We start from the raw sequence: 72,089 nt of genomic DNA, 5'->3' as shown, positions 1-72,089 counted from the left end.
GTTTCCCCACTCTCCGACAAGGAAGCTATCCAAGCACCCATCGTCATTCTCCACTCACCCCCAACAACCTCCAACCTCCAGAAGCGTCCCATACAACCCTACCTACCCACTTCCGCCCACCCTCACCCTCTAGAAAAATTCAGTCGCATGTGTGAAGCCCTGGCTTAAAGAAGAAATATGGAAGTAATGACCGAGGGTAAGTGCAACTGCTATCGCAGCTTTCTTGGAACAGGCTTCATCGTCATCATATCAATCTTTTTAAAGCAAATCATTTGTCAAAAGTTCAGAGCCCGCAACAGAGTTCTGTTAGGCCAAGCCGTGCGGCTCGTTATGCATCCTCTGCATGAAATGGTAACTGGCTTTCTTTCATATCTCTTGAGGGAACAAGGCGCTTTGTTATCCCCTTCGAAAGTTTGAACTTTCAGGGATGATACGAGATCTCCACCACCCACACCGCTTGGCCGCAAACCCTCTTGGGCCCTAAACTTTTGAGAAAAGGTCTACATACGAGACAAAGTTATAACGCGTGTTACACAAGATATCATCACGAACCTTCTGAGACATAGCCTCTTGTGAAGGATCCCAGCTTTCCCACAGTAGTCGGAGTGGGCGCGGTCCGCACTCGGCGGATAGACACTATGTGTTGCCGCACTGCAGGGAAATGGAGGCAGAAATGACAGAAATCTCTTCGTATTTTCGCAACAAAGAGTTAAAAGCTCTTGTAACATGCGTGCGCATAGCATATTTTTCTATGTGCGAAGAATATGTATGACGAAACATACTATAGCCAAACGGGCGAGTTGGTGGTACATATTGAATGCCAACAGCGCAAACGACGCAGAGAAAGTAGAAGAAAACACAGGACAAGCGCTTGTCCTGTGTTTTCTTCTACTTTGTCTGCGTCGTTTGCGCTGTTGGCATTCGAAACATACTACTTGGTTTCATATTTACCGCAAGGAAGTCAGACACCTATTAAAGAATGCATCCAGCAACAGCTTATTCATCGCGCTGCATCATATCCATGCACGGAAACATCGATGGGAACGTCCGTGTGTTACGGAGTTCCCAGTGATGAGGTGTCAACTGCAAGCTAATCATAAATACACCTACCGCACTTGTAAAAGTAAGCAGACAGTAAAATCACGAAATATTGTTCGTGTTACAGAATTTTTCGTGTTCGTGTTACCTGTTCATAAGAATCGAACCGACAGCTGCATTTGTATATCACAGAACGTCAACCACAATTGTATGTAATTGGCTCATCTTTTTACGCGAGAGCATTTTAGTTGTTACGCCACGAAATTCACTGATTGGTCAAGAGGAATCACAAGACCTTGTGACGTCATCACAAACAACCCACCGCAACAGGTGGAAATGAAATTCATAATTCGTTCGAGGGAGGTCGCGAGACCCTCTGACGCTATCACAACGTCCCCGCCGGGTTGTGTGCAACCCAGTTTTTAGACAGCAACCTAGATGGGGACCCTAAACCAAAAATCAGAAAAAACTGTGGTATATGCAAATGTTGGCACCGTCACAGAATAGCGGATGCCTGCCACTGCGGCTAGCATTGCGAATATTGCGGTAGATGAACCTACAACTGCTAAGAAACTGACGCAAACACAAACCGAAGCTGCAACAGAAGCTGCGATCAGTGTTGAACAGAATGCTATCGCATTCCAGTCGTAGGCTGACTTAAAGTTCCTGTTGGTTTTCTGTTCCACGTCCTCTGGAGTGTGTGTATCTGTTTGCTTTATATTTTATAGGGTGTTTCTCATTCTCAACACCTGGGCAAGAAAACTCGCATCAAATAATTTGCTTTATTATGGTTTGGCTTCTTACTTCTGAAAGCAGGTGTACCCACCGGTATGCTCGGATCGGACGATGCGCGTAGCGAGGGCCGCAGAGTCGAGGCTCGGATCGTAAAGGCGCACGTAGCTCTCGTAAAACTGCGCCAAGCTCGCGTTGTTGTACTTCCGGTGCTGTCTCTGCATCCAGTCCTCGTCTTCTTTGTGAATTCTCATCTGCGGCAGAGCGGCGGTTCCTAAGTACACTGCACATCTTCTTCTTCTTCATCATATTCATTTTCTGTAACCCTTTAGGCGCCCCAAAGGAGCGGCACTACGTATAAACGGTCATGTCGTTATGCCAAATTTTCCACGTTTACTAAATCCTTCTATACAGAAATGTTTAGTATTTAAATTCATACTGTGTTGTACAATTGTAGTGGTACTTCTTCATCATCGTCATTATATTCATTTTCTTTAACCCGTTAGGGCCCCTGCAGGAGCGGCACTACGTATAAACGGTCATGTCGTTATGCCAAATTTGCTACGTTTACTAAGTCCTTCTATACAGAAATCTTTAGTATTTAAATTCATACTGTGTTGTACAATTGTAGTGGCACTTCATCATCATCATTATATTCATTTTCTTTAACCCCTTAGGGCCCCTGCAGAAGCGGCACTACGTATTAACGGTCATGTCGTTATGCCAAATTTTCCACGTTTACTAAATCCTTCTATAGAGAAATGTTTGGTATTTAGATTCATACTCTGATCGATAATTGTAGTGGAATGTTTTCATCATCATCACCATCATCATCATCGTATTCATTTTGTGCAACTCTTTAGGGCCCTTGCAAGAACAGCACTGCGTATTAACGGTCACGTCGTTGTGCCAAATTTTCAACGTTTCCTAAATTCTTCTTCGCAGAAAAGTATGTTATCTAGATTCATACTCTGGTCTATAATTCCATTAGCCCGTTAACATCATTGTGAAAAAAACGGCAATAAGACTTATACGGTTGCTTGAGAAAACCTAATGCGAGGCGCTATGACAAAGTAAGTAGGGTTCCGTACGTCCAACGTGTTATTGGGGAAATCCGGTGGTTTCCGAATCAAGCCGAACTTGACGAAGGCTGGGAAGCCGTATTCCACGGACAGCCGGGTAATCAGACGTGGTATGTCGAAGTTCTGGTCAGACTGCATGCTGGACATGTCGAGGCGGAGCTGGGAGAGGAAGGCCTTCAGCGATTTCACCTGCACGAGTATAAAATGCGCGTCTCAGCAAAGAACTTGCTGCCTCTTTAGATTTAGAGCTCTAACGCCACTTCTGAGTTGGAAGGGCTTTGGTCAGTAGAAAAGACGCGTTTTAAGGCCACTTCGTCTCGCCGCCGCACGCACAGTGATCGAGACAGGGTATCTAGGGATACCACAACCCATAGAGCCACAGTGCACACACATTCTTTGACCTCTTGCTGCATTAGGAAAAGTGACTTCCACAGCTCGCAGTCCGAAATTTCGCAATTCGATTAAGCGCTCACACGTCACTTCTTAGCGCAAAATCCAATAGGGAACGCTTTTAGCAACAGCAAAAACGCTAATAGCAAAAAAATAAATAAAGCTTGCCGGAAGGAGACATGCGGATATATTGATTGTTATAGTCAAATTTTGCAATATGTGGACAAATTGCGTTCATAAACTGGTTCCTGTTCGAAGATGCTGTTGTCCAGAATTGTTGGGTACCCGCCATTTCCTTGTATTTGGTTCGCAGAAATTCGTTATTAAATCAACAGAGCTCCGCACCTCTGAGTTCTTGGCGTCGGATCCAAGGCGGACGCAAGCTCGGAACAGGGCAGCGGCTTTCTGCGAGGCGCTTTGACTGTTGGGTGGTACGTCGATGCTGGAGAGGGAAGCCTTGATTGCGTGTTGTGTGTCTGTTTCGATCTGAAGCGAAAAAGTTTATATATATATATATATATATATATATATATATATATAGTAGTTGCAGGAGGTCTTGTCGTTCAATGGGCCAGGAAGACTTGTAGAAGAAGGGGTCACAACCTTGCAATTATCTTAATTTAATACCGACAGTTTCGGACGGAGGACCGTCCTTCCTCAGGGTATACACAAGAATACCCTGAGGAAGGACGGTACTCCGTCCGAAACTGTCGGTATTAAATTAAGATAATTGCAAGGTTGTGACCCCTTCTTCTATCTATCTATATATATATATATATATATATATATATATATATATATATATATATATATATATATATATATATATATATATATATATATATATATATATAGGTTGCGGAAGTGTGAAGTGCTAGACTGCTTATAAGAATATATAGCGAAATATACGCTTCGTTAAAGGAAAAATATTTATTCAACTCGACGTTTCGATCGGAAGACCGATCTTCTTCAGGAGTAAGAAGATTGGTCTTCCGATCGAAACGTCGAGTTGAATATTCTTCCTTTAACGAAGCGTATACTTCGCTATATATATATATATATATATATATATATATATATATATATATATATATATATATATATATATATATATATATATATATATATATATATATATATATATATATATATATAAGGGATAACAAAATCTTCAAGGCAACTGATTAAAAATATAATAAGTTGGGGAAGTCACATTGAAAACTTAACAGATTTATTCAACGTTTCGACCAGGGACTGGTCTTTTTCAAGTCTTAAAAAAGACCAGTCCCTGGTCGAAACGTTGAATAAATCTGTTAAGTTTTCAATGTGACTTCCCCAACTTATTATATATATATATATATATATATATATATATATATATGCACCTATTATTGTACGTATGAAAATAGTTCTTAGCGTAGTGTATTCAATTCATAACGCACAGTGAAGGAAGGCAAAGAGGGCGGCCGCTGAGCTCATGAACAGTTGTCGTGCGGTTCTCCGATAAAATGACAAAACAAAAATGCAAGGCAAAGCGAGAATGGCATGTTTAGATTAGGATACTTTAAGCTGGATGGCGGGAAGTTTCGGAAGGAAAACTATCGATTTCCGGAGGTAAGATTGATCGATTAAAAAGATATTCCGTAATTTTACAGCAGCGGCCATACAGTTTTGGTCATCATTTCTTGTTTCGTATTTTCCTTCAAGCACGATTAATTTGGTCGGCATGAGTATATGGTTTTCACTTGGATATTAAATTGCAGTGCTAGCTATTGAATAAGGGCGGCAAGAACAACATAGATTGATGAGCACGAAGAATGAAGTTCGTCAATTTAAGTCTAGTGTCTAACCTCCAAGACAGGAGAGGGTGGTTGTTTTAAATACTGCGCAATAATCAAATCATGAACCTGCCCCTGCTGACTTAGTGGCGGAGGCGCTCAGTGATGATGGACTACTTGTTCAGTTTATCTCAGCTTTTTTCATGAAGATTTGATCGCCACGGTCCAAACTACTTTTTCTCTTTGGTCGGGAGCATGAGCATGCAAGACGTTGCTCAGAATGGCAGGAATTAGCTGTTCGATTATCTTGGGAGCTAGTTTCCTGAGCCTGCTCAGAAATGCGAGTACATCATTTAGTGGTTCATTTGGCTAAATTTCCAGCACTAACAGGAAGAAAAGATTGCTTATGTCGCCAGCTGACCGCGTAGCTTTCTTAGCAGGGCAAAAAAGCACCTCTCAGCATACCTTGGAAAACATAGCGCTCTTTCAGCGAGACCACGTCAATAACTAATCCTTATTTCTGCCTAGTGTTAGCGAATTTTAGTGCTTTCTTCAACTTTTTTTCTATTTTGAGTGTTTGTTTTTGTGTATCGTGCAAAACTCGTTTTATTTGTGATAGCGCAGCGAGTCGGCTAACACGTCCACGTGTCTATCTGGCGCGACCATCTCTGAGCGTGACCCGTGTGACGTCACATATCTCTATCTGTATACGGCCGCTCGCAATAATGACGATCCATTTCCCTGGCATGTGTTGATCATGATGCGATAAGAATTGTGCGACGAGGCGGTCTACGCGCCTGCGTAGGCAACGGCCGACGGCGGATCTAGCAGCGAGCGAGTGACAAAGCGGACGGCACGGCCGGGAGCAAGCGAGCGGGACCCTCGTCTAGTGTTCAAAGAAAAAGTACGTGCTCTTGGAGTACGACTGCCGCCTACAGGCGCTTATGGATACTAGCATCGCCGTCAGCTATGTCTGTGCGCCTGAGAGACAGCATAGCTCAAGCGACCACCGGTCCCACAGCCACACGGAACGCAAGCACAGTACGGTCTGGACAGCACTTCAGAGAAACATAAGTAACGAACTTCTGTACTTCTTTCAAGGTGTCGTCAGTGGGAAAGATATCGAATTTCGATCCTAAAACGCAAAAATTCGAGTCCTACTTGCAGCGGTTTGAGCACTTAAGGTTGTTTGAACTCTGACGCCTACTTTACGGTGTGGCCAGTGCGCCGGCAATATTCCAGTCCATGATGGACGAAGTATTTCACGGCATGCCGCACGTAAGATGTCCAGTCGCGATCTCGTCATCGATCTAACATGTCACGGCAGACTTCCAGAAGACACTGGAGCGCGTCTTGCAGCGCTTGTGTGAATATAACATCGCTCTCAATCTGGCCAAACGTCGCTTCTTTCAGAAGTAAGTCACGTACTTGGGTCACACGGTAACTGAGGAAGGTATTTGCCCTACGGACTAAAAGAAAAGGGGAAATCTTAGAACCAGCGGAGCCGACCGTCGCCAAAGAGTTTAAAGAATAATTTGGCATGTATAATTTTTATTCCAAGTTTCTTAAAGGTGCACTGAAGAGGATTCTGAACATGTCTTTTTGCCGCGGGAACTCGATCCACACGTTCCTAGCATTCTTAGAAACAGTGACTTATTGCCCTGTGTGGCCGATTTCCCCAATTAAAACGAATTAACGTCTGGCTCCCGCCTTTTTTTTTTAATTCTGCCTCATAAGGTGGGCGGAGTCGACCAACGCGTGGAGCGCCTTTCACCCAGTCCCGTGGAGGCTTTGCTTTCGCTTAATTTTGTTTTTTTAGGTTTCCATGAATAAATAGTTACATTCGCAGATAATATAGCCGCAAAATAAGCCCGAAGAAATAAAAATACGCGCGGACTATTTGCTACTACGGACTACTACGTATTACTCCGCCGATGGCAGAGCGGCAAGCCGCCACGGGACTGGGTGAAAGGCGCTCCACACGTTGGTCGACTCCGCCCACCGTAGGAGGCAGAATTCAAAAAAAAAAAGGCGGGAGCTGGACGTAAATTCGACTTAATTGGGGAAATCGGCCATACAGGGCAGTAAATCGCGGTTTCTAAGAAAGCTCGGCACGTGTAGATCGAGTTCCCGCGGCAAAAAGACAAGTTCAGATTCCTCTTCAGTGCACCTTTAAGAACGCTAGAACTGTAGCGGAGGCGCTTTATCGGCTTTTGAAGAAAGATCAGAAATGGTCGTGGACGAAAGAACGCAGTGATGCGTTTAATGATACGAAAGCACTTCTGACCGGCAGTAAGGCGCCGCCGTTTTATGACGTCAAGAAACCACTCGCAATGCTTTGCGATGAATCGTCATGTGCCTTAGGAGCAGTGCACGAAGGGCGGGACTAAGGCAGGGACAAACACAGCGTTGTGTTTGTCTCTGCCTTAGTCCCGTCCTTCATGCGCTGTGCCTTAAGTTTGAACCATGTACCGACTAGCCCAGACAAATACCTTACGGCTTAGGAGCGGTTATCTTTCACGAGACAACTAAGGGTGACGAGAAACCAGTCGCATTTGCATCGTGTAGGCTCACCGATGCAAAAAAAAAAAACATGCGCAGTGCGAGCGCGAGGCTTTGGCCTTAATTTTTGGAGTAAGGAAATTTAATGGGTACCTGTATGGCCGAGAATTCAGCACGTACCGATCACCAGCCATTACTTGGTATCTTAGGGCGCGAAAAAAGTATTTCGACAGTGGCGGCCGCATGTATGCAGAGCAGTACTATGAGTGGCATACTCCTTGTCAAGGTTGCCCTAGCCGGTATCAGCAAAATACGAGGCATCCGAATGCCTGTCAGTGTTTCAATTCCTTCTGCTGACAGCTGTCGAGACAACAAAGGCCTCAAAGCCAAGCTTAACATTGAGCCGGGTGGCACACTTCACGTTGAACGGGTGGCCTAGAGACAGTATGCAGACGATTTCAAAGCACAACTATGTTCTCTGTGACGAGCTATCGCTGGAGCAGAGATGTGAGAGTTTTAGGCCCAGGACAGCTGAGAGAGCGCGTGTTAACCATGCTACATGAGGAGCGCCCGGGCGCCAGCCGCAAGAAAATGCTTGCGAGAAGCTTTGTCTGGTGGCCCGGGATCGATTTAGCGATTGAAATGGACGTGCAGACATGCCAAATCTGCCAGGCAGTTCAACCTGCTTCTCGGCTGGTTCCTCCTCACCCATTGCCATACGCTGTGCGCAGCTGGTACACGCGTGCTTGTGGATTTTCTACACAGAGGAAAGAACACAGTGTTTCTCGTACTGGTAGACTCGTCCTCCAAATGGATTGAAGTATGGTCAATGCCGTCAACGCCTGCATTAAAAAAAACATTGAGAAACCTGGGGGTGTTATTGCCGCTTACGGCTTCCCTGAAGTATTGGTGAGAGAAAACAGGCCGCAATTTTCCATGGCTTAGTTCGCTGACTTCCTGAGCACCAACGGCGTAAAACGCGTTCGTACCCCCCCCCCCCCCCCCCCCCCCGTCCTCTTATCATGCACCATCCAATGGGGCTGCAGAAAAAACGGTACAAACCGTGAAAAACACTTCGCTGAAGCAGGTACTTAAATGAGGCGTCGCATACAAGTCGAGATGTAAGAAATTTCTTTCTCATGTTCCATCGTAATACACCAAGTAATCTGAGGGGCACATCACCCGCTGAACTTTTTTTTTTTTTTTGAAGCATAAGCCACGCGTCAAGCTTTCTTTACTCAAACCGGATTTTGCAAACGCCATGCTACAGAAACAGGAGCAATTAAAGGCACAACGCGGTTTGGTTTGTCGGCAAGAGCTTGCGTTTGTTGTGGGCGAACGTGTTTTTGAGAAAACTGTGTGCGGTGAGTGTTGCGCCTGGGAAGGTGTCGTGCCCCAGGTTGTCAGTACTGTGACATATGTGGTTCAAGTGCGCGATGACTTGCACTTCACGCATGCCGATCACCTGCGTCCTCTGCACGCCGACCCCAGCTCTACTCCTTGGCGTGGGTTCTAAGCCAACCCGACCGGTGGAAGTGTTACCATCCCTACCTGACACGGACCCGTCATTGTCACCATCGCAGCCTATCAGTGGCGCAGCTCTAGCGGCTGACGGATTAACCCAGGCAGCCACGGTGGAGCCTGCACCGCTGGAGCTGGTGGAGGTTCCCTTGGCGAATGCGCCAACACTGTCTACACCAGAGGAGGAGCCAGCGCTACCTAGAAGTGCTCGCGTACTTAGGCAGCCAGTCTGGTTTCGACACGAGAGGTTTTGAGCGGTGTTGTGTCATTGATTAAAGTGGTAAGGGTGGTGAAAGCGCAGCAGGTCGGCTAGCACTTTGACATGTTTATCTGGCGCGACCATCTGTGAGCGTGACCCGTGTGAGGTCACATATCAGTATGTATGCACGGACGCTCGGAATAAAGGCGATCCATTTCCCTGGTATGCGTTGGTCCTGATGTTATAGCAGTTTTGATGTTTATTTCTTCCTGATTAGCTGATACTTTTATTTTATCAGTTGACAATAAACGCAATGGTGACTACGATTGCTGTTATACAGTTGGAGTGGTGAATTTTCGATTACTTTGAGACAGCATTACACATAACGGGCCCTTCAACGCAGTGTGCATGATACCAGAGCCCAGGATGCCGGAAATGTCAGTTCAGAGCACACAAACAGCGCTGCCTCGTTAGAACGACAGAACACAAACAGCAAATAAAATAAAAATTTACTACAGGTTTCGAAGGGCAGAGTAAGGCCGATTTCTACTTTACGATAGTGTTAACCTACATGTGCTAACCTAGGTTTAGTTTATGGGGGTTTAACATGAACTGACTTCGCACAGTACGCGGGCCTCTCCCATCGAAATTCGACCGCCGTGGCCGGTATCGAACCCGCGTCTTTCGGGTCAGCAGCCAAGAGCCATAAACATTGTGCCACCGCTACCCGATGCCATCGCTACCAGAATACCCGAACGAATTTCAAGTTTTCCTAAATTTAAAACTGAAATACAATCGAGATCACTTGAACCAAGTACGTTAATCTGTTTAAGTGATCTCACCTTCAATAGGACGGTGGGCGCCGCATAGAATTTGCTGCAGACGAAACTGTAGAAGTCGTTGCATGGCGCGTAAATCCAGTTGAGCGAGTCGTTGATCACCTTTGCGGCAAGTCGAGCGCCTCCCAGGGGAGGCGCAGTAGTCGGTTGCGGCGGGGTAGTCGTTTCCGGCGGGGTAGTCGTTTGCCGGAGGGTGGTCGTTACTTCTGACGTCGTCCTAGGTGTCCCGCGCGTCCCACAGGTTCGCTTCTTCTTCTTCGTGGACACTGAGGCTGCAGATATAACGAGTGGCTCGGGTTCAACGTGGTTTGAACCTAGTTATACGAGCGAAACCTCATCTAAGCATGGTGTCCATTGCCTCCAATCAAACGTCAAGATCAAGGGTCAAGGTCAGGAACCCAACGGTCATAGTCATACGATCACGTGGGCATACTACCATAGCTAGGCCATACCACCGCGCAGTTAAGTTCGGTTTGACCTTGCGAGGCATTGAAGGTTCATCCATATTGGAAGCTGTACCCCGGGGATTAGGGTTTTAACTCTAAAAAGTCCCTGCACATGACTCACGCATCCTCACCTTTTTCGCTCAAAAAGGTATCTGAGGGCGAAGTAACCGAGATGACTTTACAGTTTCTCATGTCTTCAGGCGACCTTTTGCTACTCAGGAGAAGGCTATGATAGCGTAGGTTCACGCCAAGCGGGTTGTCTCCCTCGTATCTAGCAAGCCAGGACTGGCGAAAGCAGTATTGGCGCTCCACCCCAACCCTATACCGCCGAGGCACAGCAGCATGTTGGTGATTCATGATGGAAATGTATAGCACAAAGAAAGACAAAGACACAAGGCGGAGTCATGGTACACAGGAGCACTGTCATTTAGCTAGGTAGTGGCCAATGAGTAATCCCTATACAACCGCTAGTGCTATAACTTTGCGCCTTGTGCACAACAGATCAGTGCACGTGGACCACCTGAGGTGCTCTGTGCGCTCTCTGAAAATGCACCATTCCTTTGTGATTTTATGCGAGCAGCAGGCTTTCAAAGCATTGCTTTGGAGGAGGGTCGCATTGACCTCCGTCGATTATACAGGAGCATACATGTATCTGCACCCGATGCTTCTAAGAGTCATCTTCCGATCCTGAACGAATGGTTGCGATAATATTACCATACACCGTAGGCATATCACGGCGGGTATCTTGTTGCTCGAAGCCTCCCTTCTTGAAGTGAGCGTCTCGCTTGTTGCGTTCGCTATTGGCCATTACGCTTCAGCGTTAGGATTTGTATGTAAGCCTACATCATGTGCGTGATCATCTTGGACGTGGATAAACGCGACTCTGGAGCATACCGCCGAACATCGTAATCAATGTTGCCGGCCCGAGTGGCATTGTTCGCGCGTAAATTTAAAGTTAAGTGATTCCGCGGTCACGAAGAACAGTGCACCGTCAAATGATGGCGACCTTATGTTAAGCTCAAGGCAAGTTTATTTACTGCGTGCTTTAGAACTTAGCTGACGTTAGAGCAAACTTGATTTGTATCGGGTTGCTCGATAAAAGTTCCTGCAGCACAAATGTTATCGGTTTAATTTCGGCTTTGACAAAAAAGTCAATTCTACCTAAAAAATTGCGGCAGTGTAAGATCACCTGGTACCCCTGGTCCTGGCCCTAACGTTGGTCTTCGTGAAGCGATGCTTCTGTGAACGGGATGTTCAGCAGCACCACGGTCACTCTTGCCGTCACTCTTGTCTTCCCGCTGCTTCCGCAAGACGTCGTGGCCATCGCCATCACCGCTACTCCTATCTGCGTCGAGTCGGTCCACAAAGGGACATTAGCTATACTCAGTGGGACACGGCCAAAGGTATAGCAAAAGAGGTGCCTGCAACTGCAACGATATCTTTAAATATCAAGGAAAGCCAGCAAGAAAGCGCAGAAAGCTGCTGGTGGGAGTGGCTCGATTTTTAGGTTTTTGTGCAAATGCGGGCACTTTTTCTGCGCGCATGATGACGTCCGATGCATCTGGACGTGGCCAGCTTAATAACACCCGTCGTTGTGACCGTTTCTATTGCGTGTGTGCACTGGGGTGCAGAGCCTTGGTCAGAAGCAGATGGCGGCATATTATTTGCTGTTACCCACGCCGTGGGACATTAAGTAGACAGTGGGGATAACAAAATCCTGCGTTATTTATAATATAAATTATTCTGTATATCCTTCTGGCCGTGTAGATGTTTTTCCGGCAGCTAAAGAAGCATTTGTTACCCACAATATTACACATAAAACGTTCTCGCCTCTCTATTCAATTGCAGCAAGTCCAAACCAAAAATGATTTCATGTTCATTGTGTGAAACTGAATGAGTGTAGCTTACCCCCGCGGATCCGCACTAAACAAAAATTGTACCCTATATTGTGGTCGAGAAAACGAGTATGCGTGAAACGCATCGCTGGTCCGGCGTAGCACATTCTAAGACTCCTCCCTCCCGGAAACGTAGGCTTCCAGAGTGGCAGGCGTTCCTCCGCTGTCTCGAAAATCGCCTTTAAGCACTGTTCTTTTAGTAAACAGAGGGGCCGCGTCTGTTGTTTAGCAGGAAGCTGAGACGCTCACAAACACAGCGAGTAGACAGATGCGAAAAGAGAACGTTGAAAGATTCCACGCGCGTCTCACCCACCACGTCGACCAAAGCGACTACAACGGCTGCATGAAAGCCAGGTACTCAATTGGAGTGATTTCTGTGCCATTCGACACCGCGGCTCCAAGGGATGTGCAGAGCCAATCGCAGGAACAGGCGCAGTGCTACGCGCTACGCCCGGTGGAGGGACTGTCTTGTAAGGCCCGTAGGACACACTTAGCTCGGAAAGAAATTTTGGCAAAAAATCGCTTCATGCTCGGCGTCACGCCCTCCTTCCCGCTTACCGTGGTTTCCTGACAATCTCCGCCTCAGTTTGCGCAGACCCGGACCTAAATCATTTGATATTTTAGACTCTCTTGACGGACTACATTTCGCTTGCTATTGCAAATGGTGAGGGCGACACCTGTATTTTTTGTTACGTTTTCTAGCTCACTAAAGGTCACGTTTTCACTTATAGTATCTGCTTTGTCATTATAACACGCTCAGCTAAAGTAAATATTCGGGCCAACTGCAATACATATTAAGCGTCTTATTAAAGACACCGCTGCTATTCCAAATGTAGCGGGCGATACAGATGTCGCCGGTGGGTTTTCTCCGTGCGCATCTTCCGATATTCATGCTTTTTCTGCCCGCATACACGGCTCAGAACCATGTAGCTGGATTACTGTTCTCCAACAGTGAACATGCGAGAACTGCCAGCGCACTATTTTGTACTGAAAGCCCTCCAGGAAAATGAGCCCCGCTACGCTTACAGGTCGTGCGATGCATGCCACGTTTCAAAGTAAATATGTGTTAGTAAACATTAATTACACTTCATACTGCTGTGGCACCACAAAGACAGGGACAGAGACAGGGTTACAACAACACAAGTGCTTAGATGCACTTGTGTTGTTGTAACTCTGTCTCTGTCCCTGTCTTTGTGGTGCCACAGCAGTATGAATTCGTACCAACTCGCTCAATTCTCAACCCTTTTGAAATTAATTACACCTTTGTGATTCTATTACATGTGTATTTCTAGATTACGTATTAATTTGCGCTAGGCGAGCCTAGAAGGTATACTTTCAATCATAAAATTGTATCCATTAAGTGTATTCGTTGTTTCTATTTTATAGTGTGTATTTTTGTTCTTTCTTTTGAATCTTTCTTATGTTTATTTTCACCACCTGATATGTCGATGCCACTGCTTTCTAACGGTTTTCTGGGCCTAGTCAGACTGCAAAAAAAAAAAAAAAAAGCTTTTTGCCTGGATATTCTTCCATTTCTTCTGGAAAAATAAATTCAATTGAATTTCAATTGCAATACAAAGTAACGGCTTATCAAAATTCCGGGATTTCTTAAATTTATGCCAAAATATTGTCATTCCTTCTCCTAACGATTGGCACCCGACGGACTGTCTCCGTATGTATTCGAGTGGGCCGCCCGCGTATACGTTTTGTAACTTGTTCTAGCGCTGGTACAGTAAGCCTCACCGGTTCCCATCATTTGAATGTAGACGAAGACAGCCAGCGCGACCACCCCCACGAAGACTAGGCAGTAGAGAATGGCCGCGATCAGCTGCCTGGCGTCTGAGCTCCTGCGCAGTCCACTTTTAATTACGCTTTAATCAAAAGACCGCACACTCTGTGTACACAGCGTAATCATGGGGCGGTAGTTAAGCGTTCCAATTACCACACCTTAGGTCACGTGAATTGTAAAAGCCACGTGATAATAGCACATATGCATTTTTTATGAACACTGTTTCTAATATATTGCGCGTAATCTGGCAGCATGACTAAAATTGGCGAAATGAATGGGACGCCAAGTAGAAGGACGGCACTAGCACTAATAATAGCTGAAGCTTTACTGCAAGCGGAGCATTTGGAAGAAGCGATACCATTCACTTAAATATTCCGCCGCCAAGAAAGGTTTAGTTGTTAGTAGCACTCATGCCGTCCTTATACTTCTCGTCCCATCTTTTGCGCTAATTTATGGTCGTGCAAGACAAACTAGTCCAACTTCACGCTCTGACGTCAAAGAGCACTTTAAGTTCGACAAAGTCAATCGCGGGAGAGAGTTCAGTGGCCTATAAAATGTAGATTTCTTATTCAGGTCTGTGTACAAGCTGCGAAAATTGTCTTTGTTAACATGTTTTAGCTCGTAAGGGAAATGATATCGACAATTTCGCGGATAAAACGTTTGAAACTACTCTGTGTAGTAATACTAAAATGAGTATGCGTTCACACCAGTAATACGAACGGCTCCGGCCGTGCAAAGTCTCTACAGCGAGCCGTTTAACGAGGTGCTTGGGAAAGATTTGTTTGATCATATCAATTGCTAATGTCTCGGGTATATCGCGTTTTGAACCTGACCACTTTGATTTGTGTAATATCAAGATGTGTGCTGACTGTTGCACCACTCACGGCGTTAAAACCTACTCATCAGCCATACTTAATAAATAGTCCGGGACGATAAAAAAAACAAAAGCAAGAAAACCTGCTGACCGCTTACAGGTACAGTCTTCTTAAACTGGCCACACGCAATTCCCAGATTTCAGCTCAGCACTTTTAAACCGATGTGATGAAAGGTTCCTGCGCTCATTATCTCTGTTCTCTGTATGTATAGTAACAGCATGCCTTTTAAAACGAAGTGGTAGTGGATTTCCGTAGTCTCAGTATATTTTTCGTATACTTCTATCGATGTTTTATCCCTTTAGGAATGCTATTTGTCGTTTCGAACTTTTGTAATACAGGTTCCTGTGATATTTAGACTAATACCACTTTCCATTATAGCATTCTATCTTAAGGACCCTGTCCTGCTTTTAAAACAATTAATACAGATTTCATATTGGTGTCGGCTACGGATACATTCGCAGCACTTTGGCTATTCCTGACACCTGGAATTTCGAGGATACTAGCTGTGCCTGCATGTTGATGTCGATGGCTACTGCAAAATTCTAAAGGAAGGAAGGGAAAACTTTATTTACACTAATGGTTTTTCCTGCGGTTTGGGGGCTTATTCAGAGACGTCTTGGTTCTACCCCCAGGAGCCTTCTCTGTCGAAGTCGTCCGCCTCTAATCAGTGGTCGGTTGCCCTCAGTCCAGGGCTCCGCTGGCCACTGCCGCCCGTTGAGCTCGCTGTACCAGACCTTGTTGGTCTTCGCAGCGGTCGCTGGACAGCAGAGTCTCCCACTGCTCCGCACTCGGGTTTTGTATATTGGGGACCACGTCTATGTTTTGGCAGGCCCATGTGATGTGGTATAGTGTAGGTTTTTCGTCGCACCAGGGACATTTGTTCGTGTATATCGTAGGGTGCATTTTGTTTAGTATATGTAGGTTTGGGAAAGAGCCTGTTTGTAATTGTCTCCAAGTGACAGCTTCCTCTCTGCTGAGAGATTTGTGCGGTGGGGGATATCGCATTCTTCTGCCTCTATAGTTTTGTAGTATGGCCGAGTATTCCCTGGGTGCTGGCGCGAGTTCCGCGGTCTCGTCGGAAGCTCGGAAAGTAATGTATCCTCGAGCTATCCTGTCGGCCTCTCGGTTCCCTGCAACCCCCGTGTGCCCCGGTACCCACACAATTTTGTGTAGGATCTTGTCGTTTTGTTCTTCCCGGTTTTTAATTCTGTCACTCGCTGCGAGGAGTATACGGAGCGCGTGACGACCTATCCTGCCATTCATGTAATTTCGGCAGGCTGTTTGAGAGTCCGTAAGTATTGTTAGTGACCGCCCGGTTCTATAGCCCTCCGCCACCGCTAGAGCAACAAATATACCGGACTGCAGATGTACCGCATACTGCACATGTGTGATTAGCTGCGTGTTCGAAGGCTTGGTAAATTAGTTTTTGAGGAAAAGAAATGGCGCAGTATCTGTCTCACATAACTCGGCGGACACCTGAACCACGCCGTAAGGGAAAGGAGGAAGGTGGGAATGAAAGAAGAAAGAGAGAAAGAGGCGCCATAGTGGAGGTCTCCGGAATAATTTCGACCACCTGGGGATCTTCAACGTGCACTGACATCGCACAGCACACGGGCGCCTCTTGCGTTTCGCCTCCATCGAAACGCGGCCGCCGCGGTCGGGTTCGAACCCGGGTGCTCCGGCTCGGTAGACGAGCGTCTTACCACTGAGCCACCGCGGCGGGTCGTTCGAATGCTTCCTGATCGGCATTCAGACAATCTGTAGAGTGCGTGAGAGGGCTCTCTGCCGGTTGCAGCTGACAGGCGTCGCCAGTCCATGATGGTCCACTGGGCACAAGGTTAAACGTTAGGAGGCAGCGCCATATGTGAAAGCTGTGGTGTTAGGCTAGGGGACTATCTGTCTCCTTCCCATGTTTTGCGTCAACAAAGTTAGAGCAAGGGCTTACTCAGGTTGCGTGGCTGAAATGAGAGAAAAGTGACGTCAAGATCAGCGAAAGAAAGACAAGTGCTGGCTTTATATAATTCAAAGACGGTTTCTCCCATCTTCAGCTCACCGTGACGAAAAGTGCGACATTGGTTTCCGAAAATACTGTGAACTTTGAGCCAGTTCAGCACAATCTTACTTTAATGCCCATCAGGACACACAAATGAGCATGGCCTTTTTGCTTTGTTAGCAGCCCTTTCGAACTTTAAGGTCTACTGCTACGGAAGGGAAGGACTCACAGGAAAGGAGCGGAGATTGGCTGTATCCATAACCTGCGAGAAAAAGAAAGAAAGCAACTTAATATGGAGCCAGTGTCTACAGGCCACGCCATGCTTGTCTTCCAATAAAGGGGGCTAACACCGTCCCAACATGTGCGAAAATGTTTTTTTACAAATTTTTCTGTATCGGATCCTTTCAATCAATCTTCGTAAGTTAAGAACTGGAAAGGGCAGTTAAGCTCCGCACTAAAAGTATGATGTGATAGCATTAATGGATGAATGCCCATATATGCGAAATTTGTCATTCTCGACATTACATGCATATCTATCCCTGGGAGTCCTCGTGCCACTCCATACGCTGTGGGTGCAGCTGTTAAGCGATGTGCACCAACTGGCGGCTACTGTACAGGTTAGTGGAAAGTGCGTGCCGTATTTTATAGCGTCGCAACCTCAGCAGCTGCTATGGCAGCGTTACATGGAGCTGAATCTCGTTATTCTATAATCTGTTTTGTGTATTCCCTTCAGGGATGTCAAAAAAAATTCACAGGTCCAGCTATAGCTTCGAATAATACCCTAATCGTAAGTGTGCTTCCCTCTCTAGGCAACATTTGAACTGAAAGATTTTGTGTACCTCGAGTAACTAATTAGTTAAATAATCTATTTAGTTATACCGGCATATTCGATGTTAGAGCATGCGCCGTTTTCTTCTGTGGTTATAGGCCAAAGCCAGAAATGTTGCTGGTCTTGCTGAAATTTTTTGCTTGAACCTCTGACCTATATTTACACGGGCATCGCGCACAAATTACGAACAAATTCAAACTTTTGATTCCAGCTAGCTCCCAGCGTAGATCTCATATCTGCGCTTTTACCTGGCGTTGTGGACAGACTAATCCATGGATCCTCGCTGAAGGACATGATGTACTCGTATTCCGAGGCAGTTTCTGAAACGCAGAGGAATAAAAAAAAATCTTGGTCTCTTGCCACATCTTACAATGTAATAGTGGCGATAATATAATCACATGCCTTACAATATGATGTACACTCTGATACGTATAGGCTGCATGAGCACTGATTGAAAACACTTTCGAGAAGCATTTAAAATCTACTGCTGCACAAAAGGAAAAAAAAAATAGGCTGGAGAGAACCTAGTCGTAAACAAGGCCTCAGCAATTGACACTGTCCAAACACAAAATGCAGCAACGTATCGTTCTTCCCAGTAGTTTTGGAGAGAAATTGAACAAGAACCACATGAGCTTAACCTGAATAATGCATCTCAGCCCCTGATGATTGCCACGCACACGTTGACACTAAACTTCCACCCACAAGAAAGAGTGTTTTGAGGCGTAAACACAACGGATATTTGTCGGAGGAATGCGTTGGTGCAAGGGATGGAAAGTTTTTGGTGACGCAAAGACTGTCATTATTTATTTATTTATTGATTTATTTATTTAAAATACCTTACAGGCCCCATAGGGGCATTGTGTAAGGGGGGTTACAGAGTAAGCAGCAAAACATGAAACAGGAACAACTGTAGTAATGAAAGGCCACAAAGGTACACTTAAAGGGATACTGAGGCGGTTTTAGAATCAGCTAACCTTCTAGGGTTTTGAAGTAGTGTCATTGCTGATCACGTCTGTGAAATTATTTTTTCGATTCTGGCTAAAACAGCGGCGCAATCACCAATTAAAAACGCGATGTTCAAAATTCCCGCGCCCCGCGCGAGCGCAGGAGAGGGGAACAGCGGGGAGGGAAACCTCGTCCATGTCGGCCAGCGTGACGTCATGTTGAGGAGCCGGAGATGCTTCGGCGCACCCGAGCGCGCTTTCAGCGCGCGTTGTTTCTCGTGCTGCATGCGTTGTTCCTCGTACTGCGTGCGTTGCGACGTACAAAACGTGTCAGCCGATCTTGAGAATCAGATTCAACAGGTACTACTCTGCGTTCGTGTCCACACGAACAACTACGGCCGCGACTGTGTCGTCTTCCACTGTTTTCCGCAATACTACAAGCTCGCAGCACAACCGCTCGCTGCTGTGACGAAGAATTCAAGCCGACTAAAGCAAGCTTACTCTGCTCGAAACACTTTCGTAAGAGCGGCTACAGGCAGAGCTTGTCCTAGTGTGATCTCTGGAGATTTCTGTCGAAAAGGCGCGGCTGAACCATGACACAGTTCCATCGATTTCCTCGCGCATAAGAGGCGTGTCACCATTCCGAAGAAGCGCCTCTTTTAAAAGTAGAAACATGCTCACTTAGCCCCTGAAGAAACCTTATAGAGGCTTAAGCATGTGTCGCTCTCCTCAGCTTAGGTGCGGCCAGACCACCTGAGACGTGCTCAGCAAGGCTCGGTTAGTGATTTTATACTCGGTTCGGCGTGTCCAAGCAAGCAAGCAAGCAGAGCAAAGCACAATAAAGCAAAGCAAGCAAGCATCGAAGCTCTTCATATGCGGCATCTCGTTTAATCTTAGCTAAGCAATTAATATGAAAGCGTTCGACGTTGATTTCGGATGCAAATTTATGAGAGAAATGAATGCCGACCGAGTTTTTGCAAAAAAACACCGCAACCTTACTCGGTTTCTTCATCAAGTTGTGGCAGCGGGCGAGTTGCAGCTAGCTTGGCTTTTAAACACACATATAGTTGGCAACTACTTCACTGAACCTAAACTGCAAATCTAGGAAGGGCGAACGTTTCCGAGGCAGCGATTAATATTTTCTGGCATCTGCTGAACGCGCCAGGAGTGAAGCGTATTTGTGCGCGTATTTGGCTTGGTTTCCAGCGCACCATGATTGCGTCACTATCTTGTGGTCACATGCCTCGCAGTGCTTGGCCACTCCGCTTCGCTAATTTTGACACCAACTTTGTGCTCCTTCATCGTTCACTTGAAATACTTTCTTGCCCCAACCTGCAACGCCGGGTATTGAGAACAGGATTTACACAGTGCTTTGGGCCGTTTCTTTAGGATGACGCTCTTCCGGGCGAGCCAGGAGGCGTCCGGTGGTGGTAATTGACTTACTTGAGTATTGTTCGCACCCCTTCCTTTCCGAGAATACGAGCCGATGTTGTGCTGGCACCTTTTACGCATGGTCTGTATTTATTTATTTTATTTATTTATTTAGGACATACTGCAGGCCCAGTGAAGGGCCCTTGCAGGAGGGGCACAATAAACACAATACAAAAAAAGCACAAAACAAAAAGTACAAGGCAAGTAAAAAAAATCAATGAACGGCCTGTTCAATGGCATCAATGTCAACTGTTGATGATGGTGGCAACTGATTCCACTCGTTAATGGTGCGGGGGAAAAAAGAGAATTTGAATATGTTAGTTTTGGCAAAGTAAGGTTTTAACGATTCAGTGTGCCTGTTTCTGGATGACCTGGACGTTATCGGTTGGAGATACAAATCGGGGGCCATTGACAGTTTGTTAGTTTTCAATAGAAAGAGAAATCTTAACCTTAGTATTCTACGCCGAATTTCAAGGGACTGTATATTATGTTGAAGCAACAGAGCAGATGGTGAGTCAGTGGTGCGATATTTAGAAAATATAAACCGAACTGCTTTGCGCTGAATTCTTTCAAGGGCATTAACGTTAGTCTTTGTGTGAGGATCCCAAACAGTGCATGCATACTCAAGTTTTGGCCTGATCATGGTGTAATATGCCAATTGCTTAACGTTAGGGGGAGCTTGTTTTAACTTGTGCCTAAGAAAACAGAGATTGCGAAACGAAGAAGAGCATACGGTTTCAATATGTTTATTCCAACTAAGATTATTCGTTAGTGTTACACCTAGGTACTTGTACTCTTTGACTTCTGAAAGGTGCCGAGTGGGAAGATTATATGAAAAGGAATGACTGTTTCTTTTATTAGTGATCCGCATAAATACTGTCTTGTCAGCGTTTAGTTCCATCCCCCATTTAACGCACCATTCACTAACATTCTGTAGGTTATGATTAAGTAAAATCTGGTCGCCTGGAACTTTAACTTCATTAAACAAAACACAATCGTCGGCAAACAACCTAATTTGAACAGGATGAGAGATGATGTCTGTAATGTCATTAATATAGATAAGAAACAGTAATGGCCCAAGGACACTGCCCTGCGGGACACCAGAAGTGACTGGAAGTTTGTTAGAACAATGACCATCGACACTAACATATTGAAATCGGTTAGATAAATAAGCCGCAACCCAATTAACAATAAAAGAAGGAAGACCTACAGTTTCAAGTTTATGGATAAGTTTATTGTGCGGAAATAAATCAAAAGCTTTCTTAAAATCTAGAAATATGACATCTATTTGGCCGGAATTGTCCAGAACTTGAGCGAAATTGTGAATTACGGATGTAAGTTGGGTGACCGTAGAAAAGCCTTTGCGAAAACCATGCTGGAAAGCCGATAATTTGTTGTTGTCATCGAGAAATGTTTTAATATAATTGGCTACGATATGTTCAAGAAGTTTGCAGCATGAAGAGGTCAACGATATGGGGCGGTAATTATTAAACAATGAGGTATCACCTGTTTTGTGTATGGGAACGACATCGCGTCTTTGACGCTGGCGTATGCTTGTGCTAGGCATAGAATTTTTTGCTTGTGTCTTTTTTGGTTTCAGGCGATACGTGGAATAAGCAAACTGAAGTATCTTTTACTTCGGTGGTCAGTAAAAAAAAAAATAGTCGCCGTATTCGCTTTTACAACGACACGGAAAGCTGCGATCTGCCCTCAACGCAGCGCCGGATCCGCATCGGCAGCTGCTCCAGTCCTCAAAGTAACGTCACGACCTCTCTTGACCAATCACGGGCGGCGGCGCGCCGCGTGGCGTGCCCCGCGGCACAGGCCGCATATTTCGGCTAAAAAAGGCAATTCGCGCTTGTTTTTGCCTTATTTGGATGCAATATTCCAGTATACAGCATGAAAAACTATAGGATGCCGCTGCCAGCCCGATTTTCAGAAAAAGTGCTTGAGTCTCCCTTTAAGGAAATAACATGAGTAAAACTTAACGTAAGGCATTAATACTAGAAAGTAAAAAAAAAAGAAAGAAAAACGCAAAAAACACAAAAAATGACCATATCAGGGAGTACAATTCGTGAAGTGATATTCGGGGAAAAAGACGCAAAAAAGCAATAATATATACAAGGCATACAAGTGAACACACGACGCAGCATAAAATAGCAATTCACAAGAGCGAGGTAGCAATGAAAAAAGAAAATCACAAGAAGTTCAAAGCAGATTGCCAAGTGTAAGAGACAAGATAAAGTGATTTGTAAGTGCTATCGTGAAAAATGCTCGTGTAGGAGATGACGAAATTTTTCTTGATCTGACTCGGAAGCAATGTGATCAGGAAGATTGTTCCACAAGCGAATGGCGGTAGGGAGTGCGGAAAAGTTAAAAGCATGGGTCGTACCGTACATGCGCGCAAAACTTAAGTGGTTATTTAATCGACGAGACGTGTTCGAGGCGGTCTGGGTATGAAGTGTGGATTGTGTGGCATTATAAACATATTTGTGAAACAAGGATAACAAAGCGATATAACGGCGAAGAACTAAAGGCTGTATGGAATGATCGAGTTTCATTTGCGTTACGCTGGAGTGATGGCTATAATTACGTGAAATGAAACGGGCAGCTCGGTTCTGGACTGATTCAAGCATGTCGGTTAAGTATGTAGGATGTGGGGACCAAATGGATGATGCATATTCGAGCTGTGGACGAACAAATGTCTGATAGGCCAATTTTCGGATGTTGGAAGGTGAATTACCCAGATTACGACGTAGGTAACCTAATGTCCTTGAAGCTTTTGCGCAAACGGCTGCAATATGGTCTGTCCAGGAGAGGTTTTCGGTTAGTTGAACACCCAAATATTTATACGATACTGTATGTAACAATTCTTTATTATTGACGTTGTATAAAAAATGTGAGTTATCACGCTTACGACTAAAAGAAATTACCTGACATTTTGACACATTTAAAGCCATTAACCAGGTGTTACACCAACTATGAATTAGGCTAAGGTCATTTTGAAGGGCCAGGTGGTCATCAGTACTGTTAATTGATCTGTAAATAATGCAGTCATCAGCGAAAATACGCAAGCGAGAAGAAACATTAAGTGGCAAATCATTTATGTAAATTAGGAAGAGTAAAGGGCCCAAAACGCTGCCCTGAGGCACACCAGAAGTAACGTAAGTAGGAGACGAAGCAATATTATTAACTACTGTGAACTGTTGACGATTCGAAAGAAAATTTCGAAGCCATGTTAGGGTGAAGGAGTCAAATCGAAGTGCAGTTAATTTAGCAATAAGGCGACAATGAGCTACACGATCAAAGGCTTTGGAAAAGTCAAGGAAAATGCAATCGGTCTGCTGGTTATTGTTCATGTTAAGGTGCAGGTCAGTCGTGAATTCGAGTAACTGTGTCTCACATGATAATCCTTTCCTGAAACCATGTTGATGGCGAAAAAAGAATTTATTGGACTCTAGGTGATTATAAATATGAGAAGCAATTATATGTTCCAGCATCTTGCAGCAAATGCAGGTCAATGAAATTGGACGGTAATTTTCCGGGGAGTGTTTATTCCCAGTTTTAAATATGGGTATGATTTTTGCCATTTTCCAGTCATTAGGCAGCTGTCCCGATGACAAAGACTGCTTGAATATATGGTACAGAATGATTAAAAGAACATTGAAAACAAACTGAATTTTAATTGCATCCACACATTAGTGCATTTTGGTAAGATAAAAAGGACGCCATAAACGTACCCTGTATTTTGATAGCTATTACATTGAAGTAAAATACCGCAGCGGTGGCCTAGTAGTTCAAACATCCGCCTCGCATGTGGGACTTGCGCCGCCGGATACCCACTGGGTATACATTGCATAAAAGCTGTCTTCTGGACTGGTTCTGGGCTTCTTTGGGCTGAAATGCTTGGGAAATGAGTCTCAGGGAAGTGATGTTTCCGCGAAACTTTCTGATAATTGGTATTCACGCGGGGCGCTTCCGGGCGATGGGCGGGATTTTGTGGAAACAGAGCCTGACTGACAGCTGCTCAGGGGCTCTTAGCTCATCACACGAACACATCGCGGACAATAGAGAATACGTTCTTTTATAAGCTGCTAAATCTCCTGAAAGAAAACATAGAACCTAGACGAAATTTTCGAAATAATCAATGTTTTCATTAGAGAAGCTTGTGATGATCGAAATAAGCTGCGCATTGCGGTCTAGTTGCCTTTGACAACTCCATAACAATATGAAAGGGCTGAGTGCGCTAAAGCTTCGCTACAATGGTCTCCGAATCCTAGAACGGCAATCCTATGCAGCCTTAAAGTGAAACGCATTCCGAACGTATTGCAGGCGGCGCTCACAAGGCATTCAGCAGGCACTGCTTTCGCTCCAATTTTTACGCCTCTTCCAGCGCTTCGCCCGCATTCTTGTCCCCCCTCCCTCTCTAAATAACATAAATAACACCCCTGTCAAGCGCGCAAGTTAGGAGCACCTAGTCAGAGTGCGCTTCGGCATCTTGAGTGATACTTTAGGCTGTGCGGTGGTAAGCGGGAAAGCAAAGTGCACTCGTAGGAAAAAAAATGAGACAGAAAATGAGCAAATTTTTTGAAGAGCCCGATGAAAAAGAAGAAATACGCATTTAAAAATTTATTGTTTGACGTGATAGCGCAATAAAGAACCACCTTAAACACTTTTAACGATGAAAAAAAATCAAATACAAGAAAGAGTCAGGACAAGCCAATACTATCCAGAATTTTGACAACAGACAAGATGGCGGCGCGCTGCGGATTTGCATCTGATCTCATTCTTTTGTCGTATTGCTTCGCGTGTAGCTCTAATCATTTTAAAAAAACAATATTAGAGCAAGTAAAATAAAAGTTTGAGCGTTTTTATTTTATGCACTATGCATTTGTGCCTTCGAAGTCGCTGCTGGCGAGGCTACGGACTCGGTCTTTAAAGTGTGTTCTGTGAGCACACTCCGACCTGAGTGCACACTTATGAGAGTGCACCTTCGTTACGCCGTTTAGCTGCACTAGAGTGCACTCTTAGCAAGTGACACTTTTCGTAAGTGCACTTTATTTTGCGCGCTTTACAGGGGTATGAGACAGCTGTTGCCCAAGAGGACGGTCGCAGTCGCACATTGTTGCCGACGCCCTCACAGAAGCGCTCTCAGTTATGTACCGTTTCTTCACTGCGATGTGTTTCGTTTGTGCAACGATGAAATGTGGACATTTACGCATTAAAGACCCATATTCCCGACAACATGAGCGTCTCCCAAAAATCAGTGCGAAGCACTCTCTGGCAGAAAAAAACTGCGCGTGGTCGTCGTCTTACCCTGGAAGCATGAACGGAAGAACCAGCTGCTCCCCACGCTCCAGCTGCAGTAAATTGGGAGGTGGCTCGTGGAAAGAAAGAACATGAAAGAACCAGGGCGTTATGGTATGCCGCTAATGGCGGTTCCACGTAGCTCCGGGGCTGCGTGCAAGGTACGCGAATGAAATGCATCAACTGTGCCCCATTACCTGCACTAGACTGGCTGGAACACTTCCAGTGATTAATGATGATGATAGTGATGCAGGTGATGACGATGATGCCGATGCTGATGATGATACGCCCATTCCGTTCTGTAGCGGGGATCACAGAGTTCTTAACTAGGGAAAGAAAATAAACAGAACGATAAAAAGTAGAAAAATCTCAGCACCAAATGATATTCATTGGCCATATAGTCGAGGCGAAAAAAGAACGGTGGGGGGAGTTTCTGAACAGGCTTTTCGGCTACGCCACCATTCCTCATGGCGGTGTCTTGTCGCCTCCTATGCCCTGGACTCTTCGGGTGATGCCGCCGACCGCAGACCGAGAGCTTTAATCGTTTCCATCGATGCCGTTGTCGCTTTTGTAGAGGGTCCGGACCGCAGTTTTCGGCACTCCATTGCAACGTCCTGGATGATGGTTTCATGAGCCGCGCCGCAGATGAGGCACTGGGTCTCGAAGCCTTCAGTGTATTCAGCCTGCTGCGGCTATACCTTTGTACTACATTGACCGCGTGCCGCAGTATTAAGGTGTGAGAGCAAAGAAATGAGGGAAAGAAAGAAAATGAAGGGGTAGGAGGAAAGCAGTACAGTTTACTTAATTAAAACGCTCTCATTGCTGGCCCAGGGGAAGAAAAATTTGAACGCGGGTGGTGCTGGTACGCACATGGAGAACTTGGTGTGGTCCACAAACATTCAAGGCAAAATTACTTTTGAAAAGAAATTAGATTAATAATTTCCTTCTTAAAAGAGTGCATATGAAACTAAATGGTATTCACAATTACTGCTGCTCAGTTTACGAATTACATAGCACATTTCAGTAGCCCATTTGGTGCTCCGACAGCCCCGTGCAATCGACTCGAACAGCTCCCACCCCGCTGTTGAATGCGGGCGCTTTGGCCTAGCGGATTAGCCGTGTGGTGGCGCTGTATGCTCATCCATGACAGAGCTTCTGGACAAGTTTTCAGAGCATTTTTTTAAATATACCGCCGCCGAGCACTCCTTGTGTTAAACTGCTGCACACTGTTGCGCTGTGTGTTGCAGAGCGTCTTCTTCATCAACTTCCAACTTCTCCGACTCTTAAGTATACTGCGCGCTTACTGTCGTCTTCAACGTAGCACAAATCCGTGCTTTTGCACTGATTCGAATTATACAGTGCACATTATCTGAGGATTTTTTAAGCATGAAATGCTTTTAGCTCCCGTTGTCGGCAGTGTGGTGACGTCACGCCGAGACCGAGAGCCATCATCCGGGCACTGAAATCCACTCATCCGGGCAATGAAATCCACTCATCCGGGCACTGAATTCCAGTCATCCGGGCACTGAAATCCACTCATCCGGGCACTGAATTCCAGTCATCCGGGCGTTGAAACGAGAACATCGGGGCACCGTACGAGACTTGACGAGATTTAACGAGACTCTCTAAGCCCTCCTACGCGACCGGCATGCAAGCGCCGGTTGGTCTCCAAACGAGACAAAAAATAACTGCTGCCAGTGCCTTCTCAATGTTTATCAAGATATCAGTGGAGCTGTGGGTTTGATAATGCACGGAATTATAATTTCCGATTTCTAATAACGCGTGCAAAAAGCACATAAATGCCACGTTACACTTCGTTGTCATACGTGATCCGGGGGAGAAGCGCTGCGTTCAAAAGGCAAGGCATCGCGCCGAACGGGTGGTGGCGTTCCTCCCTTTCTTTACGGTGCGGTTCGGGTGTCCACCGAGATGGCAGAGAATTACTGCGCCATTTCCTTTCCTCAAAAAACCTTGCGTTCAAATGGCAAGGCATTGCGCTGAACGGGTGGTGGCGTTCCTCCCTTCCTGTACGGTGCGGTTCGGGTGTCCACCGAGATGACATTAGGCCCGTAAACATTTCATGCTTACTCTACTCTCGTTTACGGGAGAGGCAGAGATTTTTATTTTGAATTTCCTGCATTCGCTTTTTTTAAGCACTGTCTCGAGACAACTCGGCCAACGTGTGGTCGGTGACAAAGAAGTAGAACGAGCACGGAGCCGTTTCAGCTAGTACAGCCTTCTCGCTCATCGGAGACAACTAGTGTTCTCCCTTCCGTTGGCCGCAGCTCAGACTAGCAAGGAAATTCTTTACCGTCGTGGTCCTTCCTTCCGCGCAACTCTTCGTCTCGGCTGCTGTTCAGGTGAGCAGAACGCCGAAATCCGTCCTTCGTGCTACTGCGTACCCTGTGCGCTCGCAATCTGGTAACGCGACGTCAGTGTTAAACCTCGTTTCAGCACACCTCGCGTATCTGATCCAACGTACGTGAGATAATATTTCATCATAAAAAAGCGTAGCATTCCCTTACTTGCAATTATTTTTTTTTATCCCATGGTTTCTTTCAACATGATCTCGGTTATTTCTCAGGTTTACGAGCTCGACATCTGCGGTGTGTTCTGCAGGATTTCGTGTTGTTTTTGCAATCAATCACTGTGTTACATACATGCTTTTCGAATTCTCTTTCATGAAAGCTATATTAAGAAAGTGTTCGTGACTCTTAAGCTGTTAGTGCGAGCAGTTAAGCTTAAGTTGAAGACAACGCAGTGAGCTATAGAAAGAAAAATTATAGATATGGCTTTACGAAACCAGAAGCAGGCGGAGTGGGTGAGGGAACAAACGCGTGTTAATGACATCCTAATCGAAATCAAGAGGAATAAACAAGCTTGGGCAGGGCATGTAATATGAAGGCAAGATAACCACTGGTTCTAAAGGGTAACGGAGTGGATTCGAAGAGAAAGCAAGCGTAGCAGGGGGCGGCAGAAAGTTAGGCGGGCAGATGAAATTAAGAAGTCTGCGGGGATACGGTGGCCGCAGCTGGCTAAGGGTTAATTAGAGACATGGGAGGTTTTTGCCTCGCAGTGGCGTAGTCAGGCTGAATGATGGTGAGGGGCGTGCGGTGAGTACCCGAAGCGAAATGTGAAGCTGAGGAGCTCTCTAGAGGTGCCTGTCGGTTGGCAGGCTAAAAGCGATGCCCATACATTATCTGATATCCATGCCTGCGGGCGACGTAGCCCTAAAACACTAGAAACGCGCGCACTAGCAGCACATTCATACTCCATATAATACGCCAAAAGACTCCTTGGAACTGTTTTTTGTATACTTTTGCCTTTTTAGGCGTATTGCTGAGGACCTTCCTCCAATGTCACTTCGTACCGACCGCCGACTCCCGCTGTGACAGCAGCATTTCCAACGTTTATGAGTGACTCCTGAACGATCTTCTGAAGCAGTTTCACAATGGGCGAGTATATTTTCGATGTTCAATGGCAGTCCCCCAATATCTCGTCTCGTCGTGCCCTTCTACTGTGAACCTATATGATTCTTGGACTCTAGCTAACTGAACTGCTGTGTCAGATCGAAGCAATCCTTGGTTTGTTTTTTGTTCCCCTTTTTTCTCAGGAAGCCAGGCAAAGTCCGAGATTGAGGTCAGCGTTCCCACGTCAACTACACACCTGCTATCACCGAATGAGGTAAGCTTAGACGATAATTTGACGGGGTGCGCTTGAAACCTGCAGATAGTGTCACCGGAGTGTGTGTTCTCTCTCGTTATCGAAGTCCCGGTTGGGTTTACTGAAGTGCAAAGATGTTTGCCTTCTGGCTTTAATGAGCCCTTCCCACTCCTCCCAGCTAATGCCAGACTATGGCACACACTTCCATAGTCTCTCAACCGTACCTCCTGTCTTCGCGGGGATAGGTTTCGGTTCACTTTGAATCCTCTCTGGTACCCTAGCCCCACCGTTTATCCGCTTCCCGCGTTACACGTCTTCCCTAGACTTATGTACTCTGCTTTACTTTAACTAGGTTATCGTAATCTCGCATATCTTTAGCCCACGCAGTTCTGTCACCTGAAGTGTTGATGTGCTTATACGTTCGATGGATCCTCCTCTATGCGCTGTGCAGTAAATAATACGATACTGCGAAATGCAGAGGCAGACTTCGCATTTACACTTTTCCTTAATTTCAGGAGACGGAGCCACCCAGAAGTCCCAAGCGTTCTGTAAGTATACCACTATTTAACTTTTACCGCCCAAGGAGGACTTGCTTCTGCCGTGCAAACACTGCAGAATGGAGAACAAAGCTCATTAGCGTCCACGAGAGGAGGTACCTGAAGCGCGTTTAATCTAGCGCACAATCGAAACAAAAGTGTGATTGTTGTATGCGCGCTGTACATGGTTCATGTATACAGCACCAGTTAGCGGTTATGTACGCGTTCGCGGGGAGCACTCTTTGTTCATCGCTTGCAAAGCAACCCTCAGCCGGGGCGGCGGGCAACCTGGATCACACAAACCCCACCGCTGGCAGCATCTGCCATCGCAGGGCAGTGGCGCACTGCTTAACCACTGCACCACTGCGCCAGGAGGGGCGTGAGGACTCCCAGAGCATGTAAAGTTCAGAATGACCCGATGCACATAGTCGGCGCATCCGAATGCGGCCTGATGCGGCAGCTGGTAGGGGAGTGGGGCGCCGGCCGAGGTAAGGCGGCGACTGCCTTCAGGAAGTTAGCGCGGAGATACACAAGGGGTGCGGCGGCGGCTACGTTGAGCCATTCAGAGGTAGAATGGTCAGCTATGTGGCATGAAGCGTGGCCAACTGCGTTCACGAAGTGAGTGGGCGGGCTTACGCCTTCTCACACGTAAGGAGTCTAAAGTGTCTCTGCCAACTTTTCTCTTTTCTTTTCTTCAGTTTCGCGTCTTTCGCACTTCTAATGCCTTCCCGTCGGCGCCCCTAAGCCCAAGAAATCCCCTTCACCATATGCACGATCCCCCCCCCCCCCCCCCCCCTCTTCCCGCTCTTAGCCGTTCTAATCCTTTCAAACAAGAGTACCGCACTGCTGTCTGCTACTCTGAATAAATAACCACGAAGACCTCGACACGTCGACCCTTCAATCATAAACTTTCTTGGGAGACCATGTTTTCGTTTCTTTCTATGAGCGATACACAACAAGACGGGCCGTTCTGTCAAAATGTTTAGTTTAAAAAAAGTTTAAGTACTAGTATTGTGGTAACCGATGCAAAAACTTTGCTGGGATAATTTACTCTTGGGACCAATGATGGAGGAGGTGTCTTCATGGCGCATGTGCGGCTTCGGCGTCCAAACGTGTTTTACTCTGCAGTTGTTGTTAGCTTTAGGGAGCTGCCGAAACCCACGCTGCCATATACGCTTTCGCGTAGTTTCGACATATGCTCATGAACTCCCCTTAATCCTTTCCCGAGGCAAAATTACAGTTCGTTTGTGCTTATTGCAACTCTCTTTTCTACTCTTCCTTGCATTTCAGTCAGGAAAGGGGGGTAAGTATTGTGATACTTCTCACAATCTCGCCAGCATAAAAATGCCCTGCAGTGGGAAAAGGCATAACGTGTGCGAATGGAGATGTCCACGCACTGCGTACCCTCACAGTGTCCATCCTTGACTATGCCTGACCACTGCGACCGTCACAAATGACAGGAATAAGCACCCCCAAAAGTTTATGCAAATACTTTATTTCCTTCGACAACGCCAGCATCTGGCCAAAATTGGTTCTGGTAGCGTAGTATTTCATGCTGAAGCAAACAACCCCCTTAAGAGTAGTTTGGAGGAGGGGGAGCGTAAAGCTCCTGACAAAAGTGCGCGGGGCAAAGCCCCATGTTTTAGTACCACTCACGACTGTCTTCGTAGAAACACATATACAGCCCCACCGCGATGGCTCAGTGGTTACGGCGCTTGGCTGCTGAGCCGAAAGACGCGGGTTCGATCCCGGCCGCGGTGGCCGAATTTCGATGAAGGCGAAATTCTAGAGGCCCGTGTACTGTGTGCTGTTAGTGCTCGTTAAAAAACCCCAGGGGGTCGAAATTTCCGTAGCCCTTCACTACGGTGTCCCTCATAGCCTTAGTTGCTTTGGGACGTTAAACTCCAATAGAATCCCTCAAGAGAAAAGTATACAACAGCTGTATCTTACCCGTACTCACCTATGGGGCAGAAACGTGGAGGCTAACAAAGAGGGTTCAGCTTAAGTTAAGAACAACGTAGCGAGCTATGGAAAGGAAAATGATAGGTGTAACGTTAAGAGAACGGAAGAGGGCGGAGTGGGTGAGGGAACAAACACGGGTTAATGACATCATAGTTGAAGTTAAGAGGAAATGGGCTTGGGCAGGGCATGTAATTCGAAGGCAAGATAACCGCTGGTCCTTAAGGGTAACAGAGTGGATTCCAAGAGAAGGCAAACGTAGCAGGGGACAGCAGAAAGTTAGGTGGGCTGATTGATGAGATTAAGAGGTTTGCGGGGATACAGTGGCCGCAACTGGCAAATGACAGGGTTAAATGGAGAGACATGGGAGAGGCCTTTGCCCTGCAGTGGGTGTAGTCAGGCTGATGATGAAACCAATAAACCAAAAACACATATACGCCATGCTGTGCATCCTGCCATCTATTTCTAGCCATGAGAACATGCATACACTTCCTGTATTGTGCATAGAAACGCAGGGCAGCGTAGAAATAGCAGGTGGCTTAGAGGACAAATAATGCTCTCCGTTCACTCCTTTCACCGGCTGTACTGGGTGCTTTGAGCGAAGAGAGGCTGAGAAAACAGTGAAGAGTAGCCGCGCTGTCTTCTCAATTTCTGCAAAAATCTGCAGGCTTTACAAACAAATGCTGAGCATGCGTTTTTCGTATCATGAAAGACAGCAGCGGGTCAGGAGTAATGCAACAGGAAACGCACTTTTTACACAAAATAGCGAATTTCGTAGTAATGTCCCCGCTAAATTTGGCAATGACTTCTCGATACCGTACGCCCAGTGAAAAACTAGTTAGAAAACAAAAAACTGCACTTGCAACGTATAATAAGGAAGTAATCGAGAAATGAATGCTCAAACTTTGTTTCGTGTCATACTGCGGACGACTGCACATATCAGTGTGTTTGTTGTCGACGGTTAGGTGAAAATCAGTCAGATTTGTAATCGATGTTTTACAGTAATTAGTTGGTTTCGAAGCGTGTTCGTCGGCACAAGGACTTTGCGCATAGGTTTCCTGCAGTACAGAAGGCAGTTTTCTTGCTTGAATTCAGCCCTAAACTTCGCTCTTCATTTTACGGAGTTCAGCTCTTGTACGAAGAGTGATCGGTCTTCTATGCTTCTATGGGTAAGATACTAATTCAAACATGTGCACAACCGCAGAGGACATTAGGTGCCATAGTGAAGGCTGTGGGTAGTTATTGATAATGAATTTTAGTGGAGCAAGGGCCTCTTTGTCCAAGGACCGCCATAGTACAAGATGTTTTCGGCTACACAACGTGAAGTCGAAGATCCGTTTCCTGACCATTTCTCCCCAGAGGAGTAGAACACCAGGCCAGAGGAAAGCTTGTACCGATTGGAAAACGTTGGGACAGTGGTAGCACTTGGATTCGAACCGCACACCTCCCGCGCCCGAGCCGGTTGCTCAAACCACACGGCCATCACAGCTCTCTCTCAGTAGTCATTATTCTAGTGCCACAACGGCGTTTCGTACCATGACCGACAGTTTGCCAATCCCCTACTAATGTCAATGACTGTTCCATTTCGAAAGTGGCCAGTTCCATTCTAAGCGCGCGAGGTTGTAGAAACGCTGTTCCGTTAATACTTGCCGTTTGCTTGCGGACATTTCACGTCTTGTAAGGCCTTATTCAAGCTCGCTATATGTTCTGTCAAGAGACGCGCGTCTTTAGGCTCCATCGCAGAAAAGACACACCGCGAAGAGTATATAGTCTTTATGCGCTCACTAAGCCAGTAAAGCTTATGTCGACACCGTGCAATCGTCGTGGCCTGTGAGCAAATTTTCTCAGCATGGGCACCTGTCCGCAGTTAACTTGAATTACTAATGTCTCCGCGTTCATGGTTCAAGATAGCATCGTGGAAGAAAGGCAAGGCCAGTGGGGATTCCCATTCTACTACAAAACAAAGCAAAATGGTCGCCCTCTGCGAAGTAAGGGAAAAATTCCAGGGGTGCACTTAACTCTGCTTAGGTGCAGCAGTGCGAAAGCATTTTTCTTACAGCTGCCGATTATGTGGCTGCGTGTTCGTTTCTTTATGCCTTTGCCATTTCTAAGTCCCGTTTTCGTTCTAATTCGGTTCTACCATATCCGAAGACGTGGGTTCCATTGCTAGAGCATCTATTAAGCAAAGTACTATTCAGTTAATTATCCGACGAATTAATTCATTCATTCAATGGTTAAGTAAATCGCTAATTATTTCATTTGGTAATAAATCCGGTTAATTAATTACCCAATGAAATAATCATTTTACTAACTTAATTGAACCTTCAAATGTTTTGCCGACCAATTTATGGAGTAATCTGCTCATTCAATAATTGACTATTTCGTCCAATTACTTTATTACTCGATTATTTATTCATTTTGATGTCTTAACTATTCATTTATGCTAATTACATAATTTTTTGGTCAACTATTCTATTAGTTACCCCTATAATGGATGATCGACAGTTTGTGCGGACACGCTCTGCCTACAGGTCCTGTAAGTACATGGCACTCGTGAGAGAAGAAAGGCTTTCGCATTAATACAGCGGATGACACATAGGACCACCTCGCACATGCGTAGGTGTGGGAATCTGTCTCTTCGCAAGGGGTCAGCGACAGGCATCACTGACACGTTACATAGCTCGCTATCGAGTTCTGCAAACAAGTGTGTGCGTGCCTGTGTATCACTTCTAGAGCTACGAAAAGGACGATAAAGCGGGCTGTACAGCACCGTCAGCTCTTACTATCCAGATTCCGCCATTATTTTTTGGCCTGTAGCATCCACTGCTGCTTATGAGAGCGCACATAGCTATGATCTCCTGTATCCTTTCCTTTCAGATTCCTTTCGCCCTATGCTGCTTTTTTAGCGTATTAAGATGCTGAAACAAGCCCAAAGAAACTTTCTAGTGAACTTTTATTTTATTAAAGGGAAAAGCTGAGCAAGTTGTTTGGCATTGATCATGATGGAACTCAAACAAGACGACGGACAGAAAAAAGAACCACACAAGCATTTCTTCATTTCTTAATTGCTCTTCTCTCCTTCGTTAGTCTCCCTCTTGCTAGTGCTCCTTCATGAAGTAGTTTCACAAGAACCATGCAGGTACCCAATAACGCCAAGACATGTCTTTTGCAGCCATCTTCTGTTGCCTGGTTCTTACGGCAGTTCTCGGCCTTGTCGCATTCCTCGCCACCGCTTCGCCAGACAAAGGTCGGAGTCAACCTCCTAAGGCTTAAGCTACAAAGCAGTCATCATTTTCTTGTCATCATCATTGTGCTTCAGAGTAAAGGGCCCAGTGTAGAAGTTATGAGTGCTTGCATCCGTGGCTAATAGTTCGGTGGTTTTCTAGAGGAGAGAAATGTGGAGTATCTTCCAGTACAGAGACCAGGTAAAAATAGTCTCGTTGCCTTAAAATTTCTTGTATAAGAGAACCTCTGGAAGATAGCAAATGTTGGTGCTGGAGTGAAAATTCTTTTCGGACAGCGGCTCGACCAGTCGTCGACGAACACTATTACGGTCGGCTACCAACTACGCTCACAATCGGTACTGCTTGACGGCACTGTGGTACCCAGTCCATTAAGAAACAATAACATACCAGCTAACATCGTCATGGATATCCAACAGAACTGTCATATGGTATATAGACCTTTTACCTGAAAGAATAATATTTAAACGACTAGAACTATAGAATCTTGGGCAGATTTAACGTTTTCGGTTATGGGTTCAGTAGGTTAACGTTAACTAATTACCGCTTTGTCACAAACATGTATTGGAGAATTCCGCTGAACTAGTGGACACATCCCTCTGGTTTTAGGGGATGGCACCGCTCATATTTCTTGGCTGTCGGACCGCTTAGAAATTTCAATTGCATAGTGATTTACTGGAGACAGCAGTGTAGCAATATTCTTATTGGCTTGAGTACAATCATGATTAACTGCGGTTATCTAGTTCTTTGTAACGGTTATTTCCAGGCCGCGCCTTGCCATTTAAAAACTTTTTTCTGAGCCACTAGCCCTAAAACGAAACGTTTCGGATGCACGTTACTCTTTAGAGTAGTCGATACATGGCCTTTATTCAAAATGTTCCGCTCAGAGGTCATCAGCTCACTGCCCACTGCGCGAGACACAAGAAGGCCGAATCGAGTGCTTTTTGTTCTACAAGCCCCCGCGCAAATATTGCACAGTGATGCAGGGGAGAATCCTAATGACTTCCGCTGCAATTATAACTCACTCTCATCACTCAAAAAGAAACTGATCTAAGAAATAAAAAGTGGTAGCGTTTTAACATAAGTAGCTGGAGTAGACGTGCGAAAGCATGTGTTTAGCCTGGTTGGTTTATGGTTTCGCATTGCTGGGTCGTCGGCACGTCTGGCGACGATATTAGACTCAGGTTAAGCTCTGGTCGAGGTTAAGCTGATCTGTTCGCGCCGTACATTTAAGTTCAATACGACGATGTGAAATGCAAAGCACGTGCTCTCGTCCAGTGGCCAGTGAAGCTGACCTGTTCGCGCCGCCGCGGGTTCGAATCCCAGACGCGGCAATATTTACTTTATTTCTGCATCGTATTTACTAGGTTTTGCCAAAGTCACTCTCAAGGTCACCCTCCCATTTACTACAGCTACACATGGCACGACGCTCCTCCGAATTTACCCCAGCTACCCTGTGTTACCCCGAGGCTTCACACAAGATTCTTGGTTGGAACCGTGTTAAGTAGCGCTTGAGCACTACAGTAGTATTGCCCGGCCCGCGCCTGATCCAGCTAACATTTCGAAGTAGAGCAATTGGCCCGAAAATTCGGACATTACTGTGATTTCCGCTAATAATTCATTTAAGCTACACCAAAAATAAGGCTTTGTGTGCCGAACGTATAAGGTAAAGCATACTACCGGTGCCTGCAATTAATCTCATTTATTATCCGGTGCACTGCAGATGAGGCCAGGAAGCCAGAAGCCGATATATATGATGATGATGACAAATCTCCGCCTCCGTACTTTGGAGCAAAGCGAAGTACCACTTCGAAGCGTACTGACGTACCTACGTCCACGCCCAGTGAACCAACGGAGCCGGACGACTCATCAACTACCGAGACCTTCGTTCCGGAGCAAACGCCTGGTTCTGCAACGCCAGATACGTGTACGTGATTGCAATGAATTTATTTTTTATGCGAAGCATATTACTAGAGGTACACTACAGCCCTTCGCCGTGGTTACGCGCCGTGCACACCACGTGGTACAGTGACGTCACACCACGTGACATACCACGTGACACATGACGTCACGACAGAGGAAGACGGAGGTACACTACAGCCCTTCGCCGTGGTTACGCGCCGTGCACACCACGGGGTACAGTGACGTCACACCACGTGACATACCACGTGACACATGACGTCACGACAGATCGCCGTCACGCGCTGGTAGAGGGAGAACGATGCCATCGCACAGACACCGGAATGTCCTCGTGCGGCATTCCCGCACCTTTCGAACGCGCGTTCACACTCGGTGTAGGTGAAACGCTCGCTCCACCGGGCAGGCGGACGCGGCTTCCGTGGCAATCCAGGCGCCCACCCAACGCGCGTCTCGGCGTTCAGCTGTAGCCATGCCGTTGTCTTCCCCCACGACGAAGGCTTCTAGTGGTTGTATTAAAATGACCAAGTATTCAACCAAGGAAAGCCATGTATTACCAAGCCTAGCCATCAATATGCTTCGCATCTGACCAGGGTTAACCAAGTTAAGCCTCAGCCATTTTTTCTTCAATAACTCGGTAGACGTTGACACGATAAGAAGCGCCCTAGAATGGGGAGGCAAAATCGTTCTTCTCCTTGGTACCTATGGGACACGTATGGGGTACCTATGGGTCAGCTATGGGGTATATGAGGCACCTATGGGTGCCTATGGGGTGCTTATACATTCGGGAATGCTTTCTTTGTTATGAACTATCAACCAATGTCGCCTTTATGTTGCTGTATTACACTTGTGCGCTCCTTTTTACCATTACATTTTTCTTTACAGTGTACTTACAGAGTTCAATGCTTCCTTGTTTGATATTAGTATCTAATCTTCCTACTAAGAAACTTGTGTTCACTTTTTTTTTTCGCATAAAAGAACTGCGTTCAGTGTACATACCTTTCTTATCAATTTATTAACAAGTGCATGATTTTGGTGTGTGCAAGTCGTACATTTTTTTCTTTTTTTATTGTACGAGCAGTACGTTCTATACTTTATCATATATATCTGTTCTTGTTTCTCTTATTTTTTTTTTTCTGTTTTGATTCTTCGATGTAAGATGTGTCGGATTGTCGGCGTGTACTGCTGCTGCTTTGTAGGGGACGAGGACTTGTCAAGCTGCTATCGCAGCTTTTTGCCTCGCCTCCGCCATCTTTGATGGAAATAAACGAAATAATAATAATAATCTATGGGGTCTGAGTAGTTGACGCTCAATAAGTCGTTCTCTTTGCCGTCCCTTTGCATGGTTACCCTCCAGAGTATATTACACATTGTGGTATCGGCGCCACAGTACAGCTGGCACTGCCAGACAGTTCAAATGTATTATTCCCCATAAGGGTGGCTCAGAGAGGGCCTCTTACATCGGTGCGTTTTAGGGCTAGCAGTGAGCGTTCGACAAGGCGCGGAAATTACCGCACCTGCAATGACATAACGAACAGGTTAGTGTTACAATTCTTGCTAGGTCAGTGCGGTAGTTTAAAAACGAAATGTTTTTCAGCAGAAATTTCAAGAGCCTGACAAGAAGCGCCATATAATGTAACTGGTGGCTCAGCCTGAGTGACTTTAAGGACGCATGTCCTACATGCAGCTTACAAAGGGGCATTTTTAACGTAATGTGAGTCGTGAACAGGTTTCCTTTTTACAGTCCCTGTAGTTTATACTACAAATCACGGCGATGCGAAATGCTACCCATCCTTGGCTCCGTTCATATTCCATTCCGAAAAAGAAGAGATTCTGTTTTTGCCTTCCTGATATCTTGCAACAGCGATACTATCTTTACACGTCGCAGTTGGGTGTTAGCCGACATGTTAGCTGCGGTTTTTTTGCACAGCTCCAGTTGCACTGCATGTTCTTGCTACCCCATTACATGTGTTCCGTCCGTGAAATACCTTGGCATTTACTTTGACAGTGATTTATCGTGGAACACGCACATGGCACACCTCAGTAAGAAGCTTAGAGGCGTCGCATGATTGCTCTATGCTCTAAGGGCCTACCTGCCATTTGCCATAAGACGTTTAATTGCACAGTCTTTGGGGTATTCTCTGCTGAGATATGGCATGTGCTGTTTCTTCAAATGTTCTGCAACATGGAAAATTAGGATAAACCGTATTCTCAAGAATATGGCTAAGAGTGTCATCTATTCAATACCCCATAAACAGCAAAGTGTATTCCTTTCTTCAGGTCTGCCTTCCTTTGACATTGTGTTCAAACAAATCACTGTACTCAGATATTTCTGGAACTCTGAATTTCGGTTCCACAACGTTAAACCAATCCCATTAAGAAAAGTTTCTCGATATATTGTCCCTGCAGTGCGAACTCAATTTGGTATGTCTATGAGGTCATATTATATCCCATGTATATTCAATGAGATGCCTGATAATGTTTTCAACTTGAACACTCGCAGACAGTTACGTGATGCTATCGCCGAGCTTGAACAGCTCTAGTGCATATGTTTTAATGTACACAAAACAAAGAATTGATTTGGTAACAGAGGTTGTTGTTGCTGCCGGACGGCGCCCTACAAGCCCAATTGAGGCTTTGGCGCGTCCGCGTCTTGTATTGTTTCTTTGGTGTGAATAAAGTATTTATTAATATTATTATTATTATTATTATTATTATTATTATTATTATTATTATTTTATAGAAAAACAGGCAGGCGTTCAATAAGCTTCCATTCCGCCCATTAAAACATCGCAATTAATATTGTTTTTTGATGCAGTAACTTCATGCCCAGCAAGCTGAGATTGTACTCCTACCCAACAAAATTCAATTGTTCTTATAGAGATTGTCTGCTACTGCCACTACAAAAGATATTGGTGTATTATCTCATTTCGTGATCTAGTTTCAGCCTATATCATGAAGGCCTCTTTCTACTGTATTCTGCTCCTATTTTGTTGTTACAAATATTCAAACTGCTTTTTCTATTTGTGTAGAAATTTATCGTACTTCACTGATGATAAGTGACTGTAGCTCACTCAAACTGTAGTGAAGCGGTGTTTTCTTCGGTCAGCCTTTTCCGCTGTTCTTTGTATGCGACAATAAACTGATTTGTTCACCTAACTAATCGTATGGAAATATTCTGTGAGGAAATTTAGACGAATAACTTGTAGTGAAGTTAGGAACGACCATGCAGGGCGTGTTATTTTATAATGTATTACAAGAATTAAAGGTTTATTGGGAGAAGCTGTACAATCGTGCCAGTGACTTGAGCTATTTTACGCCAAACCTTGTTTTGTTCTTTCGTCTTGCTTCGCAGCATCCCCTCCGACGACGACAACTCCAGAAACGCTGTCACCCGGGACAAATTTAACAAAAGTCCACGAAACAACGACTACCAGAATGACGACAGCTGGACCGACGTCGACCACAAGCGCAAGTACGCTACCGACAGCTACTCACAATACGACTTCTCCCAAGATGACAACGAGGCCAACAACAATCCCAAGCAGCAAAACTATACTTCCGACAAGCAAGCCGATGATGACGACCAGACCGACAACGACCACCTTAAGAAGTATTACGACGATGGCTACTCGGCAGACTACGACAAACCGGCCGACGGTTACAAGCACAACGACCCAAATGACTTCGACGAGTACAACAACCGGACCGCGTACGACTGCCAGCACAACCTGACCAACGACTACAACTACCATCACGAGCATAGCCACCAGTACAACTACGCGGCCTACAACCGCAACCACTACCGCACCACCCGCACCAGACTATACCGAATCATTTATACGCGAGTGATCAGGCTCAAACTATGGCTACAAGCGCTCAGACAGTAAATGAGAATATCTCTGACGACATAAATTCGCCTGTTTCCTGCGTGGCAAGCGAGCAAGCAAGGCTTCCTTTTTCCCAGGCGATATGAGCATGCACATGGGTACTGCCAACATCGAGCACTTGGGAGGAGTGAATTTAAGAGCATTGTTAATAGTCTATCCAGCAACCTCTTTCACGCCTTTTTCAGCATGCTGTAGTATGTCGTCTGCGTAACTGGTCATATGCATGTGTAACGACTAATATTTGTGTTCGCGAATTCTGTAACAAACTGCCGCCGCGGTGGCTCAGCGGTTATGGCGCTCAGCTGCTGACCCGAAAGACGCGGTTTCGATCCCGGCCGCGGCGGTCGAATTTCGATGAATTCGAAATTGTAGAGGCCCGTGTACTGTGCGATATCAGTGCACGTTAAATAACCCCAGGTGGTCGAAACTTCCGGAGCCCTTCCCTACGGAGCCCTTCACTACGGCGTCCCTCATAGCCTGAGCCGCTTTGGGACATTAAACCCCATAAAACCAGAAACCAGCCACAGAACCTTCATTGAGACCGCCTGGTGCTGGAAGGCAACCCTCAAAAGAGCCTTCGAGTTCAACATTCAAATTATGTGTAGAATGTAGAAAACAGGAACCTGACGTACTAATATCTTCGTTGGTGAAGTGATGATCATGGTTGGATGGTACACGGGTGAAAGGGCAGTTGTATTACAGTGCCTCGGGGAATACATATATAGGTCTGCTGGGTAGTGGGAAAAGATTTCAAATTTCCATTGATTTCACACCAAGTGCTATGGGGTGAAGGTGGCATGAGCCATCGCAACGCGAATGAGATGGAAAGGAACTCACGCCCCCCTTTTTGGACGGCATGAGCACACAGTTCTTCTTTCTCGACGGGAGGACTCGAGCTACAAATGTTTGTCTTCCAGACAAGCAAAACGGGTGTCAGTCAGTTTAACTGAAATGTACAGATCAATAAAGGTACTACTATGATTTCAAGTGCTGCTCAATGCTAAAAGCGCGAAAGACATATATTAGGTGTTCTCAAGACCTGATCTGAGGGCAGAGCAACAAGGTTAGTGGAAACAAGTGCCAAGGCCAGAAGCTGTCAGCTCGTAGGCTTTCCTGCATAGCCCTGGGGCTCCGTGCTAATGACGAGAACTTCTAGGAAAGATACCTTGGGCATAAGACTGCGTTTTTGACAGAATTGAAGCGATGAATGAAAAACGATGGCGTAAGAGTATGAAGAGCAAAATTAACTCTGCCGGTGTTTAACGTCGCAAAGCAACTCGGGCTATGAGGGACGCTGTAGTGAAGGGCCCCGAAAATTTCTACCGCCTGGGACTCTCTACAGGAGAAAAATTGACGTATCAAATGTCGAGCTTCCTCTTCTTCCCGGAACAGGAACCAGCAATGATTTGCAATGACGCTCTGACTCTTTCTAATAGAAAGACAGTATTCCAGAAACTTCGGGAGTAGTGTATTCATCTCTACAAAGATTCGAGGAGCACGGAAATTGTGAATTCAATGCAGTGTTCGGTATAAATCAGAAACAGTGCAGGGATTATGGGAGAGACCGATATTAGCTCTTTAGAAGAGTTAACTGCTGGGCTAGTTGGTGATCATACATACTGAAAAGATTTTTGCGCAAAGACAACACACACAAGAAAGACGACAGCACCACTGTGGGGTCTCCTTTCTTGTGTGTGTTGTCTTGGCGCAAAAATGTTTTTTCAGTAAATATTATCTCTGACACTATTGCAGTTTTCTTAATCTGACTGCAAGACAGTTTGATATTTTTCAACCCGTAGATTCCCAGAAAGCGATCCACGCTAGTTCGGCAATGGCTTTGGTTCTTGTAGTATTTTTCTTCTTCTCTTTAATCCCTGTCGCGTGATGCATGCGCTGATGGCTCGCGGGCTGTGAAGACGAAGTCGCTGATTACTGCAGACCTTCCAACTGCCCCAGCACCTTTTTTTTATAGCTGACAGTCGTCGCACACTGGTCTCGCGTTTGCGTTCAGTCCCCAGACAAGGCCGATTAGCCTATGTTCTGCGACTCGGAGGCGCTGATCGCTTCACATTTTTGAACCGCCCCACGCTGGCTCCCCGTGTTGGCTTCAACTGAGGTAAGCAGAATTTCAGCGTTTTTGCACACGGAGCGCTCAACTAGATTGGAAAGATGCCTGAATTACTGGCATTAATATCAATCAGATCCGTGTGGCACGACCTACGGAGGCTGTCTGCGCGGATAAGCGACTGCCAGAACAGTAATGAGCGGAATCGTATAGCACACAAACAGAAAGTTACTTCCGTGCTTACCATAGTGTTCTTTTTTTTGCCGGAATGGCTAAATAAGAAGCTCGAATAGCTGTTCTACTAACCGAGCGCCCTTCTTACATTCGCCGAACTGCCATGCTTGCGATAATTGAGCAAACGGCCTCGGATTTAACAGCTATAGTTAACGGATAGCGTCAGGCCTGTCAGGTGTTCTTTGTTAGCATGACTGCAAGAATTATTATTTTCGACATGTCACCTGGCTTATTAATTAACCAACAATTTTGCAGTTTGGAAGGCAGTGGTAAGTCAGCTTGGAGTGAAGGCCGCAACCCAGCCCATAGTCGGCCTCCCAAGCTGACTCGCCTAATCACGTGACTAGAAAAATAGAATGTGTTGCCACAGGTGCCTAAGAAGGAGAGGCACAGAGGTATTATATGCAAAAGACTACTGAACACAGCTCCATGTATGTGCACGCCTACCGAATATCTTGCAATGCTAAAGAACACAGCATGGAAGCACTAAGAACGAAATATTCAAGGCAACATATGCTCGCTGGGCTGTTTACCCAAGCAGCAAAGGTAATTGGCCCAATATCGGAAATGGATGGTTTGACTTTGATTATTTTGTAGGACTAGCATTTACCAGTACGTTTCCAATAATGGGCCGATTGCCTGTGGTGCTCGGGTATTAATACGAAGGGCAAGTGACCAAGAAATTGGCCGGCTTATCACGCAATGCAAAGTGATTCGAGGCCCTGCGATACGATTTTACGAATCCTGGTGCAGTGCCCGCTCGGAGCGCTTGGTTGTATTGTGAGTACTAGGTTATATGAGCTAAGGGCGACATTTTATACCGCTCCATGAATAAGTGAGGATGCCTTAAAAGCAGGTGCCTTCTTATGGCTATTGTCGTGATTCGTTAACTCGCTCCTTGAGTTGAAAGCATGCTTAATTGCAGGACCACTTATTCTACGCATGCACAGTAGGGCCGCTCGATGTCTGCGGCCATGGCGCGTTGAAAATGCCGGCTTTGTGCATGTTAAGATTCAAGACTGAGGAAATTCATTCAATGGCAACAAGGAAGTTTGTACGCTGATATTTGGGCCGATAGCCATTGAGGCTAGTCAACGGTACAATAGAAATGACATGTAGGTCAGCCGTTACATACACATTGAATAAAACTAAAGCTGTAGGCTTGCTTCGATGCCGAGAAAATGTCGCTTGCATGTTAGTTTAAAATTCCAAGCTTTTTTTTGTTTCAATTGACAACGTATTCCAAATTTTGGCGCCTGTATATTCTATTCGTCTTTCTCCGTACACATTGTGACAAATAGGAAGATTAAAATTTCCGTTACTGGATTGCCTAGTGTTGCGGACAGGTATACTGAATGTACAAAGAGATAGGTTGGAGTTTATAATACTGCTAACAATAAGGAGTATTTTGTAGTCGCCTAAGGTTGTAAATCACATAATTTGCAGTGCGTCAGAAATGTTACTGAATGAACTATCTGAAGGAGGTAATCCGATGGTTTTCAAAGCGCGTTTTAGTAGTCTCAACAATGAGGATAAATATGTTTTGTATGTTGTTCCCCAGATTCACTGCAGTAACTCAGATGACTGTCACATAACGAAAAGTACAGTGATCTAAGGATGGTACGCGGAAAATTCCACCGTGCTACTGCCAAAGTAAAACAACCGTACGGAACCTTTTTACACACACTATGTATACCTGTACCTTCCAAGCTAGTTGGCGATCAATTACGACCCCTAAATATTTGAAGGACTTGATATCTGCAGCCAGTACGCCTGATGACTTTCCCAACTGCGCAAGCACGGACTGAGTGGTTGTGTGGTGAAGCATGCGCTGAGGTTAAAGAGTAAGGTAAGCAAGCGTGAAGCTATACCGTTGTGGTGTCTGCCTCAAGAAAAGAACGCTGCAAGAGAGGCCTCCATAAACACTCTTAAGTGTGGCGTATTTAAAAATTCACCGAAGGAAGGCGAGCCGCCCTTCAGCCAGGCTCAGTGACGCAAGGAGCGTTACGAAATTGCTAATAAACTGCAGCAGGCTAAGTTGCCGCTTACGCCAAATGGCAGAGTTTTATTTCTTGCTCACTCATTGTCTTTGAGAGCAACGTGAAATGTCTTACCCATTTTACTCATCCAGCGTATAAGAGAGTAGTGTTGCCGCCCCTTTCTTGAGTTCCAATGAAGGGCTGTGTCTAGACTCGGAGGTCCCACGGCTAAATCAGGCAAAAAATGATAGTAAAATTATGAAATTTTTTATCAATGCAGAATCTACTCAGATTGGCGAAGGAGAGAAGTTGGCAGTCCTTCATTGTCTTTGGTTAGGAGGTGTTGACTTCATTCGGCGCTGCGGAACTGATTAAGCCGTTCCCACGACATTCCACCATTGCAACCTCAACGGGTGCCACTTCTAATGTCAACGTGACTGTGGCGACTCCTTGGGTCTGGTATTACTCCGTAATTGTAATACTTGATTCAATGCGTCAAGTGCTGTGGCGCAATGATACCTTGTCCTCTGGGCAGAAAGCAGAGCTGCAAAAAGACAGAACTAAGCTTGACAATCATTCGGAGTTTCCTTTTGGTTCCAGATTCTGCGTCCCATTTTATCTGCACGATGTCAGTCATTGTTGAAGCCTCGCCGTATATACAATCACCGGCAGGTAAGTGCAAAACGACTACACTCAGTCTATGCCATTACAATGGACTAAAATTGTGCACCCGGCTCCAAACACGATCCGGATGTTTTGCGTGCACGTTCGGAGTCTCTTCCATTAAGTGCTGCATAGCGAAGCAAATGCGACCTCAGCCTACAAGGCGCTATCATAGCATTCACTTTTGTTCTGTCTCTTGTTTTCAGATAATGAATATGTTATGGCTGGTAACTATCGCTTCGGTAGGTACTGCTGAACCATCCTATTGGGAACAGCATAGTAAAGCGCGTTTGTGTCAGCACTATAGCCCTAACAATACGAGTGCTTGACGACTTGCGTAGCGGTGTCAGTGAATGCTGACAACTATCTAACAATTGCACATGTGTTTGTAAAATGCGCTTGAAATGTACGGCGAAAGCATTACTTTCTTTGGGCTGGGTTTGAACGCACATTGTTCTTGCACATTGCATCAGTGGCCCGCTACTTCGTTACACGTGTCAGAGCTCTGCAGCGCTTTCCTGTACGCATACCCAACAATTCTGAGCAAAAGCGTGTTCGAATGGGAAACCGTTTACGAACGCAATTTTGCATATAACGTAAGATTTCACTTTAACAATCAATATATCCGCAGATCACACGACGGCTGCCTATCTTTTTTTTTTTTTCTATTAATGTTCCCGCAATCGTCAAAAGCGATCCCCATTTGGTTTTCTATGGCAGTCTTCACTGCTCGATGCGACCGATGGAAACGCTTCAAAAAGAAAGATTTTGCTACATATCAGGAGAATGGACCATTACCTCCAATATTTCCTTAACTGTATTTTACAATTTATTAATTTCCAACTTTTTTTTCCGCGAATGTTGGATGTCGTAATGTTCTTTCTAAGGCAAGGTCTCTTCCTTTCCAGCCGAGAAAACAGAGTAAGTCCTGCCTTATCTCTTTGAACTGCATCACGCGCAATAGAGAGCCCACAAGGGAGCGCAATCTTTTCGCAACGAGCGCAGACACTCCGTACCGGCATGGTTGTTATGTTGTAGCCGGAGCACTACAAGTCTCCGCCGTTTTATGGTGTACCAAGGAAACCTCCTTGCAGCCCTAAGAGGTTAAATGTACGCTGCAGCCTCATGATTCTAAGAACCCGAAGCGCCCGCTTTCTTCGTAGCACCATCGCTGTGACCGGTAGCGATTTATTCACCGCGGCTTTTGGTAAGCGAGTTGCATTTATCTGGTCGCTTTTTAGAGGGCTAACATCAAAACGACAAAGCGAATAGTGATGCGACAAGTTTAAAACCTCCATTTTAAATTCAAGAAAAGGAAAGGTACTAAAGTTATTTGCCACGAATAGCAGCTTAAATTGATCATTCGCAATATGGCTAAATTTTGCGCCGAAGGTATCAATAAAAAAGTTGCGAAAATTTGTATCCTTCATTAGCAAACAGCGCAACTGAAAAACACGAAGGCAAGCTAAGGCGACAGACTGTATTTTATTCCTTGAATCTTTTTTGAGCGCGTGGTCGTTGGTCAAAGCTCGGCACTACTTAGGTGGAACCGCCTGTGTAGAAGCTGAAAAGCTGGATATCTGCATCCGACTAGCCAGGAAGCCGTAACCTAGATGTGCATATCCAATAGTTCGTGGCGCAATTCTTAAAACAACATAGTGCAGTGAATGCGCTATGCGGCTTTTACATGTCGTTTCCTCAGCAGCATGCAGAACATTGTCTTGACACACTTGCACACCATTTCTAGAGGCCCGTGTACTGTGCGATGCCAGTGCACGTTAAAGAACTCCAGGTGGTCGAAGTTTCCGGAGCCCTTCACTACGGCGTCTCTCATAGCCTGAGTCGCTTTGGGACGTTAACCCCATAAACCAACGAACTTGTGCACAGTCTATACAACCAGAGCTGGTGGCATTTTAGTTATGCCACAACCCACAAAAGTACTTAAAAATTATTCTGGCTGGCGGACACCTTGGTTTTCTTTGTTTTCCGGAGTTCTGGTACCGAGATACCATTAGCTACAATGATGCCGCCATAGTCGCCTACTTTGGAATTCAGCACTGAGGCTGCACCTAGGATTATAAAGGAAGTAGTCTGCTTTAAAAGTTCTCTTGTTACTTCAGCGAAACATTAACGAGAAGACCAAATTGTAGGGACAAAAATTATTTTACTTTTTACCCTGTTCAATTGTGTCAAACTTTAGTGACAGGTCACGGGAGTAGCGCAGCTTTCTGCTAGCACAGTACTGCTTCGTTTTCCAAATGATGCTTCCGTTGTATCTGATTTCAGAGCATATAACAGCCGTAAATAAAACTTCTGATAACGTGCGCATAGCTATAGATGCCCAACCGCTGATTAGGAGATCCAGGAACTATTGTCGGGAGTATTATACAGTCTGAAGTGCAACGACTGAGCTGCACTATGCTCAGATCTTAAGACTCAGGCCAGCAAGTGCACGCCTGCGGGCCTCGGGCACGACCACATTCGAAAAGAGCAGTGCTTTCAGTGCCGATTTCTGGCCAGTCGGTCGACGCAGCTTTCTGGCCATGCCAGCGTAATTGTTTTCCTTCGTTCAGTCCATCTTCTCACGCAACCCCATACGACGCGTGCAGGGAAATCGACCTGAAGGCTGTTTTCACAGGCGTGGTCTTTACTCTTCTATTCCTGGGAATCACCGCTCTGGCCGCGTTCACGTACTCGGGAGCGATGGGTGGAGGTAAGAGATATACTACGAACGGTAGAGAAAGCGACGAAGAAAGCGTCACGAGCAAGCCGCCTCCTCCAGCTTATGAAGAACTCTGATTGATATGAGGTGGAGGATGTTTAACCATAACCTCTACCTTTAGATAAGGAAGAAAAACAGCGCACACATTTGGAAGGTCGCTACTGAGCGGTTGTTTGCGCTGTTTTACTTTTTTTTTCTCTTCGTGCTGGAGAGTGTCACGAGGGTATACATTCTATAGCGGAGGTGGTGTCAGCCTCCCGAGCATCGGTTAGAAATCATTCCTTCGTCATTTTGCTGCAACCTTTGCTGACAAAGACAGGGGCTGTTTTAATCTTGACACGTACCAATTCTGTAGTGTAGAGCCGCTGCACTCCTGGTTTGGAAAAGCGCCGAAAGGTGGCGCAAGAGCAGAGGGTGAAGCAGTAGTGCGCGGTGTGCACGATATTTTCCGCTGACAGCAGTATCTCCACTGCAGCTAAATTGTAGGCCAATAGCAGTTCAATAGCAGAAGTTCGTGGCCAGTGTAGCTTTCGCTAGAAAAAAGGAAGGTGCTTAAACACTATCGGCCGTAATAGACACTATGCCCAAGCTTTGAGAAATGGAATAAAAGGGGTGAAATGGGGGGAGAGAGGAAGGTCTTGACCCTTAAGCAAGCTAGCGATGGGTGTGGGTGCAGATGCCAGCCGGAGCGACGACGCTGACGACATCGAGCTTGATGGAGGCCCTGACGATGGGAGATACGGAGGTGCTCGTGGGTCCGACGGATGGCTGGTCCTCGATAGGCGAGCGGCTCATAGCCGACGAACCACCGTTCCAGCGCATAGCCCGGAGGATCCAGAGGGTGAGAGAATACGTTGCTTTGCTCCGTCACTTCTACAACATGCGGCGCTATTTATGCTTGCGATTCCACTGGGAGAAATATCACAAGCGCCAGCGAGGGCGTCAAGGAAGGAACGCCTATAGCCGGCCTATAACTTCAGCTCAGTTTGCATGCCTCGCGAAATGTACGCTGTTATGTATCAAAACCGCGTCGAGAAGATGCAAAATATCAACGAGCTTGCAAGGTTCTTTAGCTGTCCATAGTGCGACGAGTTTCAATGAGGGTCGCTGATAATTTTTCTCTATACTGTTTAAAGATGTGTTTAGTGCACTGTAATACCAGATGTGGCGAATATCAGAAAAGGAATGAGAAAATTTAAGTAGCGAAGTGCCTGAGTTACTTAAAACAACCACATTTGCGCTGCGTTAAATAATATTTATCAGTCGAAAACAATGCATCCGTGAACTGCACCCAATAGCAGACGTACAGCAACTAACGCGAAATGTACGTTGCTCGGTGGTGTACCAGCGGTTCTACCTGTGTGCACTCCGTATCCACGCTTTCAAATAATGCACAGGGGCGTCAAAATCAATTTCTTGAACAGCATTGACCGTAATAGTTTTTAGAAATTTCAAAATATTCTAGGGCTTAGGTATTTACAAATCCTGAAATCTTATACAGCTTTTACTAACAGCTAGCTATAAACGTTTATTTGCAACAAGGTGCCTAACTGTAAAAGGCAAAAAGCTATGTGTTTTGATTTAATAGGAAGCCAACAAGTTAACATTTTTTTCTGTTTCTTGATTTCCTACGTCAGTTGGATTACTCAGCAATCAAAAGCCATCTTTTTACCATAACCTCAAAAAGCTTGTGTTTAAAATCATCTACTCGTTCGCCTCGCTGCAGCGCCCTCTATATGACCTTGCGGTGCGGCGTCCACGTTTGTGGACGCTTTGTGGACGCTATTTTTGAAAAGTTTTTGAAACGTGTAGCGTTGTTTTTGCCAAGTCAGGGAGGCACACTACATTTTAAAGCCCTGTTGGACATAGTGGTAAAGCTATTTCCTTCGTGGAAGTAAGAATCGCTTTTCCAAACCAACAGATCGACACAGACGTCGTCAAGTTGCACGGTGGCCTTGTGAAGTTCTGTGCGTTGCTGTCGCAACTTTCTTCTCTCACGCGGAGAAGTGTTTTGGTAAAGCACGCTGGAGCTGATTTTTCGTTGTAGAAAAAGTTCCAGATGGTGGTGGAAATAAGTAACTGGGCATAAATGTGTGTTTATTTTAAACTAGCGCTCCTATTTCGTCATCGTAGTAGTGTGCGGCGCGCGTGAATATCTAATGTTTTTTGACAAATGTTATTTTTGTGAAATAAGAGTTACAAGTAAAACAGTGATTTTCAGAATTTTCTCGATTGTAGAACGTAATGCGTGCCTGAAAAGAATATTGAAAAAAAAAAAACCGCTCAATTTTTGCACAATTTATTCCTTATGTCCCGGATGTAGACAGGTGTATCACGCGGTGTATTGACTGAATCTCTCTACTGTCTCTCGGGCATCTCGGTTCAGTGATGCCTCCTGCGGAGTATAGCAGTTATTGCGCATTTATTCTTCTTGCTTTACTTCTCGCATCTATCTTTGCAGGCTAGATTAACCGCACCTAACAAATCACAAAATTCGGACTCGCTTGAAACTGCACAACTTTCTTTGAAATCACTCTACAGCGAACCTCTTTCTCCTTGAAATGAACACGCCGTCTCAATTGAAATACGACTCCGTAATGCTTTTTAGGTTTCAGGTATAACCATTGATCTTAAAAGAGCAGAGAGTGCCGCTTATAACCGCCGTTAATCAATTAGAATGAACATGGAAAATTGGAGGAATCAATGTGGAAGGAAGAGAACAATGAAAACCTGCCCTCTCTCGGGAAGAAAGGAAGTGAGAACACGGATAACCGCTTCTCGATCAGTTACCTGCACAAAGCACATTTTGTTAAGTGCGCCATTTCCTAAGCGGTCCTGAATTATCTCCCCCAAGGCGTCCCCTTCTGGACCGGCCCAAGACCTCAGTTTTCATAGGTACTGTGCTTAAGTTTGCCTGGCCGTCATTCACATGACCCAGCAGAAGTAGTGTTTATGTAAGGATATTTAACATGAGCAGGCATGGTTTAATCTGGCACCATGACTTACCATTTGCCGTTTTTTTTTTTCTCCTTAGAGTCCACGACGATGGAGAGGACCGGTGACCAGCCGGAATGGTAACTGAATTTTCTTTTTGTACACGACCACGAAGCCTTGCAAGGGAACAGCAGTTCGAAATTGGTAGCGAGGTGCTGGAAGTAGTAAGAGAATATGTCTACTTAGGGCAGGTAGTGACCGCAGATCCGGATCATGAGAGGGAAATAACTAGAAGAATAAGAATGGGGTGGAGCGCGTATGGCAGGTTCTCTCAGGTCATGAATGGTAGCTTACCAATATCCCTGAAGAGAAAAGTATATAACAGCTGTATCCTACCGGTACTCACCTATGGGGCAGAAACGTGGGGGCTAACAAAGAGGGTTCAGCTTAAGTTAAGAACAACGCAGCGAGCTATGGAAAGGAAAATGATAGGTGTAACGTTAAGAGATCGGAAGAGGGCGGTGTGGGTGAGGGAACAAACGCGGGTTAATGACATCCTAGTTGAAATCAAGGGGAAGAAGTGGGCTTGGGCAGGGCATGTAATGCGAAGGCAAGATAACCGCTGGTCGTTAAGGGTAACGGAGTGGATTCCAAGAGAAAGCAAACGTAGCAGGGGACGGCAGAAAGTTAGGTGGCGGATGAGATTAAGAAGTTTGCGGGGATACAGTGGCGGCAACTAGCAAAGGACAGGGTTAACTGGAGAGACATGGGAGAGGCCTTTGCCCTGCAGTGGGTGTAGTCAGGCTGATGATGATGATGACACGACTACGAGACCAGCAACCATGAATATCTGCAGGACAACTACCCGGGAACCACCGGCTGAACCGGATACCACTCATCGTAGGACTACGACCACCCTCAAACCTGACGGCCGTCATCTGGCCGCCCAAATGATTAACGCGACCCTCAACTGGAATTTTGATCCATGCAACGATTTCTACAACTTCGTCTGCAGTAGATTCGAAGGAGGCAGAACCGTCCCGGACAAGGTGAGTTAATTCTCCGTCTGCCTTTTGGAATATCATTGCAACCTAATTTCACCCATCCCAACTCAAAGTACTTCCAAGGACATTCAAGAACAAGCAAGCCTTTTTGTACTTTCATACTCTATTTATCCTAGCATAAAAAGAATGCCTCTAGTCAGGTGGCTTTAAAAAGGAAAAATTGGTGTTGTTTTGTATCGGAAGGTTCCCGCACTATAACGACTAACGCTATTTACCCCGTAACACCTATTCCTGCATCTAAAGTGTGGTGTCTAAGCGCAGTTTTTTAGATACAGAACTCAGAAGCTGGGCTAGAACTCCATTCCCATGAAAACGATGATCATTAAGTGGTTTTTGGCGTCGACGTCGCGAGTTTCAATTTAGTGCCTAGAAAAAATGTCAGTGCCGTTTCCTCTTCAATACTTCCATATTTTTAAACAAAGCGCAGACAGTTGGTTTTGTTGGAAACAGCTGCTTTTCAAATGCAAACAGAGCTGTACTAGCCGCAATAGATTCACCTAACTAAATGTGCCGCGGTGGCTCACTTGATTATGGTGCTCGGCTGTTAACCCGAAAAGCGCGAATACGACCCCGGCAGCGGCGGTCGCATTTCGACGGAGGCGAAATGCTAGAGGCCCGTGTACTGTGCGATGTCAGTGCACATTAGAGAACCCGAGGAGGTCTAAATTATGCGGAGCCATCCACTACGGCGTTCCTCATAGCCCGAGCTGCTTTGAGGCGTTAAACTGCATAAAAGAGCAATCATAGCCAAACGTGACCTTGCGTCACACAAGACAAACTTATATGCCACGTTGTTCTTACGATTCTTTCCCCAGATCGACCGCTACACGCAAAAAGCTGTCCGGGACATGCTCTGGAGCATCGACGTCCCTCCTGGACAGCAGAAGCCCACCGAGAAGGCTGCGGCCTTATTCCGGGCCTGCACAAATCTGGAATCCAGCACTCCGTACTCCGAGGTGCAGAATCTGTAGTTATGGACTGCGCGGTCAGACGCGATCGTTGGCGATCGATGAGACTCTCTAACCCAGTCTAATCTCGAGGACAGTAAATTTCGTCCTCGAGATGCAATTCGTGCTGTCCAACCGAATTCTCGTGTGTCTGTTATGTGCCTATAACTGTCCCAAGAGGCAATTTTTTTTGTATTTATTTCCTTGTCACTTCATTTTTATTTTTTCAAATAATCCTTCCATTTGGCGGGGCACAGGTGGTTGTCAAACAGCACCTTCCGTATATGCATTCATTTAGGCGGAGCCGGATAAAACGGTGACCGTCTACAATAATGCCACGAAACGACTGATTAAAGGATTCATCATCATCATCATCATTTATTTTACCCTTAAAGTGCTCGGTTGAGGCATTGCATAAGGGGGAGGCGGGGACAAAGCAAATACAATTAAGGATAATACGTTAATACAAGAAAACATAATGCAATACAATAAAATTAAAAACGATACATCACAATACAACGTTGGTCAATAATGAATAGCGAAAGGCTGAATTAGGCTGTAACAACGACAAGAAAAAAGAATAAGTGTAACTCGGTGAAATTTGAGACAAATGGGCAGTATCTTTTATTCAGTACAGCGAATAATTAATGTCTGTCGAAATTTAGTAGCGTCGCGCTCGTTAACAATGTAAATACAATTTTCACTACACATTACGGTATTCGATATGCGCAAATGTTAATATATGCATTTTTGTTCCTTCATTTTCCAATTGATAAACAATCGTTATATTTACTTCCTTCCGTGCCCTATACGTTACCCCAACGTATCTGTATGCGTCATATATATGTTTTTTCGCTATTATAACTTGTAGCAGTTGATGATGACGTCGAATTCTTATTGCACAAGTCCATCTCTGACCGACTAGCACCATGACACAAAGTGTTTTCGTCTACTGAACGTGAAGGTCAAAGCTCTGTTTCCCAAGCGATTCACATGAAAATGCCGACCACCAGGCCAAGGAAAAGCTGGTACTCGTTCTTTCATCGGTGGGTGCCCTACGGCGCCGGAGATCAAACATCGCACTTCCCTTATGATCCGAGCAGTTGTTGTATATGTGGATTGTCATTATGCGGCGTTGCTTACAGCGAGCTTTTGACCCTTTGAATTGGCCACCACTTTTCCCTCTCCATTCTTGCCTATAAATAAGCCTTGCTCTTGGCCATAAACGTTCTTTACTTTCCCACACTTGATTCGTTTGGGTGAATCAGCTGAGCACATCTGGCCTGTAGCTACTAAAGGTATTCTAGAATCAACGCTGCTGCTGCTCCGCCTAGCGGGAAAAGGCATTTTCATGACAGTAATGTCTCTCATAGCCTTAGTCGCTTTGGGACGTTAAACCCCATAAACCAAGCCAAACCAGTAATCCCCTCCTGTTCACCTGCCTTGAGGCACTACCGTGTTGCCGAAACAATGAACAACAAATAAATAAGCAAAATAAAGTTGTGTTGACAGCCATCGTTGTAGTGGTGCCGGAACTACAGTGCTTACCACAGCATTCTTGAAATGTGTGTGGATTCTGACCCTAGAGAAAATTATTTATTTCTGGACAAAAGTACAATACCCTTCTGCTGGATGTGGATTGTTAAGGGACATCAGAGGGTCTAACGTTAACAAAGAAATTGCTGCTTCGCGCAGAACGCTTCGCTATTTTCAAGCACAAATAACTGCTTTTTAAGCATGCGAGAAATGATGCTCTTGCATATTCTCTGTTTATACACTTCGGCCGCTAGTATCTCGCTGATGCCATTCCCTATATGAGCATATCCTGATCGCAAGCGAGCCAATGAGAGCAAATTTTGTGCTTTTATACGCGCAGGTGCCCTCTTTGAGGCGTTTCTTAGACCGGTTGGGCCTCGACCTTTCGAACATGCGTTACGATCCGAACTTCGATATCCTGGCGCGGATCGGTAGCCTCTCGTTTGAATTCGGCGTACCAGCCTTCGCAAAGTTCAGCCTGTACAAGAGCCCCCCGGATATCCCTGGTTATATTTTAAAGGTACGTAAACTTATACTCCGTCACGAGAGCAAAGAATGATTTACATTGTCTTAATAATTTACATAAAACTACTCTTGAGGTACAGTCTTTGTCAAAAGTGTACAGCCCAAGGAGTCTGCTTCTGAGGCCTGCAGAGCGGCTCCTCTTGCATACTCGGGGACTCTAACCTCACGACTGCGGAGTGAACTTACGTCCTCATTCCTCCAAAACTTAGGACTGTCAAATGTGCTTAAGAGCCCCGCTACACGGCTTGGAAACAAACGCCTCGAACTGTTTCTTTTTGACAAAGACTGTACACGCTATTCCAGTGAAGAACAATGATTCCGTGGGAGCCAGTGTTGGGTACATTGTAAATAAATATTACTGATGAACACGATGTCATAAAGGCTCCTTGCGTTTTCACGATGCCAGTGACAAATAACTATAAAAGGCGTTACCGCCTCGTTTGTGTATACACGCGTTACAGCGAGTACACCAACGGATCCTGATTCACCAAACTTCATAATACTACTTTAACTTTAAAAAAAAAAGTATGAAGTTAGAGCCCACCTTTCAGTGTTTTGTTTTTTCAGGCATTCACTGCAGACTATTCCCTTAGCCGCATGACTACGTCGACCACCTAAGTTGTGGTTTCTAAGTCATTTAAATGGACACTAAGATTGGGCGTCTTTAAACGCAGACCGTTGAAACTCACAGGTTCCTCTGTAATTGCCTACGTGCTTCAACGGGGACCGCCTTCTAGACTATGGGGGTGACTTTTCGACGGAAGGCTAAACAATAACTGTCCTTTAAATATTAAGATTATTTGAGAAGGCTGTAACTTTACCGAAGAAACTTGCCCAACTTTGCTCACGCATTTCGTGCGGGGAAAAGAAGAGTGGCTGCAGGAAGAAGCACTCAAAGAAGTATGTTGAGTGCTGTTCCGGTGTCGTTTACGAGATACCTTTGACCTGCGGTAGGGCTTACATAGGCCAGACTGGGCGGTGTGTCAATGACCGGGCGGGGGAACATTTGCGGGCATTAAGGGGCGGAGGTACACATTTGGCAGACCATTGTGCGAACTGCAGAGCGTGCGAGCCGCGGCTGAAGGAGATAAAGATACTTGGGAGGAGCGGTGATAAGACGGCACGTGAATTATTAGAAGCATTTCACATCAGGAAGAGGGGGCATGACTGTGTGAGTGACACATCAGTTAATCTTTTGCGGGCAGAATACAGATACCTTGAGCACGCATTGTTATGTGACGATCGGATTCTTTACTGCGCATGTCTCGTTTTATGTATATATTTTCGCTCTCTTACCTGCGAATAAATCAGATGAAGTTAGCGCCTGTCCTGTGTGCATCCTCCTCTTGTGTGCGTTTTTTCGTGTGCGCCTAAATTTCATTTCATTTATAAGCTGTAACTATACTTTATGTGCTAGCCTCTCGCCTACGCTTAAGTGGTAATGTTTTTTTAAAATTCACGAGGTGTTGAAAGTCACAAAAAGGCACTTTTGAAAGTGCTCCGAGAAGCATAAAAGGACCAGAGAAAACAATAATGCTTTATTGCTGCCTCGAGCCATTTTGTACTCGACAAGCCACTTAACCGCAGGAGAAGGCTACGGGCCATTCACGTTTTCTTCTGCAGCCACTCGGTCGTTCGAATGGTTTTCTTGCCTCATGGATGACGTCATCGCGCTGTTTTTGAATGCTCAAAGCCATGTGCCATGTTGTGGGAGGTAAGGGAATTAGAAGCATTCCTGGTATTAGGTACTTTAGATTACAAGCAATACTTATCTTTAGCCCTCATTCTGGGCGTCATCATAGCTGCCAGACTGCAGTGCACAATTCAGTGGCCACCGCAAGATCTAAATAGTTTTTTTCTAAACAGTCATTATTACCCTAATGGACACTGCATAGAGAAAGTACAAATTACGCCTGTCTTGCTTGGCTTCCGCAGGTCGAGATCAACGAAGAAGACGAAGATTGGCTGAAAGCCAATCACCAAGGGTTCAGCTCTGCTGAGCTGAAGGCACAATACATTGACTACCTTCGCGTTTACTACCCCAGCCTTCTCGAGACGCGAATCCCCGAAAACATCATCGGCTCCGAGCGCGCCAGTATGTCCTCTCCTACGACGCAGTTACAGAACTACAATTTTCATTTCGTCAATTTGGTTCATATGCAGGATGATGAAAAAGCCATTGGGCTCTCTTAATAGAATGTCGGAACGGGCTGCTAACCGCTTAACATTTATAAGACGGGCAGTAGGTCAACCTGCAAAGGAAACAAGCATGAGCACTGCGCCCTTTTTTGGGAAAACCTAGTTTAAAACATTCGAACTGCAGAGGTAGTTCGTGTTTCACTGCGAACTGTACAGTTCAAACTCGTACGCTCTTATCAGCGTATCTGAACAGACGTACAGGTTCAACTATCACTATTGTAAGCGATCCTTGGTTTCGAAGATAAAACTTGAAATCATCTGAATTTTTTAGGTGATGAACCCTGCACAGTATGTCATACTGTCACCTAAAGTTCTCAGAACAACCGAGGCTACGTCTTTCTCTTTTTCCTTCAATGCAGTGCATGAGCTCATAAGGAATCTTCGGAAGCAAAAGAGTGGGATTATACGGACGACTGTGGAGAGGCTTGGCAGCTTCACAGAGCGCTCCGTTTCAAACGGTGAGTTTGACTCGTAATAAACCGGACTTGCTACTACTGAACAATGTGAAAACTTAACGACCTCCATTTACATTCAAGTTTAGAGACCTTCGTACACGAGGCCTTGAAATGATGTCGAACAATTCTGACTTGATGGCATCGTTATATATGTAAAATTGCCTCTTTTTGTTGACGCAAAATGTTTTTTAGAATTGTAGGTTTGTAGGTTTAAAAAAAAATGGCTGAGGCTTAACTTGGTTAACCCTGGTCATATGCGAAGCATATTGATGGCTAGGCTTGGTAATACATGGCTTTCCTTGGTTGAATACTTGGTCATTTTAATACAACCACTAGAAGCCTTCGTCGTGGGGGAAGGCAACGGCATGGCTACAGCGGAACGCCGACTAACCCCGAGACGCGCGTTGGGTGGGCGCCTGGATTGCCACGGAAGCCGCGTGCGCCTGCCCGGTGGAGCGAGCGTTTCAGCTACACCGAGTGTGAACGCGCGTTCGAAATGCGCGGGAATGCCGCTCGAGGACATTCCGGTGTCTGTGCGATGGCATCGTTCTCCCTCTCCTAGCGCGTGACGGCGATCTGTCGGGACGTCATGTGTCACGTGGTATGTCACGTGGTGTGTAGTCACTGTACCACGTGGTCTGCACGGCGTGCAACCACAGCGACGGCGCGAAGTGGACCCTCATCTTCCTCTGTCGTGACGTCATGTGTCACGTGGTGTGACGTCACTGTACCACGTGGTGTGCACGGCGCATAACCACGGCGAAGGGCTGTAGTGTACCTCCATCTTCCTCTGTCGTGACGTCATGTGTAACGTGGTATGTCACGTGGTGTGACGTCACTGTACCACATGGTGTGCACGGCACGTAACCACGGCGAAGGGCTGTAGTGTACCTCTAGTAATATGCTTCGCATAAAAAACATTGGGGTTCTTGCGAATGGCAACATTTCCTCCCTGCCTACCAAAGCAACAACACAATGTAGACCAGCGCAGTCGCATTGTGCTACTGTATGAATATATTTGGACGTGCCAATCTACATCTCTATATTTACTATCCAACTCTTCCTTTTAAGACGTGCTCCTGAAGCACACAAAGCGCATTAATTGTGCTTTATATGTCCTATCTGGTGGATGATCACGTTACTGAATGCATACCAAAAGCCTCAGACTACCGTGTGCAACCTGAATGGCACAGAAATAATTCTCAATGAAGCGCTGCTTAAAAAAAAAAAGATCTCTACTCAACGCCGTTATATACTTGAGTTGACAAAAAAGTAAAATGTAATTAACAACATATTCTGGAGTTTCAAGTAACCTGCCTACTAATTAGCTTTTCTTATTGATGCATCTTTTGAATTGCATCAGAAAAAATTAAACAAAGTTGTGTATAACATTGCTTGCACGTTATATTATGAGATGGTAGATGTAATAGAACAGAGTGTGATGCAAGAAAACGAATAACAGACTGTCCAAAAGAGCAGCGCTCTAGCCAAAGGCGGCGGTTTTCACGATGAAGAGAATATATGACCGGTATGATAAAAAAAAATTTTGCGCGCATTGTATCGCAAAATTAGACTGTTTTCGTAACGACTTCCGTTATTAAACTTCATGACTGACTGAATACCAGCCCAGAGTTTTCTTGGGCAAGGTGTTTAGCGCGTGTATCAGTCCGTACGCGATGCCTCGAAATCGTCGCAAATGCAAACTCTCAGCGTGTTTTCAGCGCGGACAGTGTTTATCTTGAACATGACTTTGAAGAACGGAAGGAGTACAGCTTTCGATCTGATATGCTCTTGCACTGTCAGCAGAGCATGTCGGAAGGCGCACGAACGCCTTGCTCACCCTGGCTGCAGTCGTGGGAAGCGTGCGCTCTGATTGGCTACCGTGGCGTGACGCGCCTCCTCATTGGCTCCAGCTGTTGCGAAGCGCATGCTGTGATTGGTTAACCATGCCTGGCGAGAGAGTAACATTGGCTACAGGCTCTTCTCCTCCACATGGCGATTTTGCTCCGGTCCTCCTCTCCAACACTGCGACGGAAGCTGTACATTTCGACTCCATTCTTCAGGGTCAAGATTTCCCGGACGAAGTTGAGCGAAATCGGCGATCGCGGGCTCTATTGCTAGCGCAATAAAATTTACCACAACAAAATTTTGCACGTCAATCACAAGGTCTTCGGTGGGTGCCTGATATATACAGAAATTCTGCAAAAATTAATATCTCCGCGGGAAATACTTGATGAGCGCAAATTATTCGTTGTGTCGTAAAACATCACTGTAGCAGTCAATATATCGGCCTATCTCCCACGGTCGGCTTGAATTTTTTTGTGCTACCGGCAATAATTTTCTAAGTTGGTTTTCTACCGCTGTCTTAAATACACGATGCGAGCGATGAACAAACCTTAAAAGAAATACTTTCCAAAGCATCGGAAGAGTGAACTATTAGCTTCAGTATTTTCATAGCAGTACCTTGCGATATTACAACATTCAAGATTTTCGCCCAAGAATCCTTCACTTGGGTCCGAACATGATCCCAGTCTCGCTGGATCAGAAACATTGGCGGCTGCCCTGCGTAACCTGATGACCACTCAAGGCGGCGACACTTCTGTAATGAAACAAAGCCCTCTAATCGCTCTTTTCTTCTAGCGCACTGGGTATGGATGGTCACGCATTTTACGAGCAAAGTTTTCAAGGCTACGGACGCCGTGCTGGTGTGGGACAGTGCGCCAACCACCGTCGGGCTGCTGATGAACAGAGGTCGCCTGGCACGCCATGACGCCCGCATCCTGTTGGGCTGGACCCTTGTTCGCCGGCTCCTGCTTTTTGCCCACAGCAAGGGGTTCCTGATACCTTCCAGAGAATGGGCAGAGGACTACGCCAACGTGTTCTGCTATGAAAGGGTCTCAAGAGTAATGGCGATGGCCGTTTCGCACCGATACTTCAGCACATGTGCGTATTCCTCTATTGTGATGGCATCGTAACCTTTGGTTTGGTTCGCGGAGAAATTCTAGAGGCCCGTGTACTGTGCGATGTCAGTGCACGTTAAAGAACCCCAGGTGGTCGAAATTTCCGGAGCCCTCCACTACGGCGTCTCTCATAGCCTTAGTCGCTTTCGGATGTTAAACCCCATAAACCAACCAACCAGTTTAACGCCCCAAAGAAACTCAGGCTATGAGAGACGCCGTAGTGGAGGGCTTCGGAAATTTCAACCACCTGAGATTCTTTAAGGCGCACTGACATCGCACAGTACACGGGCCTCTAGAATTTCGCCTCCATCGAAATTCGACCGCTGCGGCCGGGGTCGAATCCGCGGCTAGCGGGTGAGCAGCCGAGCGCCGTAACCGCTGAGCCATCGTACATGTCTTGCACGCGAGCAGCGTCCAGACCACAGAGTGAGATAAAAATGGTGACAAAAGATAAGTAATATCTCAATATGATAAAGTTATGCATCATTACAGCTTATAGCGTCTCATTCTTTTCCTTGTCCTTTGCTTTTTGCGCTGTTTTTCTCTTTCGGTATCGTTGCAAACATGCTGCTTTATTAGTAACTGGGCCCTCTCTAAAAGTAAAGTTTTCAGTGCGCTAAACTAGCTGACAATTGTTGCTTGGTTCATACAATATAACCCTGTACCCCTGACCCTGTCTCCTTTTGTGTGTAAACACAACTTAAAGTTTTGTAAGTCTACTTCGCAACACGTACCTAATGCTGCACCGCGTAGTGCTTTACCTCGTAACAAGATGGCAAGGTGGCGTCTTTATTTCTCCCCTATGTATGCACTGTTCTTCAGTCGTTCCTCCGAATGCGGTGGAGTCCGCTCGAAGCCTGATGATGAACCTCGTGGACACTCTGGCGGAAAAGATCAGTAACACGTCCTGGATCCAGGAACCTGTACGGTCCGTGCTTTTGAGCAAGGCCCGGGATATGGCGCTCTTGATTGCCTACCCGGCCGAGTACGCCAACGAAACCGTGGTGGAAGACTTCTACGGTGAGCATTACAGGTCGGCCGGTTGGCTGCTCTACACCCTGGCTGCGTGTATTCGCTTACGCCTGGCTTGGTGGCCGAATGACGGGTTACCTGAAAGATTGCACCATTCTGCTAGTTTGGTAAACTGTTGAATGAATCTAATCAGGTCCTAGCTTGACCAATCGAACAATCAAGCATCGACTGTTGTCTCCCCTTGGTAGGATTGTTTTCCGTAGAGGTGTCCTGCACCTCGGTGATTTGTGCGAGCCCGGGCGGCCTTTCAAAGCACAACGCCTAAAAAGAGTTCTCGTTTACAATGAAAAGCCAACTAGCATGAAACATGAGTTAACGAAATTATCAATCCGCAGAATTGCTTCGTGCTCAGTACTAATATACTGAGACAACCACATTACGGATACGGCCAGAATCCTGATATTAATGCGTCTGTTAGTACATTCTCAGTACTAACATTGTTGTATGTTCGTGCCAGGCCACTAGTTGCTCTCACTTTTTACGCTCATTAAACTGCTTTTACCGATAGGCGTTCGAAATTCCGTTTTTGCATAGGAAGTTGAGACAGCCAGCCTTCCTTCTCTCAACAAGGCATCAATTTAATTGTCAGAACTTGCGTTGTACCTTTTTCCTCGCTTTGTGAATTGGCCGTTCACCAATATTCCGGTATTTCCTCGAGCTTTCGTTTTGGTTTGCTCAGGCGTCCACAGGCGATTTCATTCAGCCTGAATATTGAGCTCGTGGCTCCATGCACTCCGATCCAAGAGATTGCATGGCCTGTAAGTACGTTCTGAGTGGTCTTTACAAGTTGGACTTTGTCCGTTTTGTGACTTTTTAGATCGCCAATTTCTTTGTTCTAATTTATGCTGCCATCCCCTCCCGCCTTGATATAAGTTGCGAAATAACAATTAGCCTTTCTCTACTTTTCAATCTTAGAGTTGTTGTCCTGACAACTCTTATGCCATTTTGATTGGCCACCTTAATTGCCATTTTTTTTTATTCTGACGATAACAGAAGCAGCGTTGCACCACTGATTCACGAATAAAAAATGCATAGTCAAGGTAATGTTCCTGTTCCAAGTCTTCTAAACCACAACCCTTTGTTTTCTTCCTCTGTGCGGACCCAGCACGATTTCCAGACGTAGGCCAGAAATTCTTCACATCGTATATGGCGTCGCTCCGCCTCTTGACGATTCGCACCTTCAGAGGGCACGTCAACGCCAACTTCAGGCCAGCCACCCTCAACGCCTTCTACGATTTCGACGAGAACATGATCAAAATCTACCCCGGCATTTTGCAGCCACCCATCTTCATCCACGGCGCACCCGCTGCAATCAACTACGCTGGTCTGGGACAGGTATGTTTCACTATTGTATGCGGCCGTCCCATTAACGTAACTATCCACATAAATCTTAACAGAAGATTACGAATTTAAGCTATAAGTGGCGTGTAAAAGGACTACCGCGCTGCTCCACTGTAAACACAAATTAGTTTATATTGTTATTAAAATGCAGCAAAGCTGTCTTCTAGAGCATCTACGTTTAGGGGTACACTGTAAACACGGATATGCCTAGATGGGAGTAAAAAGAGATTAAGCTGTCCTCTAGGGCACCCCCTTTTACGAAAAGGAGTACGCTAGAGGACACCTTAGATCATTTTTACTTCTTCCTGTTTAGAGTGTAGGGTACTCTGCCCTAGTCCTGGAACATATTTCGATCACTAAGTGTACGGAATGCTTGCTCTTAGCAGCATAAGAATGTGGCCTACAGACAGGCCAGACAGACATACCCCACACCTCACAAACCTAGACAATGCAGAAGAACAAACCCGTCGTCGACTACAGACACTCTCGTAACTCCAATTAGACACCACCAATGGTACCCCTCACTCTACAAACCACAGTACGCACACTGTGAAGAAACAGCGACAGCTTTGCACATGGTGTGGGCATGCCAATTCAATACTGCCATAGGCAGACCTCCCAATCCCAATATGTAGCAGTGGGAGGCCATTCTGCACAGCGAGGGCCCCCGCTAGCAACGAGGACTGGTTTGCAGGGCCAACGCTGCGGCGCTGGCCGGTGGGCTGCCGTAGTAGGCGGACCACCCAGGGTTCCAGTAACTGCCATTGTTTAAATAAAGTTTTCGATCAATCAATCAATGCCATTGAAAAGCAGAGTAACATGGTGGTGTTCGCAATGGAAGGAGGCTTCTAAACGTGGCACTGGAGGTTTTGAGGACAGCAAATAGAAGAAATTGAAACTTCATTCAATCGTAACTCCTAGAACTTCGCGTGTTTCGCGTGTATTTACTTCCGCAACGTGAATTCCTCCGCGTCAACTTTTCTTCCAGGTCGCGGGGCACGAAATCATGCATGGTTACGACGTCAAAGGTATCGCACTCGATGAGAGGAAGCGCACGGTCGATTTCAAGCGGACGTCGACGATGAGGCAGTACGAAGAGAAGGTGCTTTGCCTTCGCGCTTCGTACCAGCGGGTACGTAATCGCCGTATCCTTTTTACATTGAGTTTTCGCAGTTTGGTTCCTTCTGAATAAGAAAAGCTCTCAAGCTACTGCGCAAGGCCTGGAATCAGAGAGTGTCAGCATCTACATAGAACACTACAGCTGACTTCCTCCTTCATCGAGATAGACATCACTTTCGGCAATTTTTATGCGATAGCATTGGAGGTCCCGTTCTCCAGAAAAGTCGGTGGCGTTGTCCGTCGGTGTCACAAAACGCCCATTGGTCGAGAGGGTCGTGACGTAGTAGTGACGTCAGTGCAGCAATATCTCTGAAAATAAAAAAAAATGTCAGTGGCTTAGCTCTGCTATGCCAGGGTATAAGTAGCGAAATCGAGCGCAATGACGAGGCAAGCGGTGTGACGTCATACCAAACGGCTGCGGCGGCCCGGCGGCGAGGCACGCGGTGAGGCACGCGGTGTGACGTCATGACAGACAGCGCGGCGAGCGGCGTCCGCCAGCTGCGGCGATTGCAAGGCAACGGCTCAAGGTCGGTCTCTGCGCCTCCTCGGAGCACCGCCACAGCGAAATCGCATGTTCGTGGCCAATGTAGTTCTCGCTACAAAATTCTAGAACGGGCAACAGAACCGCTGTGCTATGCGTCGCGAGCCTGGCGCACTACCTTGACATCACAGAGAACCTTCGTTCGCTGCGATAATTGGAGGCCTTGCGCGGCCGCCTCCTACGGCTAAACATTCAGCATTACTTTAAAGAAACACTTAGTTAATTAGTGTAAATTATTAAACGCAGCCTATACGCATACAGCAACTGGAAGCGAATATGTGACGTGTCAGTGCTCTCGCATTTCACCCTTAAAGCACCTTAAACATCGTCCAATTTTTACCTCGACACGGTGAACTGAACGCATACGCGCTTCAAGTTGTTGATAGACTCAACCGCCCGCCGCACGCGATATACAGTGTCCTTGGTTTTTGAGGCGCACGTAGCGTGGTAGTTGGTCTTGTTCCCAGGTTTTAGCTACACATGAGGGCGAATATTATCTTACCTAGAGAGCCGAAGACGCTATTAAGAACTTTTATACGTACACACGCTACTGTTCGTTTTGAATGTGGGCACAGATGACCAAGTTTACAATCTGTCTGCTCGCCTCACCACGAGTGTATTGCAAGCACAGAGCACAGGATGAGCCATGAAGATTGCAGCCTCACTCTCTCGGCGGCCACGTTCGCCAACATCTCGCAGGCTCTCGAACAGGCGTAATCCGTTCGTAGCAACAAAGTAGTAAGCGAAGAAAATTACGCGTTTGTTACTGACATCGGACTCAAGCTGTCAATTTCTCCATACCTATGGCTTCCCACTGCTCACATTATGCATAATCGGCGATGACGTAGAGCAGCCGGTTAATACTGACAACAGCGAAAAGCGGGCTGATAAGCCTTTCCAGTGATTTTAGCTTTAGGTGCGGCACGGAAATGTGGTACTTTTCATTGGACACACAACTTTCACGTCGCTTCATACGCGTGAATTCGTACAAATGATTTTAAAGCAAAATAATTTAGAGCCGTCTTTACTAAAATGAAAGGAACGGAAAATGTTATTTCTGCTCAGCTCACATGTGGAGTAGCAGAACACCTCGACTTTTCAGGCTACGCTTCCTGCCTGCATACAAGGCGATCAAAATTAGGCTTCACAGACTTAATGGAATCAGCCACTGAGTGGCACATGAAATGTACTTCTGCACATAAGTTACGCATCCAGGCAAACACTAAGAGATGACAATCGTCACCGTAGGGCACCTAAATTAACTAAAATATATTAACGAAGCTTTCAGCCACTGTGGCTAGCGCAAGTGTTTATACCGGAAACATAGGAGCAATGGCAGTTCTAGACTACTCAATTTGGTAGAGTTCTTCTAGAGCACGCGTATTCTTATATACTGGCTCTCATTGTGAACAGTGATTTGGCGTATTTAGCGTGCAAGGCGGTGGTAGTCTAGGCGAAATTCCTCCCTAGTGTGACGCACCTGTTGCCTCGCGGGTTTCTTTCATTTCGTTCAAAGTTAAAAGGAAACACATACAAGCTTCACCGGTCGTTGTGCGCCGTTTGAACACGAAACACCAGGTCATGTCGGCAGGACCTTTGCGGGGATCGTCACCACCACGCTTGCGAAATTACGGCGATCGAATTGGTAATTTGGACGCGAATATACCGAAACACACGTGCACTTAGAGAATACTACGAAATGGAACTGTGAAGGTGCCTGCCTTTTAGTGTCTAATATAAGCATGCCCACTTACTGCAGTCAGTAAAAGTTGACAATTTTAGTTAGGTGTCTCAATGTGAAAATTTTCACCTCGCTTTGGGTCTCCATTGTCGTATAAGTTCTGTGCGGAGGGTGCCTTCCCGTACCATTCAGCGCCTAGTCTTACAAATCTGCAAACCTTAGTTTTGACTGCACTGCATGTTGACTTCCGTATCAATCCATCGCTCGTTAGCGTTTTGGCGAATGTAGTCTTCTCACACCTTGTGTATTTTTACGCTGACAGAACTCATCACTGAGTGGTAACAGACTCAGGCGCAGCCCTCTTTAGGATTTAGGATGTATCTTTATCCTCCCTATGTAAACTTGCTGCAGTGTAGGCACGTGCCGATTGCGTTGGCGTACTTTTCTCATTGCGTCTCTTCACCCACTAGTGATAAGTACTGCTCCAGACTCCCTCTAAGACTACCAGGTCCCAATATTTAACCAATATATTCTCCGTTTGCAGGCAGAACCAAGGTCACGCGCGAGGACCATAGACGCCGATACGGATTCTGAAGGATTCGCCGACTACGTCGGCCTGTTGCTGGCGCACGCCGCCTTCCAGAAGCTGCGTGCCAACGAGCGAGAAGAGATGCTTCCGGGCATTGGTCTCACCGCCAAACAGCTATTCTACGTGGCGCACTGCGCCAAGTGGTGCACCCAATCTTCAGAGGGCCTTAAGCGAAAGCCTTTCTCACGGTACTGGCCGAACCGTTCCCGTTGCATTGTTCCCTTGCAGAACATGCCGGAGTTTGCAGCCGCATATCAATGCAAACCAGGTGACATTATGAAAGTCGACGATACTTGTCACTTCTGGTAGAGTCTGTGTGCAGGAATAAAAAGGTTATTTTGTTGTATCGCTAAGCAAGCGGTGTGACGTCATGCCAAACGGCGGCGGCGGCTCCGCGACGAGGCACGCGGTGTGACGTCATGCCAGGGGGCGCGGCGAGAGCGCGGCGTCTGCCAGCTGCAGCGGTTGCTAGGCAACGGCCCAAGGTGCCTCCTCTGAGCACCGCCACTGTGAAATCGCAAGTTCGAGGCCAATGTAGCTTTCGCTACAAAAGGAAGCTGTCCTCTAGCGCAGTCCCTTTCTTTAGTGATAGCTTATGCTGCCCATGTTCCGGAGTAGATCTTTATCACCAAATATACGGAGTGCTTAATCTTGTCAACGAAGGTATATATACACACTGCAAAGCTTACTATGTTGACCAAATATTTTAGGGGAATTCCCCAAGGTGGAGTAGATTTGTAATAAGGGAGTAATTACTCATTGACGTCCACCCGAGCGCAGCCATACGGCCACAAAGGAAAGCTATACAGCTTTCACAGAAACTTCGTAGTTAAAGAAAAATTCGTCCTGGTCCGGGGTTCGAACCCGGGACCACCGCCACACCGGAGCAGTCGCTCTACCAATTGAGCTAACCGGGACGGCAAGCTTATGGTAGGGCGAGAGCGAATTGATCTATAACTCGAAGTGGGAACAGTGTTGACCAAATATTTTAGGGGAATCCCCCAAGGTGGAGTAGATTTGTAATAAGGGAGTAATTACTCATTGACGTCCACCCGAGCGCAGCCATACGGCCACAAAGGAAAGCTATACAGCTTTCACAGAAACTTCGTAGTTAAAGAAAAATTCGTCCTGGTCCGGGGTTCGAACCCGGGACCACCGCCACACCGGAGCAGTCGCTCTACCAATTGAGCTAACCGGGACGGCAAGCTTATGGTAGGGCGAGAGCGAATTGATCTATAACTCGAAGTGGGAACAGTGTTGACCAAATATTTTAGGGGAATCCCCCAATGAGTAATTACTCCCTTATTACAAATCTACTCCACCTTGGGGGATTCCCCTAAAATATTTGGTCAACACTGTTCCCACTTCGAGTTATAGATCAATTCGCTCTCGCCCTACCATAAGCTTGCCGTCCCGGTTAGCTCAATTGGTAGAGCGACTGCTCCGGTGTGGCGGTGGTCCCGGGTTCGAACCCCGGACCAGGACGAATTTTTCTTTAACTACGAAGTTTCTGTGAAAGCTGTATAGCTTTCCTTTGTGGCCGTATGGCTGCGCTCGGGTGGACGTCAATGAGTAATTACTCCCTTATTACAAATCTACTCCACCTTGGGGGATTCCCCTAAAATATTTGGTCAACACTGTTCCCACTTCGAGTTATAGATCAATTCGCTCTCGCCCTACCATAAGCTTGCCGTCCCGGTTAGCTCAATTGGTAGAGCGACTGCTCCGGTGTGGCGGTGGTCCCGGGTTCGAACCCCGGACCAGGACGAATTTTTCTTTAACTACGAAGTTTCTGTGAAAGCTGTATAGCTTTCCTTTGTGGCCGTATGGCTGCGCTCGGGTGGACGTCAATGAGTAATTACTCCCTTATTACAAATCTACTCCACCTTGGGGGATTCCCCTAAAATATTTGGTCAACACTGTTCCCACTTCGAGTTATAGATCAATTCGCTCTCGCCCTACCATAAGCTTGCCGTCCCGGTTAGCTCAATTGGTAGAGCGACTGCTCCGGTGTGGCGGTGGTCCCGGGTTCGAACCCCGGACCAGGACGAATTTTTCTTTAACTACGAAGTTTCTGTGAAAGCTGTATAGCTTTCCTTTGTGGCCGTATGGCTGCGCTCGGGTGGACGTCAATGAGTAATTACTCCCTTATTACAAAGCTTACTAATTTGATGCATGTAGCAACGCGAGGAGGCTTTTCGCCCTACTTCACGAGGTCAAGTAGGCTCACCAAGTTTGGGTGAATGTTTACCTTCACGATAACCTTAGCCAAACCATAAATAAAGTAAATATTGCAGCGTCTGGGATTCGAACCCGCGGCGGCGCGAACAGGTCAGCTTCGCTGGCCACTGCACGAGAGCCCAACGCTCTCCCAGCATCCGATCACGCCTTGTGTGAAACTGCTACACACTTTTGAGCTGGGCATTAAACATCGTGGTGTTCTTCAATTAAAAGTTGTTGTCGGACTAACATCGTTGTCATACGCACCTGCCACCCAGCAAAGCAAAACCTTAACTAAGCCAACAACGCTAAACACAAGCTTTCGCACGTCTACTCGGTTTAACTACGTTAAAACCCTACCACTTCTTTTTTTTAACGTTTCACCAGAGGTCATGAAGTTAGCTTATAGAGGAGGTAGAAACCTCCAAAAATCACCCTAACAGCTAGAATTTTGTTTTTTTTTTTTGAAGAAGAAATTTGTTCCCAGGTGGTCAAATTATTCCGCAGCTCTCCACTACGGCCGTTCTTTCTTCTTTTCTTCTCTACCTCCCTTCTTTATCCCTTCCCTTACGGCGCGGTTCAGGTGTCCGCCGAGATGTGGGAAGGGCGTCAACCGGACTACAAATGCAGGCCCTGGCCTAGCTGCTACTAGAAATCGATGTCATGGAGTCTTACGATGCACAATATCAATATATAAGATCCCCGAAACGAATTTTGATGTATTCCGTATATTTAGCGATGGAAATCTACCCCAGGTGTCGGGCTGCGTAGTCTGCCCAGCAAAGCGAGTGCGCTAAGGACTGCTTACTTCCTTTTCACATCTTTCATATTTGTAGTGTAGTAAGAATCTATTCTTCGCACCAAGTATAACTCCAGATTCGGTACCAAATACTGCAGCTGCCGCTTATTAAGCGCACCATACGTGCAATTTAATGAAGGGAACAACACCTATTTTAATTTTGCCCACAGCGTACGGCACCCTGTTGGCACATATCTACGTGCTTTCGAGTCCGTGGCTTCGTCATGACCTGCAAACAGCTTTCCATCTGCCGAGCTGGTCATCGAATCAAAACACTTCTTCCTTTCCTTATTTTCATCCTCTCGTTCTTTCTCAGTTACGCATCTTTGCTTCCTTCATAATGGACTTAGACTTCAAGAGCGAAGCTCTCTGCTCGTAATGCTTGACTGTTTTATGTTGCCTAAATCGCGCTCTGAAAACTCGAAAAGTACCAAAACACCTACTCGCCGCTGTGGCTTCGTGGTTAAGGCGCTCGTCTGCTGAGCCGGCGTAACCGGGTTCGAACTTGACCGCGGCGGCCGTGTTTCGATGGAGGCTAAACGCAAAAGGCTGTGTGTGCTGTACGATGTACACTAAAGATCCACAGGTGGTCAAATTATTCCGGAGCTCTCCACTACGGCCCTTCTTTCTTCTTTTCTTCTCGAACTCCCTCCTTTATCCATTCCCTTACGGCGCGGTTCAGGTGTCCGCCGAGATGTGAGAAGGGCGTCAACCGGACTACAAATACAGGCCCTGGCCAAGCTGCTACTAGAAATAGATGTCATGGCGTCTTACGATGCACAATATCAATATATCAGATCCCTGAAACCAATTTTGATGTAATCTTTATCCAAGCCGCCGCGGTGGCTCAGTGGCTATGGTGCTCGACTGCTGGCCCCAAAGACGCGGGTTCGATCCCGGCCGCGGCGGCTGAATTTCTTTGGAGGAGAAATTCGAGGCCCGTGTACTGTGCGATGTCAGTGCACGTTAAAGAACCCCAGGTGGTCGAAATTTCCGGAGCCCTCCCCTACGGCGTCTCTCATAGCCTTAGTCGCTTTGGGACGTTAAACCTCAAACCAAACCAATCTTTATCCACCTTTTGAACAACATATGGCCCATCTGAGGCGATTAATTGTTTCTAGATAGAGAGCAGCTCCAAGTGCATTGAGTCGTGATCCATTCGTCCGCAAGGCAAATCGTGAGGAGTCCGATCACGATGACTGCATTTTTGCCTCCATCCATCGCGAAATGGAAACACCTCAAAAGAAGTGCACTGAAAATTAGCATCACCGAGTAGCGGAATTATGCGGTTTTTCTCCTTCATTATTTGTAGCGAAAGCTACATTGCCCACGAACTTGCGATTTCGCTGTGGCGGTGCTCCGAGGAGGCACAGAGACCGACCTCGAGCCGTTGCCTAGCAACCGCCGCAGCTGGCGGACGCCGCGCGCTCACTGCGCCATCTAGCATGACGTAACGCGAAGCCGCTGCCGCCGTTCGGTATGAGGTCACACCGCTTGCCTCGTCGTTGCGCTCACCTCCACTCGCTTCGCCAGCTGTGTCGCATGCCTGATAACATTTCGGAGGATTGAAAAGGAGAGCTCGCGTGCGCCACAACCACAGTTGAGGAGGCAGTGTGGCAGACTATCTCGAGCGGAAAAGGGCGGCCACTGTTTCGGTTGCCTTTCGCTCCGTATAACCCAGCTCAGC

The 72,089-nt window shown here is 46.1% G+C and overlaps 2 protein-coding genes across 2 annotated transcripts in view; one reads left to right on the top strand and one right to left on the bottom strand.

Moving 5' to 3' along the window:
* LOC149332088 (uncharacterized) overlaps positions 1–5,497 on the bottom strand; it is a 5,995-nt gene extending 498 nt beyond the window's left edge. Inside the window, exons 1-4 of the mRNA XM_089557470.1 lie at positions 5,486–5,497; positions 3,588–3,698; positions 2,862–3,041; positions 1,865–2,024 (exon numbers count right to left, since the gene is read on the bottom strand). Of these exons, the coding sequence (XP_089413596.1) occupies positions 1,865–2,024; positions 2,862–3,041; positions 3,588–3,698; positions 5,486–5,497 (463 nt within the window). The remainder of the gene's footprint in view (positions 1–1,864; positions 2,025–2,861; positions 3,042–3,587; positions 3,699–5,485) is intronic.
* Positions 5,498–49,155: 43,658 nt separating this feature from the next.
* LOC149332087 (neprilysin-1-like) lies at positions 49,156–67,692 on the top strand. The gene is made up of 12 exons (XM_089555688.1): positions 49,156–49,301; positions 51,495–51,534; positions 52,251–52,443; positions 53,274–53,414; positions 55,282–55,461; positions 57,402–57,561; positions 58,025–58,123; positions 60,761–61,063; positions 61,903–62,100; positions 63,218–63,447; positions 64,442–64,585; positions 67,339–67,692. Exons 2-12 carry the CDS (start codon positions 51,506–51,508, stop codon positions 67,690–67,692), a joined length of 2,031 nt encoding a protein of 676 aa, XP_089411814.1. The 5' UTR covers positions 49,156–49,301; positions 51,495–51,505.
* Positions 67,693–72,089: the final 4,397 nt, after the last annotated feature.

The sequence above is a fragment of the Amblyomma mixtum genome, chromosome 8, assembly GCF_055824585.1.
Source record: "Amblyomma mixtum isolate Tamu chromosome 8, ASM5582458v1, whole genome shotgun sequence".
Lineage (NCBI taxonomy): Eukaryota > Metazoa > Arthropoda > Arachnida > Ixodida > Ixodidae > Amblyomma > Amblyomma mixtum.
The sequence above is the reverse complement of the archived record's forward strand: the minus strand, read 5'-3'. Positions and strand labels throughout refer to the sequence as shown.

What these genes read in the sequence shown, in the direction of transcription:
- LOC149332087 (XM_089555688.1), top strand. Translation starts at nt 51,506, where the DNA reads ATGGAGAGGACCGGTGACCAGCCGGAATG. An exon ending in ACCGGTGACCAGCCGGAATG is followed by an intron (nt 51,535 to 52,250) that starts GTAACTGAATTT and finishes GAATATCTGCAG; the next exon opens with GACAACTACCCGGGAACCAC. An exon ending in CCAGCACTCCGTACTCCGAG is followed by an intron (nt 53,415 to 55,281) that starts GTGCAGAATCTG and finishes TTATACGCGCAG; the next exon opens with GTGCCCTCTTTGAGGCGTTT.